General features: G+C 47.4%; 1 protein-coding gene across 1 annotated transcript; it reads right to left on the bottom strand.

The window, feature by feature from the left end:
• Window positions 1-47,057: 47,057 nt before the first annotated feature.
• On the bottom strand, window positions 47,058-52,296 carry LOC123048524 (uncharacterized). Its single transcript, XM_044471609.1, has 9 exons — window positions 52,204-52,296; window positions 50,931-51,945; window positions 50,612-50,838; window positions 50,357-50,398; window positions 49,468-49,557; window positions 49,171-49,338; window positions 47,732-47,833; window positions 47,506-47,657; window positions 47,058-47,136 (listed from the first exon to the last, which is right to left on the bottom strand). Exons 1-9 carry the CDS (start codon window positions 52,294-52,296, stop codon window positions 47,058-47,060), a joined length of 1,968 nt encoding a protein of 655 aa, XP_044327544.1.
• Between the last annotated feature and the right edge of the window lie 19,793 nt (window positions 52,297-72,089).

Below are 72,089 nucleotides of genomic sequence, written 5' to 3'. Positions count from 1 at the left end.
GATCCTAAAGATTCAAGATAAAGGTTTAATATTGACACAAAAATAATAATACTTCAAGCATACTAACTAAGCAATCATGTCTTCTCAAAATATCATGGCTAAAGAAAGTTATCCCTACAAAATCATATAGTCTGGCTATGCTCTATCTTCATCACACAAAATATTTAAATCATGCACAGCCCCGGTTTTAGCCAAGCAATTGTTTCATACTTTAGTATTCTCAAACTTTTTCAATCTTCACGCAATACATGAGTGTGAGCCATGGACATAGCACTATATGTGGAATAGAATGGTGGTTGTGGAGAAGACAAAAACGAGAAGATAGTCTCACCTCAACTAGGCGTATCAACGGGCTATGGAGATGCCCATCAATAGATATCAATGTGAGTGAGTAGGGATTGCCATCCAATGGATGCACTAGAGCTATAAGTATATGGAAGCTCAAAAGGAAACTAAGTGGGTGTGCATCCAACTTGCTTGCTCGCGAAGACCTAGGGCAATTTGAGGAAGCCCATCATTGGAATATACAAGCCAGGTTATAATAATGAAAAATTCCCACTTTTAAGTGACAAAATAAGAGGCTCTCTATCATGAAGATCATGGTGCTACTTTGAAGCACAAGTGTGGTAAAAGGATAGTAACATTGCCCCTTCTCTCTTTTTCTCTCATTTTTTTATTTGGGCCTTTTCTCCTTTTTTAGCCTCTTTTTTTCTTTTCTTTTTTTCTTTTCTTTTTTTATTTTTCGTCCGGAGTCTCATCCCGACTTGTGGGGGAATCATAGTCTCCATCATCCTTTCCTCACTTCGGACAATGTTCTAATAATGATGATCATCACACTTCTATTTACTTCCAACTCAAAAATTACAACTCAATACTTAGAACAAAATATGACTCTATGTGTATGCCTCTGGCGGTGTACCGGGATATGCAATGAATCAAGAGTGACATGTATGAAAGAATTATGAATGGTGGCTTTGCCACAAATACAATGTCAACTACATGATCATGCAAAACAATATGACAATGATGAAGGGTGTCATAATAAACGGAACGGTGGAAAGTTGCATGGCAATATATCTCGGAATGGCTATGGAGATGCCATAATAGGTAGGTATGGTGGCTGTTTTGAGGAAGGTATATGGTGGGTGTATGATACCGGCTAAAGTTGCGCGGTATTAGAGAGGCTAGCAATGGTGGAAGGGTGAGAGTGCGTATAATCCATGGACTCATCATTAGTCATAAAGAACTCACATACTTATTGCAAAAATCTACAAGTCATCAAAACAAAGTACTACATGCATGCTCCTAGGGGAAGGGTTGGTAGGAGTTAACCATCGCGCGATCCCGACCTCCACACATAAGGAAGACAATCAAGAAATAAATCATGCTCCAACTTCATCACATAACGGTTCACCATACATGCATACTACGAGAATCACAAACTTCAACACAAGTATTTCTCAAATCCATAACTACTCAACTAGAATGACTCTAATATCACCATCTTCATATCTCGAACAACTATCAAGTATCAAACTTCTCATAGTATTCAATGCACTTTAAAGTTTTTATCTTGGATGCCTATCATATTAGGACTAAACTTTTAACCAAAGAAAATTACCATGCTGTTCTAAAAGACTCTCAAAATAATATAAGTGAAGCATGCGAGATCAATAGTTTCTATAAAATAAAACCACCACCGTGCTCTAAAGATATAAGCGAAGCACTAGAGCAAAATTATTTAGCTCAAAAGATATAAGTGAAGCACGTAGAGTATTCTAATAAATTATTGATCCTACAAGACGCTCCAAGCAAAACACATATCATGTGGTGAATAAAAATATAGCTCCAAGTAAAGTTACCGATGGACGAAGACAAAAGAGGGGATGCCTTCCGGGGCATCCCCAAGCGTAGGATTTTTGGTTGTCCTTGTATTTTACCTTGGGGTGCCTTGGGCATCCCCAATCTTAGGCTCTTGCCACTCCTTGTTCCATAATCCATCAAATCTTTACCCAAAACTTGAAACTTCACAACACAAAACTTAACAGAAAATCTCGTGAGTTCCGTTAGTGAAAGAAAACTAAACACCACTTCAAGGTACTGTAATGAACTCATTCTTTATTTATATTGGTGTTAAACCTACTACATTCCAACTTCTCTATGGTTCATAAACTCCATTACTAGCCATAGATTCATCAAAATAAGCAAACAACACACGATAAAACAGAATCTGTCAAAAACAGAACAGTCTGTAGCAATCTGGATCAAACGTAAACTTCTGGAACTCCAAAAATTCTACCAAATTAGGAAGTCCTGGGTAATTTTTTTATTAATCTACAGCAAAAAGAATCAACTGAAACGCACGTTTCTTTGATTTATGAGAACTAATCTCGTGCGCGCAAAGTTTCTGTTTTTTACAGCAAGATCAAATAACTATCACCGTAGGTTATCCTAAAGGTTCTACTTGGCACAAACACTAATTAAAACATAAAACCACATCTAAAAAGAGGCTAGATGGATTATTTATGATAAAACAGAAACGAAAAATATTGGTTTGTCTCCCAACAAGCGCTTTTCTTTAAAGCCTTTTTAGCTAGGCATTGAGATTTCAATGATGCTCACAAGAAAGACAAGAATTGAAGCACAAAGAGAGCATCATAAAACAGGTGGCGAACACATCTATGTCTAACATACTTCCTATGCATAGGCATCTTATAGGCAAACAAATTATCAAGGCAAACAAAAACTAGCATATGCAAGGAAGCGGAAAGAAACAATAGCAATCTCAACATGAAGAGACGTAATTTTGTAACATGAAATTTTCTACAACCATATTTTCCTTTCTCATAATAATAACATGTAGGATCTGTCGGCGTTATGGGAACGGGAGTCCCCAGACTTGCCTGCCTGCGGCCCATAGCGTGGCTAAGCCAGCAGGTCGTACAACCCATCTTCATCAACAAGGCATCCAAGACCCTCGCGAGGGTCCAAGCCTCGCGAGGCGGACGACGCAAGACCTCCTCTGGAGTGGCCTAGCCAGGCAGGCTCACGAGGAGCGGAGATATCAAGGCAGGGCAAACCTCACGAGGCTCTCCTAACGTGAGCCATGACGAACGACACCAGGCGGGCACCAGGCGGGCGCCAGCGCGCGCAGGGTCCTTCTTTCCTCTTTGGTGCTAAGGAGGCCAGCGCAGGCGAAGAGTACCGAGGCATCAGGAAAAGGTTGCTATATTGGTGCAACGAGACCAAGACCAGGAGGACGGCAAGACGGAGGTCATCGTGGAGCCCAAGACGGCATCACCACCAGAACTTTTCGCAGGCGAAGACCACATTTGTGAGGATAGCTTGTACTAGTTGTCCCCCTTCAAATTTGTGCGCCATTGTTGGCTCCCTTCCGGCTCGATATTTGGGAAGAGGACCAGGGCCTATATAAGTAGAGCTAGCCACCACAGTAGAGGCATCTCATCTTAGCTTGATCCAACCCGATCGAGAGCCTACCCTAGCCACAAGAACACCTCAACCTCAGGAGGCTGTTCTACTGTTCATCATCAGCCCTAGAGGCAATCCACCACCACCTCACTAGAGTAGGGTATTATACCACAACCGTGGCCCGAACTAGTATAAACCTCGTGTCTTTCTGTGTTGCGAGTTCGTCGAGTTCGTCTGCGAGATCTTAGGGAGCTAGGGCGTAGATCGGTAGGAGGGAAAGACTTCGCGCGCACCCCAGTGTTCGAACCTTAAGGGTTTGTCGGAACCCCACATCCGACATTTGGCGCGCCAGGTAGGGGTGCGCCGTAGCTGCCCTTCCATCAGTTCGTCGCTCCGTTGCTCCGTCGTCTCCTTGGCGGACGCTCGCCGTACTCGAGCTGAACGTCGGGCTGCCCTCACCGCCCGTGTCGCTCAGATGGCTCCCGTCGGCGGGCCACCTCGTCGTTCTCCGTCTTCCGCTGCCAACGCTGCCACCGGCCCGGCAGGGAACGAGCAGCAGGCGTCCTCGCTGCATCCTTCGGTGCGGCAGGACGGCCGAACCGCCACTCCATCGCTGACCCATGCCGGTTCTTCGTCTCACGCGCGCCGCGCTCCCATGGAGGCGCGGGCCGCGCTCCTCGCGGCGAACGAACTCCTGCGCTACCGCCCCATCGATGATCTCTATGAGGAGTGGCTCGACCGCGTCGCCGAGCTCGTCCGCGCCGCAGGGGGCTCCCCGGTGCCGTCCCTCTCTCTACCTCCCCCTCAACCAGCCGCGGGCGACAAGGCTCATGGCGTGCCTCCAGCACCTCTGCCCCAAGACGGCACCTTGGCACCAAGGCGCGCGGCTCCGCAGCGTGATCGGCCGTGCCCGGTGCCCGCGCGCGAAGAGAGAAGCTGCCAAGAAATCCCGCGGCCGCGAGAAGCTGCACCTGCGCTCCCCGCGCCACCTCATCAAGACCGCGCACCGCCCGCAGCGGCGCAGCGCAGACCTCGTCAAGACCAAGCTCCACCTCCGAAGAGGACCCCGGCGACCACGGTTGGCTGCCGCGCCTTCACCCCCGAGCTGCGTAGCGTCGCTTGGCCAGGCAAGTTCAAGCCGGATCTGCCTCCTCGCTACGACGGCACCGCCGACTCCGCGGAGTTCCTGCAACTTTATGAGCTGAGCATCGAAGCAGCCAACGGTGATGAAAAAGTCATGGCGAACTGGTTTCCCATGGCTCTCAAGGATGGAGCCCGCTCCTGGCTCCTGAACCTGCAGCATGGCTCGATCTCCTCTTGGGACGAAATGCGCGACCGCTTCGTCGCCAACTTCTAGGGCACTCGCGACCGCCCGCTGGCTGCGGGTGATCTGCGCCGCATCAAGCAACAACCAGGAGAGACCCACCAGAAGTACATCTAGCGCTTCAACAACACCCGCCTCAAGATCCCCAAGGTCATGGATGAGGCCATCATCTCCGCGTTCTCAGACGGCGTCCATGACGTCAAGATGAAGGAAGAGCTCGCCATCCACGAGGAGCTCTGCACCTCTCAGGAGTTGTTCAACCTGGCGACCAAGCGCGCAAGAGCTGAGGAGGGGCGCCTCTCTCTCCTTGAGCTGCCAGCCGTGGGTGCAGAGGAGAAGAAAGCCAAGGCCAAGGACATGAAGCACAAGGAGGCAGCTGTGCTCGCAGCGGAGCCCGACACCAAGCGGGGCAGAGATCAGCCCGAGTCTTCCAAGAATAGCCGACTGTTCTGCGCCTTCCACAACCTGAGCACCCACAACACCAGCGACTGTCAAGAGCTCAGAGCCATACGAGAAGGACGCTTCGGTCGACGCCCCGAGCGCAGCGACCGGGGCTATGGCTGCGGAGGAGGACGAGGAGGCGGACGATGGGACGACCGTGGCCCGCGCCAGGAATGGCGCGACAGGCCTCGCGAGGACCGCTGGCAGGACCAACCTCGCGAGGGCACCTGGAGGGATCAGCCTCGTGAGGATCGTCCCCAAGGCAACGCCGGTCTTCCCCCGCTGCCGCCACCAAGAAGGAACAACGACCACCATCAGGACGAGGGGGCTGGGGGCTTCCAGGAGCCACGCGCAATCGCCTGCATCTTGGGCGGTGCCCAGGCCCCAGCCTCTCAGCGCATCTTCAAACAGTTCGCTCGCGAGGTGAACGCGGTGCTCCCCAAGCTCGAGGCCACGCGCTCGCTCAAGTGGTCCCAGTGCGCCATCACTTTCAACTCGGCAGATCAGCTCAAGTGCGGGGCCACCGCCGGTGCCCTCCCGATGCTGTGTTCCCCAGTCATCAGCAATGTGCAGGTCACCAAGACCCTCATCGACGGCGGCGCAGGGCTCAACGTCCTGTCCGTCGACACGTTCGACAACCTCCAAGTGCCATATGAACAGCTCCAGCCCACCAAGTCCTTGTTAGGAGTGACCGACGGTTCCACCACACCGATAGGGCAGGTCCGCCTGCCTGTCACCTTCGGGGAGCGCAAGAACTACCGCACCGAGCTCATCGACTTCGACGTCGCGCACATCCGTCTGCCGTACAATGCCATCCTCGGGTATCCAGCCCTGGCCAAGTTCATGGCAGTCACCCATCACGGCTACAACGTTCTCAAGATGCCAGGAAGCGGAGGAATCATCACGGTCCCGTGTGAAGAGAGGGATGCGGTGTGCTCCCTCGAGCGCGCCTTTCAAGCCGCAGCAATCGACGACCCCGACAGCAGAAGTGAAGGCCCTCCGGAGACCATTCCCAGGAAGAAGTAGCTGCGCCGCGCAGGACCTCAGGAGGATGGCGTCGTGGCAGGAGTCTCATCAGGATCAGCACCCGTCCCAGGGGCGCCTCCCTCCGTCGCATAGGAAAGCGCGCCCGGCGCCCTCCTCGGGCAGGGCTCGGGGGCTCTCTTCTGGAGGGCCTCAGACCTTGCCAACCTCACGAGGGAGGCGCTTGGGCACCACTTGGAAGCGTGCTTCGCAGCACATGTTCCTCATGAGAGCACGGGGCAAGGAGTGCCCACCAACCAGGAGTTCATCACCAAGACTGCCCAGGAACTGCAAGACACAAGAGCCATGCGCGGAGACCGCCGCTCACGAGGCGCAGCCCCCCATCCCCGCGAGGATGCTGGGGTGCGTGTCTGCATCGACGTCCCAGGGCTCAACAGAGCTGCGTCTCAGGAGCACTTCTGGCCTTCGCACGTGGGCCGCTGCAAGGGCCCGCCGCACAGCTACGTTCGCATGCCCTTCGGCTTGCCGAGCATGGCGTCGGCCTATCAGCGCAACATGCGGCTTGTCCTGGCAGCTCAAGAGGTCAGGTACCACGCCGTCCTGGAGGAGATGGAGACGGTCTTCAGGGAACCTCCCGAGCCCCCAGAGCCTCCCGAGGCTCAGGGCCCCGGTGGCTCATGAGGAGTCATTTCTTCGATGCACGCCTTCAGCTGCACCAACTCTACTTTGTCTACAGAACTAGGTGACATCTTCCAAGCTCATTTAGCTGGGAGCGCCCCTCGGGCTGCATTATTCCCAGGCCACATGGGTCCGTCCCTGTGGCATGTATCCCTTTTGCTTATGTCTTTAGCTTACCTTGCTGGGGGCGCCCCTCGGGATGCATCATCCCAAAGCCGCTCGGGCTGGACCCAGTGGCATGTATCTTCCTACATTTACCTAAGCTGATGTGCTTTCCATATTTAACCTGCCCACGGCTATCGCCTGCTCGATCGCCGCCCACCACGGGTCTGCTCATCCTATGCAATTCGCTTGCGCGTTAAAAGGGGGGCTCCTGAGCATCGCGACTCAGGAGCTCTTAGTGGCTCTCCAGCCCTCACCCCATGGCCTTGACCACGGCATCGCGACCTGGCATACCAGCGGCGGCTGAGCTCGCTCGAGGGCCGGGACCTGAGGACGTAGAGTGCTTGCATCTAACAGCCTTGCAGGAACATACAGTCACCAAGACTCAAGACCAGGCGCAACCCGCCTTGAGGTAGGGCCTCGTGAGTCCCGCACTGGCTCACGAGTGCCAAGATACACCTCGCAGCCCTGTCGTGCAAGCCACATGTCAGGGTGGGGCTGTACACACCCCGGGGGCTCCTCCCGGAGGGGGGGCCCCCATCCCACGCCCAAGTGGAAGCACCATGCTCCGCGCTGGCTATCGACACTGCCGAGGAGCGGCTATGCCCGTGCACAAGCGGAAGCACTATGCTCCGCGCTGGTGATAAACAACTGAGGGCGGCCCCACGGTCGTACCAACCTCAGGGAGCCCAGAGCTCAGCGCCCAGCCCCACCACAACGCCTCCCCTCGGGAGAGCCGCACGAGGGGGCTAGGCACGGGGGCTGCGCTCGGGTCACGCCCGAGCGCACGCCACCCAACCAGGTCCCCCAGACCTGGGCGTCGCGCGCCCCTCCCGAGGCCTCGGCGAGGGCAGGTATGGAAATTGTTTGCACGTCAAGGGGGACTCCTGAGCATCGCGACTCAGGAGCCTAACTGGTCACGTAGCCCCTCACTCCTTGGTCCGTCCTGGTCTCCGGTCGGCCCAATGGCAGTTGAGGTATGCACGGGGCCGGGCTCTGCCGACGTAGAACATTAGTCTACCCTCGCGAACTCTCCCTATATGTTTTTTGCGCGTCAAGGGGGACTCCTGAGCATCGCGACTCAGGAGCCTAACTGGTCACGTAGCCCCTCACTCCTTGGTCCGTCCGGGTCTCCGGTCGGCCCAATGGCGGTTGAGGTATGCGTGGGGCCGGGATATGCCGACGCAAAACGCAAAGCAAATAGGAAGTAAATCGCAAAATCTCGAAGCAAATATTACAAACACATTGTCCTCATGACATCAAATGAAAAGTCTAAACGCCTCCACGAGGCCTGATACATGTTGCAGGAACGAAATGGGAGAAACAGCTGTAGGTCACCCCTGGACGTCGCCATCGCTTGCGGAAGGCGCTTCCCCGTGGGCAATGATGTTCTCGCCTTCACCACCCGCCGCAGGATCGGCGGCGTCGCCGGACAGAGGAGCGGAGACAAAGCCACGGAACTTCTTCAGAAGGCCTCCACCTGACATTGCACGGCTGCGGCTGCGGCCTCGCATTGATCTTTAGCAACAGGCTCCAGCAGCTCGTCAAGGCACGCGCTGGGGTCGCGAAGGTGCAGATGGTTGAAGACGCGAGTCAGTGCAGCCGAAGACAGGAAACGAGCTTCTGCCTCCGCCATGGGACCGAGGCCATCAACGACCTCCTCAAGCGCTTTCACCAAGAGAGGAAGCAGCCGGGCAGGGCCGTCCTCATCAGTGGCCAGCGACTTCTTCAGGCCGTGCTCGTAGAGCGTCTTCAACGCCTTGCGAGACCTCTCCTCGAGGTCGGCGAAGGCCGCGCGATCTTCGGCCAGGACACGCGCCTTGGCGTCGAGATCGGCCTCCCTCGCCTTCGCCTTCCGCTCCAACCCTTCCAACCGGCTCCGCTCGGCGGCTTGTGTCTTCTCCAACTCCGCCAGCTCGGCATCACAGTTCTTCATGGCATCCTCCTGGGCCTTCACCTCTTCCTCCTTTGCTTGGCGGCAGCGTGCTTCTTCGGCGTGCTTGTCGCGCAGGCTCTGTAACTCGTCCTCCAGAGCCTGGCAGCGGTCACGGGCGGCCTTGGCGTCTTTCAGCGCCGCCTCACGATCGGATGCGGCGACGGCAGCACTCTGCTTCTCCTTCTCAGAAGCCACGGCGGCCTGGCCCAGCGCCACGCGAATAGCCAAGTCGGAGTGGAGCCAGCCTGAGGCCAGCTCCAGGCGCCCGGCCACAAGACATGTGTCCGCGCTCAGGAGATCCGCCTGCAACTGGGTCATCTTCGAAAGAGCACGCTCCAGAGCAACAGCAGCAGAAGAACCTGGGAGTGGAGGTGCAGCAGTGAGAGGAGGCGACATCATCACCAGGGCCTGGGGGATCGCGGGCTCCGGAGCAGCTGGGACCTCATCAGCCGCACCAGGCGCCGGCAGCTCCGGAGCCAGCGGGACCCTGGGGGATGACTCCGCAGCGATGCTCCTCTTGGCCTTGCGAGGACGACCGGGCTGGGGAGATTCGGGCGCTGCTGCCTCCTTTCTCCGCGGGGGGAGGCACGGCCGCTGCGTCTTCCTTCTTCTTCTTCGCCGAAGATGTCGGCCTGATCGACCAAGGGCGAGCATCAGGAAATGACGAGTACAAACAAGGGCAAGGCGAAGCTTAAGACACTTACTGATCCACCACAACATACTTCCGCTTGGGGAGCTTGAAGCCTGACAGCTTCGGGACCTGAGGAGCAGGCGTTCGGGTTCCGGCGGCGCCAGGCGGTGCGGAGGCAGAACCGGATCTAGCCCCAGGAGGTGTCGGGGCGGAGGCGGCACCACGGGCCACCAGCGACGACCTACCCCTCGTCGGGATGAGGCGTTGCTCCCTCTCCCCTTGCTAGGCGTCGGCCTCGGCATCATCAGGAAGGGCGCGGAGAATATCGGCCTTGCTCAGAGGGGAAGTCTCCCCCACCTCTTCCAGAGTCTTCTCCGAGTCCACCTCCTCTTCCCCCTCTCCGCAGGACTCGCCAGAAGACACCTCCACCGGTTTCTGTCCCGTAGGAGCTCCCGGAAGCACCGGCGGCACCAGCCCACGCGCATCAAAAGTCGGCCTGGAGGCGACGAATTCCTCCCGGTCCCTGCGTTGGAACAAGGGAACGAAGGCGCTAGGCGGGTACTCCTGGTTGTCCCCGACTATGAGGCGCAGGACGGCGTCCAATTCATCGCCAGGCAGGTCCCCGGCCTCAGGCGGGTCTTGTTTTCCTCTTCTTCAAGCTCCCAGAGGGGCGCGCGCGCGCCTGGAGTGGGGCAACCTACAGCATCAAGAACTCCCTCAGGAGCATCGCCCCCGTTACCTTGGCCGCCCTCGCGTTGCCCGGCTTCAAGTCGGTCATCATCTGCCCCAACACTGACGATGCCCGCTCATCGACAAGCTCCGCCTTGGGCCACCCCCCGTTGGAAGGGGGCGCCGCCATTGGCAACGCCTGACGCGGGTCGGCGTGCTTGGCGTCCATCATGACCCATTTGGATCGAATGTTGTCGGCCCTCTTCCCGGTGCTCGAGATCGAGTTGGCCTTGCCGCATGCGACGAAATTAGCGCATCCGGAGATGTGCGTCTCGCTGACACGGAGGAAGAAGAAATGGCGCAGGAGCGCCACAGACGGCATCACGCCTAGGTATGCCTCACAGTAGTAGGCGAAGATGGACAGGAGGAGGACAGAGTTGGGATGGAGACGCAACGCCTGCAGACCGTAGTGCTCGAGGATTTCATAAAAGAAATCAGAGAAAGGGGGACCAACCCAACGGCGATGCTGCTCGAGAAGAAAGGGAAGAAGGTGCTCCCCTCGGGCTCCGGCTCGTGGGAAGCAAGCCGGAGTTCCGTCTTCCCCCACTCATTGCTCTGCCCCGCCGTCAGTAGACGCACAGAGGCGAGGCTCTTCTCTGTGACGGTGGGCGCTTCAAGAGCGGGCTCGTACCAAGCCGGTGCCGAGGAAGTCTTGACCTTGCGCGGCGCCATGGGCGGTAGATGCAGAGCTAGGTTGGAGCATATCTGGAGGTAGCGGCGGCGAAGAGCGAGAAAGGGGATCTGGAGTGAGGCGATGAAGAAGCAATGAAGGCAAGAACTGCCCGCGCCAGCCTTTTGTCAGTTCAAGCAGTGATGAGGCAGCGTGGGGAAGCGGAGACGCCCACGTCCAATCAACCACCATGCGTCAACCAAGGCCGCAGGCTTTTGGGGCCCGCGGTGCTCTGAACTTGACCCTTGGCTTTGCCACGAAGCCAAGCCCGAGGGCACCTTGGGCCCGGGGGCTACTGTCAGCGTTCTGGGAACGGGGGTCCCCAGACTTGCCTGCCTACGGCCCACAGCGTGGCTAAGCCAGCAGGCCGTACGACGCATCTTCATCAACAAGGCATCCAAGACCCTCGCGAGGGTCCAAGCCTCACGAGGCGGACGACGCAAGACCTCCTCTGGAGTGGCCTAGCCAGGCAGGCTCACGAGGAGCGGAGATATCAAGGCAGGGCAAACCTCACGAGGCTCTCATGACGTGAGACATGACGAACGACACCAGGCGGGCGCCAGCGCGCGCAGCGTCCTTATTTCCTCTTTGGGGCTAAGGAGGCCAGCGCAGGCGAAGCGTATCGAGGCATCAGGCAAAGGTTGCTATATTAGTGCAACGAGACCAAGACCAGGAGGACGGCAAGACGGAGGTCATCGTGGAGCCCAAGACGGCGTCACCACCAGAACTTTTCGCAGGCGAAGACCACTTTTGTCAGGATAGCTTGTACTAGATGTCCCCCTTCAAATTTGCGCGTCGTTGTTGGCTCCCTTCCCGCTCGATATTTGGGAAGAGGACCAGGGCCTATATAAGTAGAGCTAGCCACCATAGTAGATGCATCTCATCTTAGCTTGATTCAACCCGATCGAGAGCCTACCCTAGCCACAAGAACACCTCAACCTCAGGAGGTTGTTCTTCCTTTGTACTGTTCATCATCAGCCCTAGAGGCAATCTACAACCACCACACTAGAGTAGGGATATTATACCACAACCGTGGCCTGAACCAGTATAAACCTCGTGTCTTTCTGTGTTGCGACTTCGTCGAGTTCGTCCGCGAGATCTTAGCGAGCTAGGGCGTAGATCGGTAGGAGGGAAAGACTTCGCGCGCACCCCAGTATTCGAACCTTAAGGGTTTGCCGGAACCCCACATCCGACAGGATCATAATCAAATTCAACAAAATAGCTATCACATAAAATATTTTCAACACGATCCACATGCATGCGAAGTTGACACTCTTCCAAAATAGTGGGATTAACATTAACTAAAGTCATGACCTCTCCAAACCCACTTTTATCAAAAATACCATAAGATTGAACATTCTCCAAATATGTGGGATCTAAAGTTGACACTCTTCCAAACCTACTTTCAATAATATTGCAAATATTATTATCAATCTCATATTCATCATGGGGCTTAAATAAATTTTCAAGATCATAAGAAAAATCACCCCAATCATGATCATTGCAACAAGTAGTGGACCTAGCAAAACTAGCATCCCCAAGCTTAGGGTTTTGCATATTATTAGCACAATTGACATTAATAGAATTTATAATAACATCATTACAATCATGCTTTTTATCCAAAGATCTATCGTGAATCACTTCACAAAGTACTTCATCACAATTTTCAGATTCATGAATTTCAAGCAAAACTTCATAGACATAATCTAGTGCACAAAACTCACTAGCAATTGATTCATCATAATTGGATCTCTTAAAAAGATTACCAAGCGGATGAGGATCCATAGATCTTAGGTTCTCTGTTTAGCAATAAATAAACAATTATTCCAACCAAACGAGCAAATGAGCCAAGTAAGACATCAAGGCAAACGAAAAGACGAACAGAAGAAGTGTGAATAAAACGGCAAGGGTGAAGTGGGGGAGAGGAAAAGGAGAGGCAAATGGCAAATAATGTAATGTGAGGGATAAGAGTTTGTGATGGGTGCTTGGTATGTCTTGACTTGTGTGTAGACTCCCCGGCAACGGCGCCAGAAATCCTTCTTGCTACCTCTTGAGCATGTGTTGGTTTTCCCTTGAAAAGGAAAGGGTGATGCAGCAAAGTAGCGTAAGTATTTCCCTCAGTTTTTGAGAACCAAGGTATCAATCCAGTAGGAGGCCACACGCAAGTCCCTCGTACCTACACAAACAAATAAGAACCTTGCAACCAACGCGATAAAGGGGTTGTCAATCCCTTCACGGCCACTTGCAAAAGTGAGATCTAATAGATCGGAAACTTATATGATGGAAAATAGACCCGGGGGCCATAGGTTTCACTAGTGGCTTCTCTCAAGATAGCATAAGTATTACGGTGGGTGAACAAATTATTATCGAGCAATTGATAGAAAAGTGCATAATTATGAGAATATCTAGGCATGATCATGTATATAGGCATCACGTCCGTGACAAGTAGACCGACTCCTGCCTGCATCTACTACTATTACTCCACACATCGACCGCTATCCAGCATGCATCTAGAGTATTAAGTTCATAAGAACAGAGTAACGCATTAAGCAAGATGACATGATGTAGAGGGATAAACTCAAGCAATATGATATAAACCCCATCTTTTTAACCTCGATGGCAACAATACAATACGTGTCGTTTCCCCTACTGTCACTGGGATCGAGCACCGCATGATTGAACCCAAAGCTAGGCACTTCTCCCATTGCAAGAAAGATCAATCTAGTAGGCCAAACCAAACTGATAATTCGAAGAGGCTTGCAAAGATAACCAATCATACATAAAAGAATTCAGAGGAGATTCAAATATTGTTCATAGATAATCTTGATCATAAACCCACAATTCATCGGATCTCGACAAACACACCGCAAAAAGAGTTACATCGAATAGGTCTCCAAGAAGATCGAAGAGAACTTTGTATTGAGATCCAAAGAGAGAGAAGAAGCCATCTAGCTAATAACTATGGACCCGAAGGTCTGTGGTAAACTACTCACACATCATCGGAGAGGCCATGGTGTTGATGTAGAAGCCCTCCGTGATCGATTCCCGCTCCGGCGGAGCGCCGGAAAAGGGCCCAAGATGGGATCTCACGGGTACAGAAGGTTGCGGCGGTGGAAATACGGTTTCGTGGTGCTCCTGGATGGTTTCGACGTACGTAGGTATATATAGGAGGAAGAAGTAGGTCGGTGGAGCCACGAGGGTGGGGGCGCGCCCAGGGGGCAGGTGTGCCTCCCTGCCTCGTGGCCTCCTCGTTCATTTCTTGACGTCAACTCCAAGTCCTCTGGATCACGTTTGTTCCAAAAATCATGCTCCCGAAGGTTTCATTCCATTTGGACTCCGTTTGATATTCCTTTTCTGGGAAACACTGAAATAGGCAAAAAAAACAGCAATTTGCACTGGGCCTCGGGTTAGTAGGTTAGTCCCAAAAATAATATAAAAGTGTATAATAAAGCCCATTAAACATCCAAAACAGAATATATAATAGCATGGAGCAATCAAAAATTATAAATACGTTGGAGACATATCAGCCGCACAGAAACTGCGGATCCATCGGCGCTTGCCTGCTGTCGACAGGGCGTCGCAGCTGGGTACACGTCCCATCAGCACCCCCATTCCTCGCCAGGAGTGTGCAGAGCCCTCAGCGCCGTACTTGCACCAGAGGTCGGCCGCGTCGTACTTGCACCAGACGCCCGCCGCGCCATTCGCGTGGGTGCCGCCATTCGCCTTGTCCGCGGCCCGCTGGATGCCAACGCGCTGGTCCGTAGGCTTGACCGCCTCCTTGGCCTAGGTGTCCACATAGGCACAGTAGAAGAACATGGCCGTCGCATCCTCAAGCTGGTGATCTCCGATGAAATAGCCAACTTGGAGCTCGAGATCGCACTCCAGATGTACCGCGAGCGTGTTGACCGCTTGGACGAACGCCTGCACGAGTTCAGGCAGAGCCAAGAGCTACCCTAGGCAAGGGCTGCTGGTCATGGTCTCATCGACGCGTTTTATTTTGGAAAGTCGTTTCGACGTGGATAGCTATGTATTCACAGCAATCATAGTATTGCCCTATTTATTGCTCTGTTTCAATGTGTGTACTCTGTTTTCCATTCTTATATGTTCTGTATCGATGTGTGTATATACCCTTTCCATTCTGTATATGTGGATGATAATAGCTAGATCGGCCCACCTCCACGCAGCGACGAGGCGCTCAGCGCCTATCACCTTCCTCGGGAAGTACCCGTCTTAGTACACCTCCTCGGCACGACGACGCGCCCGCCCCCAAAGCTCCGCCGCCTCCTTTTTCCAGGCGGCCTCTCAGGCTTCACAGGCCGCCTGGTACCTGGCTTCCTCCTCCGCCATCTCCTTCTTGAACGCCACTTGCCTGGCTTTCTCAGCCGGTGGCAGCGACTTCCATAGACAAAGATTGTACTGGCCTCAAAACCAATCCAAAAGTTGGGGGGTCCGGCGCAACCTCGTCAGGCGGCGCGTAGGGGTCCTCGTCGCCGCTAATCGAGTGAGCGTCCTCGGGGGGGCGGCGACTCCTCGTCGGCGCGTTGGCAGACCGGCGGCGCCATGGCAGAGATTTGACAGAGAGAGAGAGAGAGAGAGAGAGAGAGAGAGAGGGCGAGCGAGGCAGGATGTAGATGAGAATGCAGGCGGGACGACGTGAGCAAGGTAGTATTTATTGGCGGCCGGAATCTAGATCGATAGGGACAGTTTGTGAGGGGTGTTAAATGGCTAAAAATCACTTAAATGTCTTTAAAAGGTCAAATGACCCCTAGAAATTTCCAAAATTTCACATTACAGTTGTAGTAGTGCATGTTAGACGTAGAAAAAAATTTGAAGGCCGTAAGAGGAAGCTATCTCCCGTTCGTCATCAAACATGCATTGTTCCCTCTCGGAACCACGAGCCTTCTAGTGAGTTGCTCCGGTTTTTGAGGGGTGTGTGTCCAAACTTTGGTCAAACATGCCAATTTTTTTACCACATAATCTTGGTGGCATGACATTACATCAACCAAGGTTTCATGTGTTTCTGATTTTTTTTTAATTTTTTGGAATTAAAATGCCATGTCACTCCATGCTTAATTGTGTCATAGTCGTTAGACCAATATGTTTGAAAATTCCTTCCAATTTACTGCACATGGAATTAAATCGCACACAAGTACACAAAATATGAGTTTTCAAACCATTATGGTTAGCTGTTGCATGTACATGTAGTTCAAATTTCAATTACGGTCATTAAATGGTTAGAAAATCACTTAAATGTCTTAGAAGGTCAAATGATCCCTGAAATTTTCCAAATTTTGACATGACAGTTGTATTAGTACTACAAAATTTCTCGTTCATTTAAAAAACCATCAGTTGGCACTTTATTCCAAATTCGTTTTTCACAGCTAATAAAAAATATCTACAACATCACACACAGTTGTTTTCTAGGAACCGTTTGTGATGAAAATATCTGGGTATATTTAAGTCTCCCTCCTTAAGCTTCGCCGGCTCGTCTGCTCTAGTGCCGGCAACCCCCGAATCCACGAATCCCGATCCCCATTCCTGCACCCCCTTCTTGCAAAGATGACGCCGTGCAAACGCTTCATGAAGGCTCGTACGATGGCCGCGTCCCCCCCCCCCCGAGCGCCGCCGCCTACACCGAGAATGTCGCCACATCCGCATTGAGCGCGGTCGATTCCGCCGAGAGGGCGTCTGCGGCAGCCGACAGGGCAGCTGCAGCAGCCGAGACGGCTGCAGCTGCTGCTGCGACGGCGGCTGCAAATGCCGAGAGCGCTCGAGCTGCCGTCCGTGCCGCTGATGTCGCCCTGGCCCGGGTCGAGGCCATCCACGCCAAGATCGAGGATGCACACGCCAAGATATTCCAGGCCACCTCGGACTCCAGCATGCAACCCACGTCTGAAAAGGCGGCGGTGGCCATGGAGCACCTGCTTTCTCATGAGGTCGCCAAGCGGGAGCTGGAGATGCAGGAGGCGGCAATGATCGAGGAGCGCCGGGAGAAGGAGTTGCGCATGGCCAAGGTCGAGGTAGAGAAGAGTCTGTCCATTGAGGAATCAGCGGTGGAGTACCAACGCGAGCTCTGGCGCAACCACTACTACGAGTACTATAACCTTGAGGGCGCCGAGGAGGATGAGGACGCGGTCGACTTCAGCGGGGGGGCGCGGAGTCCACCAGTGGAGGCATGTCGCCAGGACAAGTCATCGACGTCTCATCTCACACCAGCGATGCATAGGCCGGCGCGGCAGCGGATTTTTAATTATGCGTACTTAGGCTTTGTTTTTAATGCTAGTCTTTTGTTAGAGCAATGTTTAGGTCAACTGGCTCTGTGTAATTACTAAAATTGCTCGATTTAGTAAGTGTGGTCTGTCTGCTGTATGCTCTTTTGTGTGCTCAAATTAGCAAGCGATGTTAAATTATGCAATGACCTACCCGGGGAAATTTCCACCAAACTTTGAATTATCAAACTCATCCCATGCGCGCAAAGCAGAAGAATCGTTTGCTTTGCACACAATCGTTCAAAGTGAATGGTCCGGCGGCACCGCGCGCGTTCAAAGTGAATGTGCCCATGCCTTGAGACCAAAATTTGAATTATCAAACTCATCCCATGCGCGTAAAGCAGAAGAATTGTTTGTGATGCACACAATCGTTCAAAGTGAATGGTCTGGCGGCACCGCGCGCAAAGTTTCCCTCCACATTTCCAAAATTTTGGCCTACCGCCAAAATATCTACCCCTGCCCCCTTCCCCACCCCCTTTTCTCCCCGACCACAAGTCACATTTCCCCTGTTTCCTCCTTCCTTCCTTGCTAAGCTATAGCCGCTTCCTCGCTCTCGCCGTCTCGCATCCTACCGCCGGGGTCGCCATGGTCTTCTTCAAAGACATCTCTAGCGGTTCCTCCTCCGGCGACTACTCCTTCACCACCTGGGTATGCCTCTCTTCTCTCTCTCGGGCTATGACTTGGAATGAAGGATTTTTACCCAGAGGTTGATTTGAGTCGTTTCTTCCTCTTGTAGCTCCCTAAGACCATCAGTGGCAACGAATGGAGCGGGGTGGCTGGAGATCTATCTGCTCATTGTCACCATCAATCTCCATGCGTGAAGCTACTTGCGTTTGATTCTATGAACACTGGGGGGAAGTTTCTGGCATGTGCAGAGAAGGTTAGACCCTCTTCCTTTGTTACAAATCATTTGTTAGATATGATTCAGACACTGTCACGCTCCCAACCCATTCATACCACACCTTCAACCAAACGCATCCTAAGATAGCGTCACAGTTTGTACCTAGTATCTTAAATTGTTGCCATCTCATCAGCGGTGCCATTAGAAAATTATTTGGCACCGCTTCAGCAGTTTGTGCAGCCAACTTTGGCCCACACATCCGAGCAGCCAAGCAGTAAAATACTAAATCTTTATGGCACGAAGGAACTGGGCATCGGAGCAACTACGTGCTCCGGAGTCCGGGTCCCTGATTTTTTCCGCTGCATCGGCTCGCCAGTTCAGGGCACCGGTGCGAGATGTAGCAACAGTTGTCTTTACACCAGTTTTGGCATACATAGTGGACGACCTTAGTGCTATTAGTTCTATGTTACTAAATTTGTCCATGTACACACCTGTTAGTATCAATTTGCTGTCATCCAAACACTGTCGCTATGCTGTTGCAGTTATATTTACCTTCCTCATAAAATGTTCAATTTGTTATTTATTGTACATGAGTAAGAACTTGTAGCGTCGTTGTAGTTAATTTTAGCTTCTGATGTTCCAGAATTTGGTTGTTGTCTCAGTACCAATTATTTCATTTGCACATTGATCTTTTTGAGAAGATATGTCATAATTAACATGTTTCTTCAGTTTTTCAAAATAAGCATTGGTGATTTTCTATGTTGCTATAAACCCATTTCCCCTACAATTGTTACTGATCTAGTTTTAAATATTATAGGATGAACGGAAGTGTTCTTACTTGGAGTGGGTTGATCAAGAGTGGCCAGAGTCTTTGAAGATGTGCCTAACGAAGCTCTGGAGCATGTATGAGGAAGTGAACACACGTAGGCTTACAGAAAGTCTTGTCAACGCTGCGGGATAAAAAGTTGAAGGTGGAGAATGAGCTCAGATTTTTTTAAATCGGACTTTGCTAAGATGGTGTTCGCGAAGGAGGAGGCACTTTCCCAGTTGGTCCGTGCAAAATGGGTTCTTACTGAACTAATAGCGGAGGTGGATAAGACGACCCTGGATGATCTCGATTAGGGAAATGAATATATTGTTCTTATGAAGTTGAACTAGCTATATGTCGTACTGTGTTGTTTTCATGTAGCTACCATACTGTGATGTTATAATATATTTATGTGCCTGATATGAAATTGGCAAACAGTTGTTTGATATGAAATGTGAATTTGCGTAATACTGGAATTACTAATTATAAACTAATAAACCTACTAAATGTGTCATGGACCTTTGCAAACGGTTCTAGCAGTAAAAGCGCTTGCGATGGATAGCCCAATGCCACACAGTTTTCTTCATCAAATCATGTGTGATATAGTTGATAAAAGCAAACAGTTAACCAAGGAAGACCGTGTGTGATAGTTACACCTTTCACACACGAGCCTACACATAAAACTGTGTGGGATTTACGTCCAAACGGAAACATTTTCCCTGGATTGACTGCGTGGGATGTACATAAGAACGTAAACGTATTCCTTGGATTGACTGTGTGTGATATACATACAAACGGAAATGTTTTTCTGGGATTCACCGTGTGGGATGTACATACCTACGGAAATGATTTTCTCGGATTACCGTGTGGGATGTACATACCTACGGAAATGATTTTCTCGGATTACCGTGTGGGATGTACATACCTATGGAAATGATTGGGTTTCGATGCCTCGCCCGATCACACACGGCCCCAGCCTGGGTCCCAGGAGGGCCTATCCCCGACGATTTCTTGGTCGTGTGGGAAGGACACCCTATCGCACACACTCACTTGGCGACGAATCCAAATGTCGTCGCGGAAAGGGGTAAAAAACCATTTGTTTAGGACCGACGTGCACCAGTGTAGCTTGAGAGGGGTTGGTCGGGATGAGAGACGCGGGCGGATCAATGATGTCTACTACACAACCTTCTTCTTGTAGACATTGTTGGGCCTCCAAGTGCAGAGGTTTGTAGGACAGTAGCAAATTTCCCTCAAGTTGATGACCTAAGGTTTATCAATCTGTGGGAGGCGTAAGATGAAGATGGTCTCTCTCAAGCAACCCTGCAACCAAATAACAAAGAGCCTCTTGTGTCCCCAACACACCCAATACAATGGTAAATTGTATAGGTGCACTTGTTCGGCGAAGAGATGGTGATACAAGTGCAATATGGATGGTAGATATAGGTTTTTGCAATCTGAAAATATAAAAACAGCAAGGTAACTAATGATAAAAGTGAGCGTAAACAGTATTGCAATGCAAGGAAACAAGGTCTAGGGTTCATACTTTCACTAGTGCAAGTTCTCTCAACAATAGTAACATAATTGGATCATATAACTATCCCTCAACATGCAACAAATAGTCACTCCAAACTCACTAATAGCGGAGCACAAACGAAGAGATTATTGTAGGGTATGAAACCACCTCAAAGTTATCCTTTCTGATCGATCTATTCAAGAGTCGGTAGTAAAATAACACGAAGCTATTCTTTCCGTTCGATCTATCATAGAGTTCGTACTAGAATAACACCTTAAGAAACAAATCAACCAAAACCCAATGTCACCTAGATACTCCAATGTCACCTCAAGTATCCGTGGGTATGATTATACGATATGCATCACACAATCTCATATTCATCTATTCAACCAACACAAAGAACTTCAAAGAGTGCCCCAAAGTTTCTACCAGAGAGTCAAGACGACAACGTGTGCCAACCCCTATGCATAAGTTCACAAGGTCACTGAACCCGCAAGTTGATCACCAAAACATACATCAAGTAGATCACGTGAATATCCCATTGTCACCATAGATAAGCACATGCAAGACATACATCAAGTGTTCTCAAATCCTTAAAGACTCAATCCGATAAGATAACTTCAAAGGGAAAACTCAATCCATTACAACAGAGTAGAGGGGGGGAAACATCATAAGATCCAACTATAATAGCAAAGCTCGCGATACATAAAGATCGTGCCAAATCAAGAACACGAGAGAGAGAGAGAGAGAGAGAGAGAGAGAGATCAAACACATAGCTACTGGTACATACCCTCAGCCCCGAGGATGAACTACTCCCTCCTCGTCATGGAGAGCGCCGGGATGATGAAGATGGCCACCGGTGTTGGATCCCCCCTCCGGCAGGGTGCCGGAACATGGTCCCGATTGGTTTTTGGTGGCTACAGAGGCTTGCGGCGGCGGAACTCCCGATCTAGGTTATTTTCTGGAAGTTTGGGTATATATAAGAGGTGTTGGCGTCGGGAACAAGTCAGGGGGTCTCCGAGGCGGCCACGAGGTAGGGGGCGCGCCCAGGGGGGTAGGGCGCGCCCCCCACCCTCGTGGGTGCCTCGGGACTCTTCTGGTCCGTCTCAGATGCTCCGTGGGCTTCTTCTGGTCCAAAAATAATCTCCTTGAAATTTCAGGTCAATTGGACTCCGTTTGGTTTTCCTTTTCTGCAATACTCAAAAATAAGGAAAAAACAGAAACTGGCACTGGGCTCTAGGTTAATAGGTTAGTCCCAAAAATCATATAAAATAGCATATAAATGCATATAAAACATCCTAGATGGATAATATAATAGCATGGAACAATCAAAAATTATAGATATGTTGGAGACGTATCAAGCATCCCCAAGCTTAATTCCTGCTCGTCCTCGAGTAGGTACGTAAATGATAAAAATAGAATTTTTGATGTCGAATGCTACCTAACATAATTTTCAATGTAATTCTCTTTATTGTGGCATGAATGTTCACATCCGAAAGATTCAAAATAAGAGTTTAATATTGACATAAAAACAATAATACTTCAAGCAACTAACAAAGCAATCATGTCTTCTCAAAATATCATGGCCAAAGAAAGCTATCCCTACAAAATCATATAGTCTGGTTATGCTCTATCTTCATCACACAAAATATTTAAATCATGCACAACCTCGGTTTCAGTCAAGCAATTGTTTCATACTTTAGTATTCTCAAACTTTTTCAATCTTCACGCAATACATGAGCGTGAGCCATGGACATAGCAATATAGGTGGAATAGAATGGTGGTTGTGGAGAAGACAAAAAGGAGAAGATAGTCTCACATTAACTAGGTGTATCAACGGGCTATGGAGATGCCCATCAATAGATATCAATGTGAGTGAGTAGGGATTGCCATGCAACGGATGCACTAGAGCTATAAGTGTATGAAAGCTCAACAAAAGAAACTAAGTGGGTGTGCATCCAACTTGCTTGCTCACGAAGACCTAGGGCAATTTGAGGAAGCCCATCATTGGAATATGCAAGCCAAGTTCTATAATGAAAAATTCCCACTAGTATATGAAAGTGACAACATAAGAGACTCTCTATCATGAAGATCATGGTGCTACTTTGAAGCACAAGTGTGGTAAAAGGATAGTAGCATCGCCCCTTCTCTCTTTTTCTCTCATTTTCAATTTTTTGGGCCTTCTCTTTTTTTTGGCCTCTTTTTTTATTTTATTTTCTTTTATTTTTCGCCCGGAGTCTCATCCTGACTTTTCGGGGAATCATAGTCTCCATCATCCTTTCCTCACTGGGGCAATGCTCTAATAATGAAGATCATCACACTTTTATTTACTTACAACTCAAGAATTACAACTCGATACTTAGAACAAAATATGACTCTATATGAATGCCTCCGGCGGTGTACCGGGATGTGCAATGAATCAAGAGTGACATGTATGAAAGAATTATGAACGGTGGCTTTGCCACAAATACGATGTCAACTACATGATCATGCAAAGCAATATGACAATGATGAAGCGTGTCATAATAAACGGAATGGTGGAAAGTTGCATGGCAATATATCTCAGAATGGCTATGGAAATGCCATAATAGGTAGGTATGGTGGCTGTTTTGAGGAAGGTATATGGTGGGTGTATGGTACCGGCCAAAGTTGCGCGGTACTAGAGAGGCTAGCAATGGTGGAAGGGTGAGAGTGCGTGTAATCCATGGACTCAACATTAGTCATAAAGAACTCACATACTTATTGAAAAAATCTACAAGTCATCAAAACAAAGTACTACACACATGCTCCTAGGGGAAAGGTTGGTAGGAGTTAACCATCGTGCGATCCCGACCTCCACACATAAGGAAGACAATCAATAAATAAATCATGCTCCGACTTCATCACATAACGGTTCACCATACGTGCATGCTACGGGAATCACCAACTTTAACACAAGTATATCTCAAATTCACAACTACTCCACTAGCATGACTCTAATATTACCATCTTCATATCTCAAAACAATCATAAGGAATCAAACTTCTCATAGTATTCAATGCACTTTATATGAAAGTCTTTATTATATCCCTCTTGGATGCCCATCATATTAGGACTAAATTCATAACCAAAGCAAATTACCATGCTGTTTGGGACTCTCAAATAATATAAGTGAAGCATGAGAGTTCATCTATTTCTTCAAAGTAAAACCACCGCCGTGCTCTAAAAAGATATAAGTGAAGCACAAGAGCAAATGACAAACTACTCAGAAAGATATAAGTGAAGATTAATGAGTAGTCGAATAATTATGTAACTATGTGAAGACTCTCTAACATTTAAGAATTTCAGATCTTGGGATATTATTCAAACATCAAGCAAAACTAAATAAAATCAAATGACGCTCCAAGCAAAACACATATCATGTGGTGAATAGAAATATAGCTCCAGGTAAAGTTACCGATGAACAAAGACGAAAGAGGGGATGCCATCCGGGGCATCCCCAAGCTTAGGCTCCTGGTTGTCCTTGAATATTACCTTGGGGTGCCTTGGGCATCCCCAAGCTTAGTCTCTTGCCACTCCTTATTCCATAGTCCATCGAATCTTTATCCAAAACTTGAAAACTTCACAACACAAAACTCAACAGAAAACTCGTAAGCTCCGTTAGTATAAGAAAATAAATCACCACTTTTGGTACTGTTGTGAACTCATTATTTATTTATATTGGTGTAATATCTACTGTATTCCAACTTCTCTATGGTTTATACCCTCCGATACTACTGATAGATTCATCAAAATAAGCAAACAACACATAGAAAACAGAATCTGTCAAAAACAGAAAAGTCTGTAGTAATCTGTAACTCTAGAATACTTCTGTAACTTCAAAAATCCTGAGAAATTAGGAAGTCCTAAGAAATTTGTTTATTAATCTTCTACAAAAAGAATAAACTTAAAATCAGGTTCCTGTGATTTATGAAAATTATTTTCGTGCGCACAAAAGTTTCTGTTTTTCAGCAAGATCAAATCAACTATCACCGTAGGCTATCCTAAAGGTATTACTTGGCACTTTATTGAAAAAAAAGAAATAAAACATGATTACTACAGTAGCATAATCATGTGAACACACAAAAACAGTAAGGTTAAATATTGGGTTGTCTCCCAACAAGCGCTTTTCTTTAATGCCTTTCTAGCTAGGCATGATGATGACAATGATGCTCACATAAAAGATAAGAATTGAAACATAAAGAGAGCATCATGAAGAGTATAACTAGCATATTTAAGCCTAACCCACTTCCTATGCATAGGGATTTTGTGAGAAAACAACTTAGGGGAACAATAATCAACTAGCATAGGAAGGCAAAACAAGCATAACTTCAAGATTTTAAGCACATAGAGAGGAAACTTGAAATTATTGCAATTCCTACAAGCATATATTCCTCCCTCATAATAATTTTCAGTAGCATCATGAATGAATTCAACAATATAACCATCACATAAAGCATTCTTTTCATGATACCCAAGCATATAAATTTTATTACTCTCCACATAAGCAAAATTCTTCTCATGAATAGTAGTAGGAGTATCATAAGAGACTCGAATACTATAAATTGTTTCCACATTGAAAGAGTAATGTTCAGAAAAAGGGTAATCATAATCATGACAAGTTTTATAAATATAATCATCACCACTTTTTATAGCATAAGTTTCATCACAATAATCATCATAAATAGGAGGCATGCTATCATCATAAAAAAATTGCTCATCAAAACTTGGGGGACTAAAAATATCATCTTCATTAAACATAGCATCCCCAAGCTTGGGACAAACATTAATTGCAGCAAATATATTCTCAAACATTTCATTCTCATCAAACATAGCATCCCCAAGCTTGGGCCTTTTCATATTATAAGCATAACCACTCTCATCATTAATAGCATGGATAGCACCAATAGTATAGCAATTATCATCATCACAATGAGTAATAGGAGCAACATCATTGGGGAGGGATACCTTTTTACCTTTGCTTCTCCTTCTTTTCTTTTTCTTCTTCACATCATGTGTGGGTTTAATCCTCTTTTTGGAGATCCTTATTAATGAGATTGGTTGAATAGAAGGCTCCTCCTCGTTACCTGATTCATCATAAGAAAGAATAGGAGGATATTGGGAAATTTCTTCCCTTTCATTAGTATTCTCTTCATCTTCTATTTGTTTTCTTGTCTTTATGTAATTGGCAATATAAGGATTTTCAATGCAATTCACCGCACAATACATATAAATTTCCTCTAGATCAAAATCAAGAACTTTATCAAGGACAAATTCTGGCATATCCTTAGTTATACATTTCATTTCTTCATAACCAACAAGTAAACTAAGTTCATTATGATGTGCAAGGGAAATCAAGTCATCACAATTTTTGGACATGATCCGATCATGAAACAATTTGCATTGGATATTTAAATGACCACGTTCATTGCAAATTCACAAGGATGGCTAAGAAAATTTAAATTTTCAGCACAAACATCTAGCCTTTCTTGCAACCATTTAGTTTCTAAATACTTATGCCTCTTGCAAAATCTATCTTCCCTATTTGGTGTGTACTTGCAAACTTATGCACTCCACAAAAATTGACATGCTTATAAGAGACATTTTCATCATGACTAGTGCAATCATCATTAGTACTATGGATATTCAAAGAGTTTGTACTAACAACATTGCAGTCATGCTCATCATTCAAAGATTTAGTGCCAAACATTCTAATGCATTCTTCCTCTAGCAATTGAGCACAATTATCGGAATCCTTATTTTCATGGAAGACATTAAAAAGATGAAGCATATGAGGCACCCTCAATTCCATTTTTTGTAGTTTCCTTTAATAGACCAAACTAGTGATAAAACAAGAAACTAAAAGATTCGATTGCAAGATCCAAAGATATACCTTCAAGCACTAACCTCCCCGGCAACGGCGCCAGAATAGAGCTTGATGTCTACTACACAACCTTCTTCTTGTAGACGTTGTTGGGCCTCCAAGTGCAGAGGTTTGTAGGACAGTAGCAAATTTCCCTCAAGTTGATGACCTAAGGTTTATCAATCCGTGGGATGCGTAGGATGAAGATGGTCTCTCTCAAGCAACCCTGCAACCAAATAACAAAGAGTCTCTTGTGTCCCCAACACACCCAATACAATGGTAAATTGTATAGGTGCAGTAGTTCAGCGAAGAGATGGTGATACAAGTGCAATATGGATGGTAGATATAGGTTTTTGTAATCTGAAAATATAAAAACAGCAAGGTAACTAATGATAAAAGTGAGCGTAAACGGTATTGCAATGCTAGGAAACAAGGCCTAGGGTTCATACTTTCACTAGTGCAAGTTCTCTCAACAATAATAACATAATTGGATCATATAACTATCCCTCAACATGCAACAAAGAGTCACTCCAAAGTCACTAATAGCGGAGAACAAACGAAGAGATTATTGTAGGGTACGAAACCACCTCAAAGTTATCATTTCTGATCGATCTATTCAAGAGTTCGTAGTAAAATAACACGAAGCTATTCTTTCCGTTCGATCTATCATAGAGTTCGTACTAGAATAACACCTTAAGACACAAATCAACCAAAACCCTAATTTCACCTAGATACTCCAATGTCACCTCAAGTATCCGTGGGTATGATTATACGATATGCATCACACAATCTCAGATTCATCTATTCAACCAACACAAAGAACTTCAAAGAGTGCCCCAAAGTTTCTACCAGAGAGTCAAGACGAAAACGTGTGCCAACCCCTATGCATAAGTTCACAAGGTCACTGAACCCGCAAGTTGATCACCAAAACATACATCAAGTAGATCATGTGAATATCTCATTGTCACCACAGATAAGCACATGCAAGACATACATCAAGTGTTCTCAAATCCTTAAAGACTCAATCCAATAAGATAACTTCAAAGGGAAAACTCAATCCATTACAAGAGTGTAGAGGGGGAGAAACATCATAAGATCCAACTATTATAGCAAATCTCGCGATACATCAAGATCGTGCCAAATCAAGAACACAAGAGAGAGAGAGAGAGAGAGAGAGAGAGAGAGAGAGAGATCAAACACATAGCTACTGGTACATACCCTCAGCCCCGAGGGTGAACTACTCCCTCCTCGTCATGGAGAGCGCCGGGATGATGAAGATGGCCACCGGTGATGGATCCCCCCTACGGCAGGGTGCCGAAACAGGGTCCCGATTGGTTTTTGGTGGCTACAGAGGCTTGCGGCGGCGGAACTCCTGATCTGGGTTATGTTCTAGAAGTTTGGGTATATATAAGAGGTGTTGGCGTCGGGAACAAGTCAGGGGGGTCTCCGAGGCGGCCACGAGGTAGGGGGCGCGGCCAGGGGGGTAGAGCGTGCCCCCCACCCTAGTGGGTGCCTCGGGACTCTTCTGGTCCATCTCCGATGCTCCGTGGGTTCTTCTGGTCCAAAAATAATCTCCGTGAAATTTTAGGTCAATTGGACTCCGTTTGGTTTTCCTTTTCTGTGATACTCAAAAATAAGGAATAAAACAGAAACTGGCACTCGGCTCTAGGTTAATAGGTTAGTCCCAAAAATCATGTAAAATAGCATATAAATGCATATAAAACATCCTAGATGGATAATATAATAGCATGGAACAATCAAAAATTATAGATACGTTGGAGACGTATCAATCAACGCACAAGACAAGGATTTAGACAGCTTCGGGCCCAGGGAAACATCGTCCGGTAATAACCTACATGATGTTTGTGGCTAGGTCTCATTATGCTCATGAGGGAGTCGCTGCATAAACCGGCTCTCCTAATTGTGTCTAGCCTTAGAGATTATTTCTTCCCCCCCCCCTCTTGGGGTGCCCCGCCCCTCCTTATATAAGTTAGAGGGTCCGGTTACATGTGGAGTCCTATTAGGATTAGGACTAGTCTATCTTCTAATACAAGCCGGATACAAGTCCGGGTCTTGATTCCTTGTGAGGGAAATATTCCTCACGCCTTTCCTCTTAAACCGGACTACCATCACATGAGCCGGCCTTCTGGGCCTTGGGCCTTGTCGTCCGTCTGACCCGCCCACCGGGTCACCAATGAGTCACAATGTTCAGGCGGGTTGCCCGTAAATCGCCAGGTCCGAGCGGGTCGCCAGTGAGTCGCCAAGCTCCAGCCGGGTCATACATCCGGCGGGTTACCATGCGGGGTATATCCCCGACACCGTCTGTACTCCAGCATGTGGTGGAGGACATAGAATCCATCACTAAGAGTACCACTCGGTTGCTGGATGCAGCAGAAGTCGGTCTACTTTTCCAAACACTTTTGCCCTTGTTTTGGACTCTAACTTGCATGATTTGAATGGAACTAACCCGGACTGACGCTGTTTTCAGCAGAATTGCCATGGTGTTGTTTATGTGCAGAAACAAAAGTTTTTGGAATGACCTGAAACTCCACGGAACTTATTTTTGAAAAATATTAAAAATATTGGCGAAAGAATCAAGGCCAGGGGGCCCACCACATGTCCACGAGGGTGGGGGCGCGCCTGCCCCCCCGGGCGCGCCCCCCTGCCTCGTGGGCCCCCTGTTGCTCCACCGACTTCAACTCCAACTCCATATATTCGTGTTCGGGGAGAAAAAAATCAGAGAGAAAGATTCATCGCGTTTTACGATACGGAGCCGCCGCCAAGCCCTAAACTCTCTCAGGAGGGCTGATCTGGAGTCCGTTCGGGGCTCCGGAGAGGGGACTCCGTCGCCGTCGTCATCATCAACCATCCTCCATCACCAATTTCATGATGCTCACCGCCGTGCGTGAGTAATTCCATCGTAGGCTTCCTGGACGGTGATGGGTTGGATGAGATTTATCATGTAATCGAGTTAGTTTTGTTAGGGTTTGATCCCTAGTATCCACTATGTTCTGAGATTGATGTTGCTATGACTTTGCTATGCTTAATGCTTGTCACTAGGGCCCGAGTGCCATGATTTCAGATCTGAACCTATTATGTTTTCATGAATATATGTGAGTTCTTGATCCTATCTTGCAAGTCTATAGTCACCTACTATGTGTTATGATCCGGCAACCCCGAAGTGACAATAGTCGGGACCACTCCCGGTGATGACCGTAGTTTGAGGAGTTCATGTATTCACTATGTGTTAATGCTTTGGTCCGGTACTCTATTAAAAGGAGGCCTTAATATCCCTTAGTTTCCGTTAGGACCCCGCTACCACAGGAGGGTAGGACAAAAGATGTCATGCAAGTTCTTTTCCATAAGCATGTATGACTATATTCGGAATACATGCCTACATTACATTGATGAATTGGAGCTAGTTCTGTGTCACCCTATGTTATGACTGTTACATGATGAACCGCATCCGGCATAATTCTCCATCACCGATCCAATGCCTACGAGCTTTTCATATATTGTTCTTTGCTTATTTACTTTTCCGTTGCTACTGTTACAATCACTACAAAACCCAAAAATATTACTTTTGCTACCGTTACCGTTACTTCCATACTACTTTGCTACTAAATACTTTGCTGCAGATACTAAGTTATCCAGGTGTGGTTGAATTGACAACTCAATTGCTAATACTTGAGAATATTCTTTGGCTCCACTTGTGTCGAATCAATAAATTTGGGTTGAATACTCTACCCTCGAAAACTGTTGTGATCCCCTATACTTGTGGGTTATCAAGACTATTTTCTGGCGCCGTTGCCGGGGAGCATAGCTCTATTCTTTGAGTCACTTGGGATTCATATCTGCTGGTCACTATGAGGAACTTGAAAGACGAGAAAACAAAAATTTATCCCTCAACTACGAGGGGAGGTAAGGAACTGCCATCTAGCTCTGCACTTGATTCACCTTCTGTTTTGAGTAAGCTTGCGACACCTAAACCTCCTTCTGCTATTAATTCTGATATGTCGCATGTTATGGATGATGCCACTTCTGCTATGCATGATACTTATGATGAAACTACTTCTATGCTTGATACTACTGTGCCACTTGGTGAATTTCTTGATGAACAACTTGCTAGGGCTAGAGAGAATGAAATTATTGAAACAGATAATATTGATGATAGTGATGATGAAGACTCTCCCCCTAATAAATATGAATTGCCTGTTGTGCCTGAGGGCTATGATATGGATGAAGAAACTAAAAGAGACTTTCTTGCTTGCAATGATAGAAGTGATCTTAAGAAATTATTAGCTAAGCTTAAACAAAAAAACTCTGAATGCTAGAATGAAATATGATCCTGCTTATGCTACCTCACCTATCTTTGTTACTCATAAGGATTATGAATTCTCTGTTGATCCTGATATAATTACTTTGGTTGAATCTGATCCTTTCTATGGCTATGAATCTGAAACTGTTGTGGCACATCTTACTAAATTAAATGATACAGCCACCCTGTTCAGTAATGATGAGAGAACCCGCTACTTTTATATCCTTAAAATATTTCCGTTCTCATTAAAGGGTGATGCTAAGATATGGTTTAATTCTCTCGATCCTGGTTGTGTGCGTAGTCCCCAGGATATGATTTATTACTTCTCTGCTAAATATTTCACTGCTCATAAGAAACAAGCTGCTTTAAGGGAAATATATAACTTTGTGCAAATTGAAGAAGAGAGTCTCCCACAAGCTTGGGGGAGGCTTCTCCAATTACTTAATGGTATGCCTGATCATCCTCTTAAGAAAAATGAAATACTTGATATCTTTTATAACGGACTAACCGATGCTTCCAGAGACCACCTGGATAGTTGTGCTGGTTCTGTTTTCAGGGAAAGAACACCGGATGAAGCTGAGATTCTATTGAATAATATGTTGACAAATGAAAATAATTGGACGCTTCCTGAGCCAGCTCCTGAGCCTATTCCTAAACCAACACCAAAGAAGAGGGGTGTTCTATTTCTCGGTCCTGAAGATATGCAAGAGGCAAAGAAATCTATGAAAGAAAAAGGTATTAAAGCTAAAGATGTTAAGAATTTACCTCCTATTGAAGAAATACATGGTCTTAATTCATCACCTATTGAAGAAATACATGGTCTTGATAACCCGACACAGGTAGTAAAGGTAAATTCTCTCTATAGATTTGATGAAGGTGGTATCCCTCAATATAAGTCTGCTAGACAATGCTTAGATGAGTTTGACAACTTTATTGTTAAACAAGAAAATTTCAATGCTTATTTTGGTAGACAATTAAAACAATATTCTTATATGCTTGAACACTTGGGTGATTATATGTCTAGAGTTAAAGGTGAACTTAAACTCATTAGTAAATATGCTTCTATGGTCACCACCCAAGTAGAACAAGTACTTAAAGCTCAGAATGATTTGCTCAATGAATTGAATAGTAAGAATAATGACTATGTTGTTAGAGTGGCTACTAGAACTGGTAAAATGACTCAGGAACCTTTGTATCCTGAAGGCGATCCTAAGAGAATTGAGCAAGATTCTCAGAGAAATAATATAGATGCACCTAGTCCTTCTAAAAGGAAGAAAAAGAAAAATGATAGGACTTTGCATGCTTCTAGTGAACCTATTGCTGAACCACCTGAGAATCCCAATGATATTTCTATTTCTGATGTTGAAACACAATCTGGTAATGAACATGAACCTAGTGATAATGTTAATGCTGATGTTCATGTTGATGCTCAACCTAGCAATAATAATGATGTAGAGATTGAACCTGATGTTGATCTTGATAACCCACAATAAAAAGAATCAACGTTATGATAAGAGAGATTTTGTTGCTAGGAAACACGGTAAAGAAAGGGAACCTTGGGTTCAGAAACCCATGCCTTTTCCTCCCAAACCATCCAAGAAAAAGGATGATGAGGATTTTGAGCGCTTTGCTGAAATGATTAGACCTATCTTTTTGCGTATGCGATTAACTGATATGCTCAAAATGAATCCTTATGCTAAGTATATGAAAGAAATTGTTACTAATAAAAGAAAGATATCGAAAGCTGAAATTTCCACCATGCTTGCTAATTATACTTTTAAAGGTGGAATACCAAAGAAACTTGGAGATCCAGGAGTACCTACTATACCATGCTCCATTAAAAGAAATTATGTTAGAACTGCTTTATGTGATCTTGGAGCCGGTGTTAGTGTTATGCCTCTCTCTTTATATCGTAGACTTGATTTGAATAACTTGACACCTACTGAAATATCTTTGCAAATGGCTGATAAATCAACTGCTATACCTGTCGGTATTTGTGAGGATGTGCCTGTTGTGGTTGCAAACGTTACTATTTTAACGGACTTTTTTATTCTTGATATTCCCGAGGACGATAGTATGTCTATTATTCTTGGAAGACCCTTTTTGAATACTGCAGGGGCTGTTATTGATTGCAACAAAGGCAATGTCACATTTCATGTTAATGGCAATGAGCATACGGTACACTTTCCGAGGAAACAACCTCAAGTTCATAGTATCAATTCTATTGGAAAAATTCCATCGATTATTTTTGGAGGTTTTGAATTTCCTCTTCCTACTATCAAAAAGAGATATGATATTCTTCTTATTGGGGATGGGCATATCCCCGTTGAGGTAACATAGTGTTATTCGAAATTTCTCCGGTTCCATGTTAGTCGGAATGAGTTTGTTAACAAGACCTGATCAACCTTGTTAGTGGATTCCTTTTGATGAGCATGAGATGGATGAAGTTAGAAGGCACAACCTTCTGTACCCTCTTTCTACTTTCTGTTATTTAGTTGAAATAAAGTAAAAATAGTATTTTTCTGTCTGTTTTCTGAATTATCCGCGCAATATAAAAATACCCCGAAAATAAAAGTTCTCCAAATGCCCTGCCAATTTAATATGATTTTTTCTGGAATATTTGAGAATATCTGGCACTGAGAACACGGCAGGGGGAGCAAGCACCTGGCCATGAGGGTCCAGGGCGCGCCCACCCCTACAGGGCGCGCCCCCTGCCTCGTGGGCCCATGGTGGCCCCCCTCCATTTATTCCTGCACCCACACACTCCTTCCTCCCAAAAAAATCACCATCTAGCTCAAGCACGAGTTCTAGCTCATTTTGCTGCGATTTTCGATCTCCTTGCTCAAAGCACCTCTCACAAAACTATTTTGGGAGATTGTTCCTTGGTATGTGACTCCTCCATTGGTCCAATTAGTTTTTGTTCTAGTGCTTTATTCATTGCAAATTTGTGCTGCCTAGGTGACCATGGTCTTGAGCTTGCATGTCAAATTTATATGGTTCCAAGTAGTCCTAATGCATGATATAGTCTCTAGGCACTTGTAGGAGTAGTTGCTATCAATTTTGTTGAGCTTGGTTCACTTTTATTTGAAGTTACTAAAAAATTTAGAAATTTTTCAAAGGAAGAAATATGTTTAGGAAAATGTACCAAGGTGGTCCTTCAAGGAAACAAGGACCCAGGCTTGCAATGCGTGATGCTGACGATGAACCACCAAGGAACGCTCCAGTGGGGCCTTGTGAATGGCCTTCAGAAGACTTTATGGATCGAGCGGGAATCAAGGAAGAATTTAACGCATATTTGCGTAGCGCTGATCTTGTGAGCTTCGAGGCAGAAAAGTGCCATCAATACCACTATCTCACTAGTTCCTTTGTGAGGAGGTTTGAATTTTCATCTTCACGCAATTCTCAAACTGTCCTGTTTGATCTTTATGAAAATTCTTATACTATGGACTTAGAGGATTTTAGTACTGCTTGCAAACTTCCACAATGGGGTAGTACTAGTGAACCTCGCAAATCTGAATTTAGAGATTTTATTGCTAGTATAACTATGGGGGAATCTAGAGATATAGCACAAGCTACCATAGGGAGCATTCATTTTCCTGCTATACATTATTTTGCTCTCTTTATAGGTAGGTGCATAAATGGTAAAGATGAAGCATGTCATATGTGTGTCCCTGACCTCGGTATTCTTATGAGTGCTGTGTTAGGAGATAAATCTTATAATTTGGGAGTCATTGTTGCACGTAGGTTGCATCATAATAGATTTAATGGAGATTGCTTTGGCGGAATTTATGCAACCCGCTTAGCTGATTTTCTTGGTGTAACCATACGTGATGATGATATTGAATTGCCTCCTACTTATCTAGACTTTAATGCTATGGTTCACCATCAGGTTGTCGAGAGGAATGAACCACCTCTCCAGTACCGACTAATCTTTGACAGGCGTCACGCCGTCAATATTGTTCCTGCCCCTACTCTCTTTGACTTTCGGGCAAAGGGGAGACATTTTATAACCAGGCAGGAGGCAAATGAGTACAAAAGGAGGACGAGGGCAGCTCGCCTCCAAGTTGCAGCCCACGATGCAATAGCCGCTGCATCTCAGTACGACCCCAACTACAACTATGGATATCCGCCAGGCCATCCGTGGAAATAAACCAACTTAGGCCAAAAGCCTAAGCTTGGGGGAGTACGTATTTCTCACCGACATTACATTTATGTTCACACACTCATGCTAGTTGTCGGTGCTCATACTCTTTCACTGTATTATCCATGCTAGTTTATTTTCTTTTTTTGCTTTCTTCTTGTGTGTTTGAAAAACCTTAAGAAAAACCAAAAAAATTAGTTGTAGCTTTTAGCTAGTTTACTTTCTTGTTGTAGTAGTAATAATTAAAAAGAAAACCCAAAAATATTTCCCGTTCTTCTTTTGCTTGTTGGGAGCTTTCCCATGTAAATAGTTTTATTTCTTTTCTTTTCTTTGGGGGTCGATAGGAGAAGACCATAATGAAATTGTTGAAGTGGCTCTTATATGCATTATTGTTGATTTAACCAAGAGCCCATATTGCCTTGTCTTCTCATGTTTATTGAATGCTCGCAGATTCCAGCTTAGTCCAATGCACGTGCACTATTATTATTATTCACATCGTTCGGTCCTGCAAGTGAAAGGCAATAATGACGATATAAGATGGACTGATTGAGATGGGAGAAGCTGGTATGAACTCGACCTCTCTTGTTTTTGTAAATATGATTAGTTCATCGTTCCTGATTCAGCCTATTATGAATAAACATGTTTGCAATGACAATTAGAGATTATAGTTGCTTATGCCATGCTTAATTAGCTATGAGTTATAATGGTTTACCTTGCGTGCCAACATGCTATTAAAATGGTTGTGATGTGGTATGATGGGATGGTATCCTCCTTTGAATGATTCAAGTGACTTGACTTGGCGCATGTTCACACATGTAGTTGAAACAAATCAACATAGCCTTCACGATATTTATGTTCATGGTGGATTATATCCTACTCATGCTTGCACTCAGTGTTTATTAATTTTAATGCATGTTCATGACTATTGTCGCTCTCTAGTTGGTCGCTTCCCAGTCTTTTGCTAGCCTTCACTTGTACTAAGCGAGAATACTGCTTGTGCATCCAATCCCTTAAACCCCAAAGTTATTCCATATGAGTCCACCATACCTTCCTATATGCGGTATCTACCTGCCGTTCCAAGTAAATTTGTATGTGCCAAACTCTAAACCTTCAAATGAAATTCTGTTTTGTATGCTCGAATAGCTCATGTATCAACTAGGGTTGTCCTTATCTTCCATGCTAGGTGGGTTATTCTCAAGAGGAGTGGACTCCGCTCCTCACTCACGAGAAAATGGCTGGTCACCGGGATGCCCAGTCCCATGCTTTATGCAAATCAAATCAAAATAATTGCAAACAAAACTCCCACGGGACTGTTGTTAGTTGGAGGCACTCGTTGTTTCGAGCAAGCCATGGATTGATGCTTGTTGGTGGAGGGGGAGTATAAACTTTACCATTCTGTTTGGGAACCGCCTATAATGTGTGTAGCATGGAAGATATCGCCATATCTTGGTTGTTATGTTGACAATGAAAGTATGCCGCTCAAAATATTATTTATCTCTGCTTTAAAATCGATCTCTGGCACCTCTACAAATCCCTGCTTCCCTCTGCGAAGGGCCTATCTATTTACTTTTATGTTGAGTCAACGCCCTCTTATTAAAAAGCACCAGCTGGAGAGCACCGCTGTCATTTGCATCCATTACTGTTAATTTATATTGGGTATGACTATGACTGGATCTCTTTTACCATCAATTACAATGTTTAGTCAGTCCTTGATCTTTAAAGGTGCTCTGCATTTATGTTTTGCGGTCTCAGAAAGGGCTAGCGAGATACCATCTTGTTATATCATATCATGATTGTTTTGAGAAAGTGTTGTCATCCGAGATTTATTATTATTGCTCGCTAGTTGATTATGCCATTGATATGAGTAAACATGAGACCTAAGTGTTATTGTGAATGTGGTTAGTTATAATCTTTGCTGAAAACTTGAGTGCTGGCTTTACATATTTACAACAACAAGAGCAAACAGAGTTTGTAAAAGTTTTTCTTTATCACTTTCAGTTTATCAACTGAATTGCTTGAGGACAAGCAAAGGTTTAAGCTTGGGGGAGTTGATACGTCTCCATTGTATCTACTTTTGCAAACACTTTTGCCCTTGTTTTGGACTCTAACTTGCATGATTTGAATGGAACTAACCCGGACTGACGCTGTTTTCAGCAGAATTGCCATGGTGTTATTTATGTGCAGAAACAAAAGTTTTTGGAATGACCTGAAACTCCACGGAACTTATTTTTGAAAAATATTAAAAATATTGGCGAAAGAATCAAGGCCAGGGGGCCCACCACATGTCCACGAGGGTGGGGGCGCGCCTGCCCCCCCCCCCGGGGCGCGCCCCCTGCCTCGTGGGCCCCCTGTTGCTCCACCGACCTCAACTCCAACTCCATATATTCGTGTTCGGGGAGAAAAAAATCAGAGAGAAAGATTCATCACGTTTTACTATGATCCGGCAACCCCGAAGTGACAATAATCGGGACCACTCCCGGTGATGACCGTAGTTTGAGGAGTTCATTTATTCACTATGTGTTAATGCTTTGGTCCGGTACTCTATTTAAAGGAGGCCTTAATATCCCTTAGTTTCCGTTAGGACTCCGCTGCCACGGGAGGGTAGGACAAAAGATGTCTTGCAAGTTCTTTTCCATAAGCATGTATGACTATATTCGGAATACATGCCTACATTACATTGATGAATTGGAGCTAGTTCTGTGTCACCCTATGTTATGACTGTTACATGATGAACCTTGTCCGGCATAATTCTCCTTCACCGATCCAATGCCTACGAGCTTTTCATATATTGTTCTTCGCTTATTTACTTTTCCGTTGCTACTGTTACAATCACTACAAAACCCAAAAATATTACTTTTGCTACCGATACCGTTACTTCCATACTACTTTGCTACTAAATACTTTGCTGCAGATACTAAGTTATCCAGGTGTGGTTGAATTGACAACTTAACTGCTAATACTTGAGAATATTCTTTGGCTCCCCTTGTGTCGAATCAATAAATTTGGGTTGAATACTCTACCCTCAAAAACTGTTGCGATCCCCTATACTTGTGGGTTATCAGATGCCAGGACAAGTCTAAGCCCGTTCTGTCACATGATCGCCCACCATCGGCTCGGTCTCGGGGACGAACGCAGTCGGTCCTCGATGTTCCCGCCGTCTGTGCAGTTTGTTAGGCATGTGCATGTCAAGGATGTGCGTTGAGTATTCAAAGACCACACCACCCTTTCATGCATATGCATGGGCCACACGCATATAGGGGTGGTTCCCCCCCCCCCCCTCTCTCTATTGGTTTCTAGATCGAGCAACAATCCGGTGGCCCCGACAGTCTAGGGCGTTGACCGGCACCGAGAAGGGGTAGGCCATGGTGAATACCTGCTTCTTCGTGTTACGGCAGGTCCCCGTTCTCATGTTTTTTACATTATAATGTTTAAAGTTGATATTTGAACAAATCTAGCCCAAAACATAAGTCATCAAAAGTCATGGCATTTTCAAACTTTAGTCATAAAAATATATGAAATATCAGATACAAAAAGAGAGTGCACAAAAACACAAATAGAAGGAAAATAAAGAAGTGGCACCATTTTTATCGAACGTCGATATACGGCTCTCGGTAATGCCTACCTTTACTGAGCGTACCTCTCGGCAATATACCTAAACCTCTAGATCTTAGCCAACCCCCTATCTTTCTCTCACTCAGTTCGCTCTGTGTTTTCTCCTTCCCCTCACCGCCGCTGATATCTTCACCTCCACCATCTACCGACGCCGCCACTACCACCGCCACCAACTGCCGCCACCACCACGGCCACCAGCTGCCGCCACCGCCACCTCTTCCACTGTTGTTGTGTTCTTCATGGCCGACGCCCGACGCGGTGGTTCTTCTTTGCGGCCCAAGGATGGCGGTCGTAGTAGAGTGCCACCGGTGGCGCGGCAGCTCAACATGCCCACAGGTACTCCCCTGCCCTCCTCTCCCATCCCCTCCCACCCCACTCCCCCCCCCCACCGCACCTCTCAACCCCATCCCTCTCCCCTCTGATGCCCTCTCCCCCTCAACACATTACAGTTTTCATCTGCTTCATGATGATTGTATTGTTCTTAGGTAAATATTGGTCAAGTAATTTTCTATTTCAAAATTTAGATTAGGTAAAATTTTGCTTAGGTCAATTTTGATTAAGTAACATGTGGTTAGGTATATTAATCCAAAATTTCATTTGTGTGAGCTGCTGCTATTTAACTTGACATTAGATAAATTTAGATTAGCAATGGAACCAAAAAAAATCTTAGGAACCAAAAAAAATTCTCTGGTTAATTTTGATGAAGTAACATCTGATTAGGTATATTAATTCAAAATGTCATTTGTGTGAACTGCTGTTATTCAACTTGACATTAGATAAATTTAGATTAGCAATGGAACCAAAATTTTGCTTAGGAACCATAATTTTGCTTAGGAACCAAAATTTTGCTTAGCAATGGAACCAAGTTATAGTTATTTATAATTGTATTTTATTTTATTTTCAGATTACTCTCCATTCTAGTTACTAATATATTTTATTTGTTTTCAGATTCTGAGGGGGGCTCTACTAAGTACCGGAGAGTCTCGAGTGGTAGGGCGACCCACGTCAGCAACTCTGGCACGACTGAGTCATCCGGCTCCCGTCAGCTCGCTGCCGATGAGGAGTCGACATCAGATGACGATGTCGGAGTGGACTTTGATGTACCGGATCCACTCGCTACTACTCGACCGACATGGTTGCCTCAGGCGGCTCGGGGTCTACCTCGAGCAACTCTTCCAAGAGGAAGAAATCCGGGCTTAGTCCGGGGAAGGTCCCGGAACCAACGGCTGGCAGCAACCATCCTGTCATTAGACCGAGAAGAGATTGGTATGTATTTGATTTGCAAATTATTTTGGATACCACAGCTTTTCCACTCACATATGCTTGTCTTTTTCATCATGCAGTCACTGAGAATTTATCCCTGCCAAGCCTAAGGGGGCGCGATTGCTGAACCACATCATTGGCTCCCTCTTGAGGAAGTACTTCCCCGGGTTGGCCAAGCCGGGTGATGACCACTCGCCGTCGCCAGGTTTAACCTGGGAACACTACCAGCACACCAAGGATGAGCATGATGTCACCATGGCCACCCGGGTCATCGACGGTTTTTCTATAAGTATCTTCGCCACTGCATTTTTCCATATCCAAATTCTTGTAATTAACTGCCATATGCTTTCTTGTAGGAAGCATTTTCTTGCATGGATGGTAAGAAAGAAAAGGCGACAAAAGGCATCGTGAAATCAGCCCGAAGATACTCTCCGACGTCAAGCACACGCTGTGGTACAAAGTCGTGATGCAGTGTCGGGCGTTCAATGACAAGGGGATTAAGATGACGAGGAAATCTGCTTGTCGGACCAACTTGGAGAGAGAAGAATACTTCAGCGTGTATAATACGTACTAGTGTATAATACTGTCTGAGAGTAGCCTGAAGGTCTCGTACTGTGGCATAGCATTTAATATGATACGGTATCTACCTATGTTACTCTAACCCTCTCTCTCTCTTCTTTAATTCTATATCACATCAGCATGTTTACTATTTCCAAGTGCATGATACTATCTAAGATGCCACCACTATGGCCAACCTCAAAGAGATCTTCTAGGAGGTGCATGGGCAGGACACTGAACCTACGTCCAAGCCCCTTGATCCTGAGTTGCTCATCATTGCTGGCGAGGGGAATGGCCATAGCCGCCACCCCCTTTGCAACGGGCCGATCGCCACCTCCTCGCATCGTAAGCTCCATGAGATACACGCGTCGAGCACAAGCTCAACTCCGTCCATACGGAGTCGCCCAACCGTCGCGTCACGCGAGATAGCGCATCTCAAGGTTAGCATCATAACCATTCATTTATGACCATGCCTCGAAATAGCACCCTTGCAACCTATATGAGCCTAATGCCATATTACAGGATTTAATGGACCAGCGGGCTGCTGAAGAGGAGCAAAGGCGGTAGACTGAGCAGGAGAGCAGAGATAAGGAACGAGCAAAAATGAACGAAATATTCAAGCTTCTCGAGAATCAACTACATGTAGAACATTCTCTAAACTAGAGTAGAACATTCATTATATAGCGACGAACAATGCTCACGTGACTCTACTCTTATAGACTCTTATGAAATCTCAAAGCAGTGGAAATGATGCCCCTCCTCCTCCTCCTCCTCCTCCTCCTCCGGAATCTTAACCCGATGGAAATGAGGCCCCTCGTCCTCCTCAAAATGTTGTATGAACATGTGAACTTCTATGTGATGTGCACGTGTTTTGAAAGTAATGAAATTCCATAAGTTAACCATATGTATGAATTTGCGAACTTGTGTGTGATGTGTACTAGTATGAAACATTGGCCTATGTGAACTACTTTAAGTTATGCCTATGTATGTGATGTGTTGCTCGATGAATTTCTAGGGAGCTAAGAGCTCCCACATTCATTTGTTATGATAACATTTTCTGCATTCATTTATATACAGAAATTGCACTGTGCTTGTTTTTAGTTGTAGGGATTAGACAAGAAAGAGCTTAACAAGAGAAGCAATGGGACACATTTCTGAGAGCTACACTCGGAAAAAGAGAGACTACCGAGCGCAACTCTCGGAAAAGGGGTCGTCTGAGCACTGAAACTACTGTTGTGCCATTCTTTTCCGATGCCACTCTCGGAAAAGGGGTCAGCTGAGCACTTTACTACTACAGTTGTGCCACTCTTTTCCAAGGGCTGTGACACTCGGTAAAAGATCAACTGTCATGTGGGACACCCGGACCCACTGGTCAGTTTCGAAGGGTTTAGTCAACAGTCGTATATCGAGCATTGCCGAGGATGGCTCTCGGCAAAGACATTGTCATATTATTCGTTTTAAATATTTAGCAAATAATTTAAAAGTTTTACTGATAAATGTGACCAGTGGGACCAAATGTCAGGTAGGAATGTTTCTGTGACGTGTTTTTACTGAGCGCAACGTCACGGCTCTCGGTATAGGTAACAGAAAGTGACAGCGGCGTCAGCTGCGAATGGGCATGCCACGTGGCTTCTCTTTGCCGTGTGGTGCTCTCGGCGTCTGCGTTGTTTGCCGTGCGGTGCTTGTTCACTGTGAGCCCATGTCGGCAATGTTAGCTAGTTGCCATAAAGTCAGGTTTGCCAAGTGTGGCTCTCGGCGTTGTTTATTTTGCCGAGTGTCCGTATTTTGGCTCTCGGTGAAGAGCCTGGCACCCGGCATATATGGAAATTCCAGTAATAAAGAAATATGTCAAGTTGTCAATAGTGGGGTAGAGGATTCTACCTGTCCACCAGTATCAGGGTACCCCAAGACATTGACCTGGGCAAAGTAACCATGAGGAGAGAGGATAACAACATTGAACGCCACTCGGATTGTTCCGAGGAACATCTCGAACGAGGATGGGTCAGGGGCCTCGAGAAGGTCCAAGAGAAGGTGGATAGTCTGAGCACAGTCGCCCCAACCTTTCTCCAAACCAAGTTCATGGAACCTGAATTTATTTTAAGAAAATGTTATGTACGATATGCCATGACGCTAGTTCTTTGTTGGGACCAGTAAGGCTTTCAATGATCATGAGTATGATGATTATATACAGTACCGGTGGTGGAACTCCGAGTATGGGGTGTCCGCTGGAAGGCCTGACGGATGTGTCTCTGCCTTCCTGAGTGCACCTTGGAGGGTACTGAGACGGCGAATTCTGTCGTTCAACATAATGGTCTGAAGAAAGAAACAAAATATTTTTTTACGGTGCTACGGCGGGCTTACGCCAGCCTGAACCATTTTCATTATATATAAGAGAAAGATACAAGACATCAGGTACAACAGAAAGCAACCAACACACACAAGAAGGCACAAGAAAGAACAGAAGAAGAACCAGAAAAGAGCTACGACAAGCAGCCAACACCAAGAACTTAGCACCCAACACCACTAGTTGGAACGAGAAGAGCGGAAGCAAGCTTTGTTGAATCAATCGAAAGGAGATCCGTCACCGAGAAGACGTAGAGAAGAAGTTGCCGGCTGCCCTGCGATCACTCTGCACCTTGAAGAGCTAGGAAGTCGCAACCACTGTCGAAGGGCATCCCACTGCCTAGCCACGTCGCGGCAAAGAGAGCTACGGACCGTGCCGAAGGGCAATGTTCCACCAAGACAGACCCTGCACCTCCTCTAGGCCACACCACGGCCATCATAAAAAATAAAGAGAACCAAAGCACTATGCCAGGCAACAAAGCCTCAGACGCTGTCGAAGGGCACCGAACACCGAGACCCATCGTCGCCACGAGCCCCCAAGAGATAAGGTCAACCATCAGCACCGAGGTGACCAAGGGATTAGTCGCCACCATAGATCACTTCCACCGCCACCACCCTGCAGACCAACAACCCAACAAACACTCCAATCCAGACATCAAGCTGCCAACCGCGGATCCGTGGCCCCCCAAAAACAACGCCCTCAAGGGGGAGTAACGACATCGAGACGCCGTCGTCGTCCGATCCAGAGATGGATCTGAGGCTTTCGCCCGGGGCACATGATTAAGAGGGTAACAGTAGCTTCCCGATGGCGCCTTCAAGAAGGGAAACGGCGCTCGAAGGCGTCGCCGTCATCGTTGCCAACAAGATCGACACAAGGCTTTCGCCTGAAGCATCCCGTCCCTGTCATCTCCGTTGAAGCTGACCGATGTGCCCTGCAGCCCGAGACCTCCCCGCCCTCCTGCCAGTCCACGGCGAGCGTCCCCACTAGGACTAGCATGAGGCTCCATTGACACAGAAGCTCACCTCGAGCACCTGCATAGCCGGAGTCAGGTCGTTGTTGGCTGCCACCTGCATTCAAGCCCTTGCCTCCAACCACACCCCACCACCACCGTAGTCAAACTCTGTCGAAGCCATCCACCGCCGACCCCCTGGTCGTGGCCAAGAACGCCGGTTGGCCGGGTGAGTTCAGGAAAAGAAGATATGGGCGCCAAGTAGCATCCCACACTGGCTAGACTGCACCCCCCGCACGACCACGCAGCCCGTGCGCGCACACCGCGCCGCCCAACTCCTCTGCCCTTCGCCACCTGCAAGCTAGCGCCGCGCCTGACCGGCTCGCTGGATCCAGATCCAGGTCACCAGGTCCACCGGCCGCCACACCGCCGCAGCACAGCCGCCCGCCACCGCCTCGCAACCACCACCGTGAGGCAGCTCGCGCCGGATGAGACCGCCACCGACCATGGCCAGATGCGCCGCCGGCAGAGGGCCTCGCGTCGCCGAGCCCTGTTACCTGGATTGAGAGAGACGCCCCGCCGCCGCCGTCCCTGGGTCCAGCGCGAGCTTTGCCGGCGGAAGCCTATGGCGGCGGCGAGATGGGAGGGGTTGGGGAGAGGGGTGGTGGCGGCGCTAGGTTTTCACCCCCGAGTCGCCAGAGCCAGGCGACGCGGGGGGGGGGGGGGATCCTCCTTCTCTCGTTGCTCAAAGAAAGAAAATATTACATCCTCATCCTGATTAAACAGCAGGTGTAACAGTTCCAGTGTTAGAGTTGTGTCGAATATTGTGTACATGGTAGGTTACAGTTAGACTATGAGTTGTATTGTGTTTACATAGGATATGGAGTCGTGTCCTAGTATGACACTTGTATCCTAGGCCTCTCATATATAGCGAGGGTAGACACACGATGTAACCTATGCCAACATAATAGCATCAGAATGCAGGGGAAGCCGGCGGCATGTGCCAGTGTCCAGGGCGACCGGGTGCGGTATTGTAGCGGTGTCATGGGGAGGAGCGCCCATAGTCAGGCCCCGGGAATGTAGCCATATCAGTGAACCTCGTTAACAAATCTTGGTGTCGTGCTTGTGTGATTGCTTGATCCTTGAATGATCGATGGAGTGCCTCGGATTTATTCTAACAAGTGATATCATAAGCTAGGTTCGGAGGTTGTGGAAGTTGATTTAGAGGAGAGCGATGAAGACCGGCGGCTGTGGAGGCACGGCGACGTGCGACAGCGATCGGAGATCATCGCGCATAAAGCAATGTGTAGCAATTGGCGTGTTCGTGAAGGTCCCCATGATGGCAGATCGTATCAAAATCGATCTGGCGAGTCCGTATGCGGGCGTGGCCGCAGGAGCGAAAGCGGCCTCACGTGCGGGCTGAGGCGGACACAGGCGGGTCTGCAGCCAGGAAGCGTACGCGCGTGAAGGCAGTCCAAGGGACGTGAACATGCTAGAACTACAGGAAGTGTACGCGGGATTTGTTTTGGACCAAAAGGAGACCGAGTCTCCAAGTGACATTGAGATAGGCACGCAAATCAACTGGCGAATAGAAAAAAATCGCAAGGCATAATCCGTTGGAAAGCAGAAGCTCAGGGCAGAGACAAAGCAATTAGCATGCATTGGGGGTTGTGCAAGGGAGCCATCACGTGATTACTAAGATTTTCTTTTGGTTGGAATTGCTATTAGTACATGAGGGTGCTTGTGTACTTGGACATCACGTGAGGAAAGCTCGGATAATTTTTTGCAGGGTCAGCCGTACAAAGAACTATGGCGCCATCGGGTATCAGGTTTGAGGTGGAGAAGTTCGATGGGACTGACAACCTTGAGTTATGGCAGACAAGGGTGAAAAATTTGTTGGTGCAACAAGGATGCTTGAAGTTGTTGCAGGAAGTCATGTCAGCTAAGATGGAATTATCAGGTGATGGATGGAGATTGGCGGAAGACGATTTGGGAGCCTCGAGTGTGTCGTACAGTCGAACGAGTTCGGCTGGGTTGGACTAGGCAGTCTGACGGATCGACCCGAGTCGGTTGATACAGAAGACGGTGGTGAAATCGGCGCTGACGACGTGGGAGCGTGATGCTGATGGTGACCGACTTCTGGGAGTGGAAACACGTGGCGCAGGCCCCGAGGGCCTGTGTGGCTTCGACAAGACTATGGCGCGGGGTTGATTCAAGACGGTGCGCACATGAGAGCTTGAAATCGATGGGGCGCGAGGGTGGACTGATCATCTACCATAGAGTCATGTTGAAGGTGGAGCTGGAGTCTGGAGGACTTCACTCGGTGCTGATTGAGGGGCTACGGCGTAAGTGCACAGAGAGTCGAAGCCTATTCAGTGGGGAAAAGCGAGGGACACGTAATTCGGACTGGAGCCCGGTGGTCTGATGGAAGCGTAAAACTCGTCATCGGTCGGTGATGATCGGTGGTACTCTGCAGTGGGGGTTGAGTGGTGTGGGTCCACGACCCTTGAGACTCGACCGGGACAGTGGAGGCTCGGCGCGGTAATAGCGGCGAGGCGTGCGGTATGCACGGACATGGAGACGGGCCAGGGCTTTGATGGTCATACATGTGATGAGACAACTGCGAATTTCACTCGGGATGACTAAAAGCAATGGTGAAATTCCTTCAAGTTTCAGACAGGCAGTCAAGAAAGGAGCGGTGATGTTGAGTTCAGGTAACTCTTATATGTGACACCAATATGTGAGTTGTTCACTGTCATGCAGGTCAGTGATCGTGTGTGATGGCGTTGACGGATACTCTGGAAGTTGGGAGCACAAACTAGAGTAACAAGGAACTTAATTTTGCTCGAGCGTTGACTGTGGTCAAGAAAAGAAGGGACTACAAGTTGCAGGTGGAGTCATATGGAGTCTTTGGAGTAGCAGCGGTTCTCATGGGATAAGCTCAACTCCAATGTACATGGAAGTTTGACGCGTTGATGAATTCAAGGTGGTGGAGAATATTCGCCAAGGTGGAGTTTGTTAGAGTTGTGTCGAATATTGTGTACAAGGTAGGTTACAGTTAGACTATGAGTTGTATTGTGTTTACATAGGATATGGAGTCGTGTCCTAGTAGGACACTTGTATCCTAGGCCTCTCATATATAGCGAGGGTAGACACACGATGTAACCTATGCCAACATAATAGCACCGGAACGCAGGGGAAGCCGGCGGCATATGCCGGTGTCCAGGGCGACCGGGTGCGGTATTGTAGCAGTGTCATGGGGAGGAGCGCCCATAGTCAGGCCCCGGGAATGTAGCCATATCGGTGAACCTCGTTAACAAATCTTGGTGTCGTGCTTATGTGATTGCTTGATCCTTGAATGATCGACGGAGTGCCTCAGATTTATTCTAACATCCAGTTTAAACTTCGTAGATTGGATCATCAGGCTTTTGCACTTACTTAAAGAATTTGTTCTAAAACATTTGTTTTACTTACAAAATGAACATATCATCAGGGCAAATCCCCAACACATTAAGTAAGATTGTGTCTATATTTTCTGACAGGCTGACTATGCTCATATGCTGCTTTTAGATATATCTAAGAAATTGACATGCCATTAACAAATGATGCAAGCCTGTCAGTTTTCAACAACAAAGATATAGTTTTTCTAGAGAACCTTCAGCAAAGAAATAATCAAATGATTCAATCTACAAAAGCCAAATGATCCAATCCGCAAAGCGAGACAGTGGAGAGTGTAACCTTGTCATGGAGCAGCTTCGACGAAGGAAGTTAAGCAATGGGTACATGCTCTCCTTGTCATGGAGCAGCTTCGACGACAAGTGCCTGTTCAGAAACTGCACACCATTGCCAATGGACTTCGACAGCGATGGGCGCGGGAATGAGGCGTTGAATGGCTCAAAGTCCAGCTCAAGCACAAAGTTGTTATCGGTGGTGCAATTTGAATAGAAGAAGCGTTATATGATATAACTAATTAAGGTATAAGCTGGACTCTTGAATCTTAATAATTTCACAAAATCACAGATACCTTCCATTCGCCAATTGTTCCTTGAACTGCAAATACTCAGGGACACTTAACTCCTCAACACCAAGCTCGCTCACATTTACCCTCACATACTCGCAGAAGCCGGGCCTTGGCCGGATGGCGAGAGCAAACCATGGAGGGATGACAATTGCCTCCTGTATGAGAAAACAACAGATCAAGAGCTGAACATCACTGGAATGACAGTGCAGTGAGTTTTGGTTGTGCAAACCTGTGCGCCCCTTAGTAGATCCTCAAAGGCGCTGTCCTTCAGCTTCTCGCGCTCGGCCTCAGGGATCGCGGCATTATATTCAGCAATGATCTGATAGGGGGGCTGCAGCATCCCCTTTCATTGGTTAACAAGCCTGAACAGCAGGTGGGTCAGATCTATCAACAAACGTTACTCAAACAATGCGTGGTAACAATTGTAGCACCAAGACAAATGTAAGGAGCGGTAATTAAATGTTCATGTTCTTTGTTATAGTATAAATACAACTATCAGTAAGAAGTTATTAAAAGACAAATAGAAGGAGCAGAATATAGAAATACAGGAACAATTTTTTGAAACTTCATCATCTGTTCTTTTAAATTTTTAATGTCGCTATCAGTTTTGTTCTCTTTTCTCGTTCTCATGTTCCGGCATCCCCGTGATCATTTCACGCTTTGTATGGCCAAACGATGATGGCCGCCGTCACACCCAGAGAGCCGAGCCAGGGAAGGGAGCAGAGACGGAGGAGGAGAGGGGGAACCACCACGTCGGTGGAGGTTGGGAGGCGACGGGGAATAGGAGGATAGCTATTCCCACAAGTAGAGGTGGCTGGGCAGCTGCGTCTGATAGTATCCCTACAGTTGTTCTTTCTTTAATAAACACATTGTTTCGTCTGTTTTGTACCTTTTGCTCTGCCATTAGATAGATCCGGAAGTACTACAATCACTTATTGTTTAATACTTTGTTATGATTTAATTTGATCGTAATTGCATTTTAAATTCAGTGGTTATGGCAGCTATGTATCAATATTTATCCTACAAGTTCAGCATCTGAGGCTAGACTATTCCAATTTAGAGAAGTTAACACGATATTTGTATTGGACAGTCAGCAAATATAATTTTGTGAAAATTCATCCCAGAAAGATATGATGGTATAACTTTGCTAAATAAAAGCTATAAGTCATGAATTGTGCTCTCTCTCTCTCTGAGTTATCCTTGAATCTGTAGCTTGCGGCTGTGTGAAATCAGAATTCGAGTGCTTAGCATCAAGTTAATGTTACAGGTATTCAAAAAAAATTGCAGGTGATCAGGAGATATGACATTTTTTTACTTCTACATATGCAATGAATAATCTGGAAAAATGAATAATCTGGAAAAAACAAAAAAGAAGTTCCAGTTTTTTATTTATTTAACAAGTAGTCTTCCAGCCGTAGCCAACAGAGTATAAACTGGAAAAAATCAGAAGATAAGAAGGAAAAACAGGAACATCACACAACGATCCGCTTCTACAGAGCATTGCTAAGAATGTAGCACCTCATCTTGGCACATTGTCAAAGATGTTCCAGTTTGTATGTTTCATCCCTGGACTTGGATGACCACCACCAGCAAACAACTATGCTTATTACACTGGCACAAAAACATGGGCTAAAACAGCTAGATCTTTGCACCACCCTCCCCTGTAACCTTCAAGTCACTCTCCGATTTCCACCAGCCAGGTGTTAACCGATGAACAAAGTGATGGTGCCTCCGGAAGTCGGCGTAGCTGCGAAGCCTGATGTTGCAGGGTTTCTCGGGGCACTTGAAAGCTTGTTCCAGGCTCAAGCTGTGCTCGGCCAGATAGTGATTGCTGATCTGTTCAACCAAAGCTAGAAGTCAGAAAATCAAATTAATATATGCACCAATCAATATTATGAAGATGCTTACATCATTTATCTGCACTCGAGAGCAGTAAGGTCCCTCGAAACAACACAGATGACATACAAAATTCTTCTTCGAACACTGTGCGAGTGCTTGGCAGTACTCCACATACAGGTTCACCTCACACTCTGGCACAAGCTGCTGTTGAACCATCTGTGAAGAACCAACCATTTAAAACATACTAGCAGAATAATCTAAAGGTAAAAGAGGAAGAGGTACTCTAGTTAAAGCTAGAAGTCTTCCACGTATTTGTTATTCGAGATGGGCAGATAATAATCTATTCTTCGAAAATTTGCAAAGACGTTGTTATCCTGATCAGGATTTCTAGTTCCTGTTTTATGTGGCCTTGAATCAGAACTGAATTGTTTGGCCTTATCTCTCAGTTCCACCCTTCACAAGAACCAATCGAATCCCCCTAGCTGCTTTTGCTGAGCTGAATGGCAATATTGGATTGGTTGGTAGTACCCTGATTTATGGATCACACTGCCAGCCTCTAACTGCTGGGGTTAATCATCGTCATAATTAATGTTGGACAATATTTCAAGTTGTTTATGTTTTATTTGTTTTCAGCAAGGTGTCGTCTAAGACAAGGTGTTGGATACTTATATGTTGGCAACTCATAACTGAACAGTATCAGAAAAATTGATGACATGTTAGCTATGATCTGAACGGTGTCACAGAAACTGCATTGATTTTAGTTTCAATGGTAATAATGAACAACATGCACCAGATTTTAGTTTCAATGTTGCGATCAGTATTTCTGTTGAAACTACAATCAATGCAGTTTTGGTTTAGTGAAACAATTGTATTAGCTCTTTGGTCTTCCTTATTTGGCTGTAATAACACTCTGCTCGTAGAAAGAAACAGTCATTCTACTTTGTTTCAAAGTGTATCATTGGTTGTCACACAAAATGAAATCTCAAAGGGAAGAGTGTTATTGCACTGAACACACCTTGGCAAACGTCAATTCTGCCTGGAGACAGGAACAACTGTTCTGAAGGTTCAAAATTGGTTGTAATTACTAAGGACAGAAACATTGCATGTGAGAAAGTTTAGGTGCTCACTGCCAAAGTTCTATTTTATAGCTAAATGTTAGCAGGTCCGGCTAGTTCAGACCACCGTTTAACTAACCAAGTTATAAGAACTCAAGTATAAAGAAGGCATATAAGGGACTAAAATTTAAGGAATCAGCGAGAGATGGCCTTACATGTATGGGAGGAATAGATGCCGGTGTAGGTGTTGTTCTGTTCTTTCGAAGCCAGTCCTCCCATACAGGTATCCTGCTCGGGTTGGGCGCCTTTTTCTTCTGTGAATACCTAAATGCATGATGCACTGCAGGCTTTTTCTCCGTCTTCTTCTTCTTCTTCTTCCCCTTTCCGTTGACCGGACTTCCATTGTCAACTTCAGCAACGTCTTCTTCGCTTCCTAAAAGATCTGAGGAAACAGGCAATCAATTGTCAATACAGTTCAATTCATCTAGTTAGCAAGAGCAGTACACTGTTTTAGAGAAGAGGAAAGGAAATTACCTGTTGGATGGCTTCTTGATTTTATATTAGCTTCAATTCTGGCAAGCATCTGACCAAGTTGGTCTTGGACAGTGGCAATCCTATCTTCAGAGCAGTCCCCTGGGGTGCAGCCAACGGGCACATCATGTTTGCGCGGGTCGTCAGGGTTATGGACTAGAAGGGCTCTTTGAACAATGCTCAAAGCATACACATCTTGGCCAAGTGCAGAATAGAACTCAGCCAGAAACTTTGCAATGATGATAGAACCTTTGAAAGCAGCCGCTGCTTCATGTACCATCTGGATCAGCTCTCTTAACATTGCCTTAAACTGTGGTCCACCCACTCTTGTAGTGTGCTTCAGCTCCACATAACCTTCTAGCATGCGTGCTCGGGCACAGTAGCCATAAGTTGCAGCCAAGTTCTTTGCCTCCTCTCTTGCAGCAGCAAGATGACCAGCAACATCCTTACGCAAGATCTCCTCCACTTTACTAGGCACATATTGATCGCACACAAATCGCATTATCTCGTGTAGCTTATCTGAAGCTTCTGCTCTTGCTTTGGTAATGTTGTCCTTGGGCGACGAGTGGATGAGCTGGTAGCCCTGTTCGAGCCCTTCAAGCCAGTCGCTGGCGTGCTTGGTTCGCCGTTTGTTCCTGTGTTGTGTGCACCGACGAATATCATACCAGATGTTATGCTTGGCTGGGTCGTCCGGGTCAATCATGGTACTGGCATGGATGAACTCAGATTGGATGTCAGCAATCCGGTCAGTGAACTCATTGGCATGAAGAGACACAACGGACGCAACATCTGTGTCGAAGGGAAGCTTAATCTCTGGAAGGACTTCCTTCTCAAGCTCACCGAGCTTTGCAAGGCACATCAGCTCGTTCCCTCGGAAGACAGGAGTCACGATGCAGCGTGGCGCAAACCGCTTGGCTTCGGTGAAGTAGGCCAGGGCCAGAACTGAATGATCGCGCGACTGGCGCAGCACATCCTTATCATCAGTCTTGGACCCCTTCTCGAACAGCTCTGAACTCATCTGGCTATGAAGATCACCTGCCAAATTAAGCGCGACCGTGGACCGCGGGTGGGCGGCGACGAGCGCCTCGGCGAGTGGCAGCGCGTCGGTCATGCCCCCGTTGCCGTACAGGAGCTTGGCGATCTCTCGGCATTCATTCCTGATGGCGGTCGCCTCGTCCTCTTGGCGGATCTTGCCGCGCCGCTTCCTCGTGGTGCCCTTGGTCGCCGATGGCTCGGCGAGCGCGTCAGCCTTGGTGAGCTGCGCCTCGGCGAGCACCTCGTGGTGCTCATGCACCAGTGTCTTCGCGGCGCCCGCTTGGCTGTTGAGGACGATCTGGGTCGCAGACGACGAAGCCTGCGCGTTCTCCATGGTAGGGTGCGCCTCGGCGAGCACCTCGTCGTCCGCAGCGGCGCCGTTTTGACGACGACGACTCCCAGCCGCTCCTGGGTTCCTCGCGGCGACCAGGGCTGCGGACGGCGAGGGCGGCGCGTTCGCGAGCACCTGGTCGCGGGCCAGAGCCTCCCCCGCGTCCTCGTCTCGACGAAGAGCCCGCGCGGCCGCTCCTGGATCGTTGACGCCGACCACGGTCGCCGACGGTGAGCCCGGCGCGTCCGCGAGCACCTCGCCCCGAGCGGGCGCCTCGTCCGTGTCGTCGCTCGGACGACGCCTGCTCGCGGCCGCTCGCCCGCTGCCTCCCTTCGACGGGGCGGAGCCAGCGTTGCTCATGGTGGGAGGGAGGAGGGAGGACGGGAGCGGGGAAGAAGCCGCGGCCCGCTTCGGAATGCCGGAGGGGGAGAGGTTGGGCCCGTCGACGCGGAGGCGCGGCGCGGGGAGGGCGTCGGTTTCGGGCGGCGCGGCGCCGGTGGGGAGGGCGGATTCGAGGCGGTGGGGGGAGAGAGGCGAATTGGAAGAGGGTTCGGGGCTTGGGTGGTTGGTTTGGTTGCCGCGGCGTGGAGGATGGTTTAGCTTGCGAGGCTTGGAGCAGGTGGCGACAAAGCGCTGGGCTGGTTGGAGGGTTCAAGCTTCTCTCCCATCCATTTTCTTCTCTTCTTTTCTCCTTTGGCCCTTTTTTTTCTGGGGGGGCCTTTTCTTTTCTTCACCCTATTTACAACGACCCTGATCCCAGGTGCGCAGCAACTGATCTGGTTCTGGAGAAGGCGCAGCATCTTTGGGCGGGGCAAACGGCGCTCTCTCTCGCTGCCGCAGAGGCGGTGGGATTCGCATGCCTTGTCGCCACGTACGCCGAAAAGCATTTCTAACGGACTCCTCGGCCAATCACACGCTGCCAGCTATGCTGGGTCCCACCGTAGAATCCTACTGCCTCTAGGTTGTTGCTTGTGTGTTGACATTCCTTAATTGGTGATGGGTCCCACCCAAGTGCGTAGTACTACATGCAGCGTGCAAAGACGGGATGACGCTTCCTAGTCTCTCGTCTGTCTGTCCAAACAAACCCGTTCCATTTGATAATTTATTTAAATCGTTGATATCTTCTGAACTGAAATTCCGTTTTCAGATTTATTTTTCATATTTGAACTCGTTCCGACAAGATCGTCGAAACAAGACCAATCTTGGATATATACATTTTAAATCTCAGCTAGGGCACGTTGCTTTTGCCATATTTCAATTAACTAGAGTATACTATATGTGTGCTAAAACATTTTGGAACGTGTTTCAGTGATTTTGGAACACGTCTCAATAGTTTTGAGGGGTCGGATGGGCGGATTGTTTGGATAGAGAGACGACAGAATAGGAAGAGGGTTCGGGGCTTGGTGGTTGGTTTGGTTGCCGCGGCGACGATGTGGGCGTGGAGGATGGTTTCGCTTGCGAGGCTTGGAGCAGGTGGCGACAAAGCACTGGGCTGGTTGGAGGCTTGAAGCTTCTCTCCCATGCGTTTTCTTTTCTTTTCTTTTCTCCTTTCCCCTTCGTTGCTGCTGCTCTCCTTTCGAATTTCAAATTCCTTTTCCACCATACTAATTTCGAATTTGGTTGCTCGTTTTTCGTCACCTCTACAGATAGTTTCCTTTGGAATTAAAATGTCGGCTCATTCATCACAGTCGACATATATTTGGATTGAAGAATGTCACCACTTTTCAAGTATCTCCATCCTAATTGGTGGCAAAAAAAAGGTGTTGTGCTCTTGGCTTGCAAAATTAAGCATGGTCACGCTATAAGAAATGCCGAAGTTGAAACCATGGGTGGCTAAAGTGAAACAAGGAAAGGGACAGAACAAAATTCTCAAAACTGAAATGTTCTCCGCATTTTTTGGCCATGATGTCACCGAGGACGAAACGTTTGGCAACACTGCAACATAGATAAGAGTATCTACAATCGAATCCCTCAAATCCCCTCTACGTCCGGCTAGGGCGGACAGCTCAGTGATTGGTCATGAAAATGCAATCCAATTGGACCCCTTAAACCGTCCCTATACGTCCGGGCTATCCGGCGCCCGTCTATAAAGAACCCATACCTAGTGCGGATACAGGGAGGCCCGAACGTGCCCGCCACGTCGGACAGGCGGGGCACACGCAGAAATGGAGCTCCGACGGGAGCTCACAAGGCGAAGATGGAGGCCGTCCAGGCACGACGTGTGCTTGCATTGCAGCAGGCTTGCCTTCGAACTCTCCAGAGGGGTTGAGGGTGGAGCAGGTGACGAGTATATATTATCTTTGGTTTTAACTACGCGCGTGGATGAATTTCAGGTTTCATGTAGTACCATGGATATGAGGCATATCCACACTACTATACACTCCGGTTAATTGAAATATGGCTAAAGCAACGGGACATAACTGAGATTCAAATATATCCAAGATTGGTCTTGTTTCGAAGACCTTGTCGAAAGGAGTTCAAATATGAAAAATAAAACTAAAATCGGAATTTCAGTTCAGAAGATATCGATGATCTAAATTACTAAATGGAATGGGTTTGTTTGGACAGAGAGAGACGAGAGAGAATAGGAAGCGTCATCCCGTGTTTGCACGTTGCATGCAGTACTACGTACTTGGGTGGGACCCACCACCAAATAAAGGCATGTCAACACACACGCAGCGCCGTGGAGGCAGTTGGATTCTAGGGTGGGACCCGGCGTATCTGGCAGCGTGTGATTGACCGAGGCAGTCCCGTTAGAAATGCTTCTCCGCGTACGCGGCGACAACCAAAGGCATCCGAATCCCACCGCCTCTGCGGCAACGGCATACGAAGACAGACAGAGAGACGTCCATCCAGAACCAGATCAGTTGCTGTGCACCTGGGACCAGATCAGTTGCTGTACACGGCGAGGAAATAGGGTGAAGAAAAGAAAAGCCCCCCCAGCAAAAAAAAAGGAAAGGGCTAAAGGGGCGTGCGACGCCGGGTGAGCCGGACGACGGCAATATGCCTGGCCTTTTTCCCGGGTCACCGAGGAAAACTTACCTTTTCGTGGTCGTCAAATTGGTGGCCACGTATGCATGCTCATATGTATACCTCCACATTATCTTTCCGTTGTTTTAACTATGCACCTGGATGAATTTCAGGTTGCATGTATATGTGCTAAAACATTTTGGAACACGTTTCACTAATTTTGGAATGCATTATTTCACTGTTTTTTTAAGTGCATTTTAGTAATTTTGAAATATGCATACTGTCTTTTGATGTTGAGGAGGTTGGATTCACTAGCCTTTGGATGTGGCCGCTAAGAGCATCTACAACCGTACCCCCTCAGACGTCCCATCGAACTATCCGTACACTGTCCAGACAAGAGAGAGAAGGAAAAAGTGCCATCCAGCCAACCTCCTCATTTCTCCCATATGACTCGACTTACCGGCACTCCCCAAATACAACCCATATTTGCTTTGCGTATGGGGAGTGCCCGAACACGCTCGGACAACTCCACCACGTCAGCCAAATCCATCCAACCCCACCTAAAGCCACACAACCCCGTCCAAATCCATCCGCGTCGGAGGCCTCGCACGCCAACGCCTCAGGTTGGATGCAATCTGGTCCTTGACCGAGCCTTGCTTTGTACCGGTCGCGACCGGTCCGGACCGGACCGAGGTGGCCAGTGAGCCTCTTTCCCAGGACAAGGCCAACTAGTGCCAGGCTCCGAAGGACCGGCTGGACCGGTTGCTGGGAGTGATTTAGTTATTGTTTTAGCCTCTATTTAGCCACTGTGTAGGCATCTTTTGATATTGTAAAGCAAATGGACAAAAACCCCTCTGTTTATGCAAAGTTTTTCCCTTTGTTTTGGCCACTCTGAGCTAATATTTGACTGTTTTTGCCTCTGTTTGAACACTACAGAGGAAGAGTGATTGGAACTAAATAAGTTCTTCAGTTAAGTTCAGGTTTAGTGATGCATGGTCCTGACAAGGAGATGTTCTAGAATTAACTTCAGGTCACTACATATATGAGGATGGAAAGCAAGCATATATGAGGATGGACAGCAAGCAAAAATGGACCAAAAATACAACATATATAGTCCTACTCCTAGGTACCCTAAACCCTACAACATATACGAGATAAATTTTGAACATTTAGAATCTTTGTTTCAAAGGAGGATAGAATCGACAATAAAGAGGATGGACAACATTTCATTTGAATCTTGGACATCAAAACAATTGATTTTGACATGAACAATAGCACAAATATCACATCCACAAACATTTCATTTGGACAGCAAGCATAACTAAATTTGGACAACAAGCATAACTAAATTGGACAACATTTCATTTGAATCTTGGACATCAAAACAATTGATTTTGACATGAACAATAGCACAAATATCACATCCACAAACATTTCATTTGGACAGCAAGCATAACTAAATTTGGACAGCAAGCATAACTAAATTGGACAGCATTTCATTTGAATTTTGGACATCAAAACAATTGATTTTGACAGGAACAATAGCACAAATATCACATCCACAAACATAAGGTCTTATCATAATTGAACGGCATGATTACAAACTTGCAATGACAATTCCAAGTTCGTGTCAATTGACAAGTTCAACATAACACAAATAAGTGGTTCATGAGTTGACAATTTCCAACATAGTTCATGACATCTCCAAATTTGCAATGACAATTCATAGTTCATGACTTGGCAAATTCCAACATAACACAAATTCAAAAGTAGCCTTCACATGAGAAAGATCACTTTGACATCCATCCCCCAAATAGCAAGATCAACATCCATATGATGAATGTCTACAAGATAAGCAACATTCGCATAAATAATGTTGGGTATTGTATGACAAGTGAAACATGTAGGAGAATAGTTATCAATCGTTGATCTCCTCCACAATGGGTAACTTGATGGTCACAACATCATCCTCTTCCTTCCCATTCCTTCGGCTACAAGTGTGGAAGTTACAAACGCTCACATCACATACAAGAACACCAAAAATAGGGGGGGGATGGTTCAAGTCGACGTGCGCATCTTTGATATAACTTGCACCACAAACTAATGTCTCCACCATAGCCGGTTTAGCGAACTTCTATAGTCACTGGTAGAAAAAAGGCCTTTAGTCCCGGTTCGCAAAGGCCTTTAGTCCCGGCTGTGCAACCGGGACTAAATATGCGCGACTAAAGACCCCCCCCTTTAGTCGCGCCTCTTACGAACCGCGACTAAAGGCTTTAGTCCCGGCTCTCGTGGCTAACCGGGACTAAAGGCCCGTCCTTTAGTCCCGGTTCTCGTGGCTAACCGGGACTAAAGGCCTCCTCCGCAGGTTTAAATTTTTTTGTGAATTTTTTTTGCGAATTTTTTCAATTTTTTTTATTTTCAAATTTCTGAATTATTTTAACCTCTAATCTCTAATCACCACCCCTCATCACTGCTCAATTTATCCTCTAATCTCTAATCATCCCTCATCATTCCAAATCATCTAACTTCCCGAACGGTCACCCATCCTCCCACTCCCCCAGCCTGAGCACGCTTAACTTCCGGGTTCTATTCTCCCTCGTTTCCAAGTCTGCACTTGTTATTTTCCTGACAATAGTAGGATGTCAATTCTATTAACCCTCAGGTATTTAGCTTGAGCATGAAGTGACACATTTCACTGTTTGAGTTTGAAACTATTGTTTTAAAAAACAATAATTATTTAGTAACACTAATATTTCTGGAATAATTAGTTTGACCATTTTTTGACCACAGTTTGACCAGATTTAACCAAATTTAAAAAAACTGAAATAATTATTTAGTAACACTAATATTCTAGAATAATTAGTTTGACCATTGTTTGACCATAGTTTGACCATAATTTGAAATTTTTTGAATTTTTTTGCCTCTCCAGAACTTAAAAGCCCCGTATCTTTTTTTCTGTTAGGTTTTTGGGGATTCTAAAAATGTTTAACGGGGTTCCCCAGTTAAATTCGGATGTAACTTTTCGAGTAGATGATTTTTCATATAAAAAACTTTTTCATCCGAGTTCGTATGCAAAAGTTATGCCCATTTTAAGAATTTCCAGAGAGATTTTGCAAATAAAGTCGAAATTCATATTTGTTAATTTTCCCAACAACTAGACCACATATCACATGGAAAACTTATTTTATTTTATTTTTTTGACATTTCCATCATTTTCTTTTGTTTTTTCTAAAACTGAAAAGGCGATGGGGGGGGGGGGGGTAGAGTTTGAAAATGAGGCCTCAAATCCCTTTAGTCGCGGTTGGCCAGACCAACCAGGACTAAAGGTCTAACCTTTAGTCCCGGTTGGTCTGGCCAACCGCGACTAAAGGTTCGGGCCATTAGTCGCGGTTGGCCAGACCAACCGGGATTACCTTTAGTCCCGGTTGGTCTGGCCAACCGCGACTAAAGGCCTTCGGGCCAGCCTGAGGACCTTTAGTCCCGGTTGACCAGGCCAACCGGGATTAAAGGTAAAGGTCTAACCTTTAATCCCGGTTGGCCTGGCCAACCGCGACTAAAGGCCTTCGGGCCAGCCTGAGGACCTTTAGTCCCGGTTGGCCAGGCCAACCGGGACTAAAGCCCCTCCCGTCCGCCAGCTGTCGACCGAGCGCGCTGGGCCCAGATAGTTGGTCGCGGGTCTCCTCCCGAACCGCGACTAAAGATCCCTTTAGTCCCGGTTCTATTATTTTGGGACTAATGGGGGCATATGAAAGCCTCTTTTTCTACTAGTGAGTTATCTAATAGGACACAAGTTGACAAAGTAGTTTGAGGATGAGAAGTTTGACAAGTTTATATCCAAAGTTCAATTGTACAAGTTGACATACCGAAAAGCCGTCCAGCCTGACCCACGCCCAGGGCCAGAGCTCCCCTCGCGCCGGCGTCCGAGGCTGAGCGCGGAGCTTGCACGCCCGCGTCAGAGGCCATCCCCGAGCTCGCACGCGTCGGCTCCCATGGCCACGGCCACCGAGCTCGCGCGCCCGAAGCTTCCATGACTACGGCCCTCGCCCCGCCCCTGAGCTTACGCGCCCACCGCCCAAAGCTCCCATGGGCACGGCCACGAGCCCACGACAGAAGCGCGTGCGTGCGCTGTACCCGCTGGCCGCAGCCTCGTGCGTGGTGGCCGCCACCGCCGCGTGCAGCCGCAGCTGCCGTGATGCAGGACAGGAGCTCCCGCGCCATCGTCTCAGGCCGTACCTCGCGAGCGCGTCCGCATCCGAGGCCGTGGCCGGAGCTCGCGCGCCAATGCGCCCGCGTCCGCATCTGAGGCCGGACGCCGCGAGCCGCTGCATCCGTGCTAGCTAACTGCTAGCCCGCCGCATGTGTGCCAGCTAGCTAGCCGCCGCCGCGTACTGGTCGCTGCCGTGCGTGCACGGCCGCGTGCCGCTGCTGCCGCGCCCGCGCGTGCTACCTGTTGCCGCCGCTCGGCCTGGCCGCGAACTGGCTGCTGCGCGCCTGTCCGCGGAGCTCGCCAACACCACCGCCCCCGCCGGAGCTTGCGAGCTGGAGGGCCGGCCGGCGGCCGCCATCGACATCTATCTGGTGTGTGCTCTGATGACGCCGCACACTACATGCTTGTTGAAATGCTTCAAAGTGGAGATCATAATTTGGGGATCATGGTTATCTAAGAGAAAATGTACGGGATGAAAACGGACGTGCCCGGCCGCTGCCCGGTCAGTGTCCGGGCACGTCCACGAACGTTTGGAAGGCAAATTTGTAAATCGTGGTTGTAGATGCTCTAATGCACGCGGCGTGGAAAGGCAGAGACACAAATGCGGAGCAGCATGCCGACCTGGGCGTGTCCGTGTCGAGGTACACTGCCGGTTCCCAGCTGCGGAGCTAGTTGACCTCGACGTAGGGTACTAGGTCAGGTACGTACGGGTCGCTCAAGGGACGCCGTCGCGTCGTCTCGGCGAGTTGCGGGTCAGGTACAGAGCTCGCGTGTTAGTGCCACATCGCAGGCCAACACCCGGCGCCACCGGTTCAGATTATTTGGTTACTTCAATTAACCACCTCGCTTTTCTTCTTCTTCTTTATTATACACCATTTATGCTTGGATATTTCTTAGACCAACTATTCAATGCGACCACCTGGTGTGATATATCAGCTGCCTTGGGACAATCTTTATCACAAATGAATTGCACTTTTCTTCTCTGAATCACTTTTGAAAGCAAGTCTTTCATTCGTGCATGGAAGAAGCCCTTGGAGCAACTCTAGCATAGTCACTATCGTCAATTAACCGTCTGCATGGCAATTTTTGATCAAAAAGACCGTTCTCATACTTTTTTTGAGGTTGTGAGCCGCTGCATTGGAGCACACTCCATTGCTAGCTGCCCGCGTTCGAGGGAAATTGGACATCTCCGCTCATCCTCACATGCGGCCTATCTTCTCTCCCTGCCAATGGCATAGACCATTTTACCAATCCCGCCACTCATCCCAGCGAGAAACGAGCCAATTAAAGATATCTTCGCCTCCACTTTTCTCGTGCTCACCATGTCGCTTCCCCGTGGCCAAACTGGTTGCCGCTCTCAAAGGAGGAGCAACAAATGATGGACGAGGAGGGAGGGCGCCCTCATTGCTGACGAGGAGGAGTGGGATCATCGTGACGCTGGATGCTATGTAGGAGGATCACACCTTCCTTGCTAAGGAAGAGTCGAATCCCCAGAAAGAGGGGACTGGATTCGGATCCCTAGTACAACATGACAGGATCCCGCTCATGGAGGAGAGCCCCGCGCAGCCTCATTTTTAAGGAGGCGTGGGATGAGCGCTACGTCATCAATGCCTTGGCCATCCGCCTAGACGAAATCTTCGAAGAGACCGTCTGGTGGGCGACAAAGAGGGGACGCGTTATCTGGCGCGTGTTCGAGGAGGCACGAGCAGCATCCACGGGGGAGATAGGGCATGCCTCCTAGCGCAAATTCGATGCGGCAACGGTGACGTTCGTGGCCACAAATCGTGCCATCTTCACTAGTAGAAAACAGGGCTTTGGTTCGGCCAGAAAAAAGCATTAATCCCGGTTGCATTATGAATCGGGACTAATGTCAGCATTAGTCCCGGTTCGAGCGGTTAGGGCACCGTACAGGCATTAGTCCCGGTTGGTGCCATGAACCGGGACTAAAGGGTGCGATGCCCATTAGTACCGGTTCGTGGCACCAACCGGTACTAATGGGGTTTGAGGCATTAGTACCGGTTCATGGCACGAACCGGTACTAAAGGTCCCATTTTCAAACTCTACCCCCCCTCCCCCGTGGATCGCCTTTTCAGTTTTGTAAAAAGCAAAAGAAAATGATAAAAACTTCAAAAATTAAAATCCTTCCAGATGTAGTTATGTTACTACATGTACAAGTTAGGAAAATTTAAAAAATTAAATTTGGACATGTTTTGCAAAAAGTGTAGGGAAAATGTAAAACGGCTATAACTTTTGCATACGATGTCAGAAAAAAAGTATAATATATCAAAATGTTCAGCACGAAAATCCGCATCTGATTTTGACAGCCTACGGCCTGTTTGCAAATTTTTAGAATCCTCAAATTCTAAAAGGAAAAAAGGTTATGCTCAAATTTCTGTTTTTTTTTGAATTTTTGTTAAATCTGGTCAAACTATGGTCAAACTACTTATTCAAGAAGTATTAGTGTTACTAAATAATTATTCAAGAATATTAGTGTTACTAAATAATTATTTCATTTTTTTGAATTTTGGTCAAATCTGGTCAAACTGTGGTCAAACAATGGTCAAACTAATTATTCAAGAAATATTAGTGTTACTAAATAATTATTTCGGTTTTTTTGAATTTTGGTCAAATCTGGTCAAACTGTGGTCAAACTACTTATTCAAGAAATATTAGTGTTACTAAATAATTATTGTTTTTTAGAACAATAGTTTCAAACTCAAACAGTGAAATGCGTGACTTCATGCTCAAGCTAAATTCCTGAGGGTTAATAGGATTGACATCTTACTATTGTCAGGAAAACAACAAGTGCAGACTGGAAACGAGAAGAATAGAACCGGAAGTTAAGCGTGCTCAGACTGGAGTAGTGAAAGGATGGATGACCGTCCGGGAAGTTAGATGATTTGGAATGATGAGGGGTGATTAGAGATTAGAGGTTAAATTGAGCAGTGATGAGGGGTGATTAGAGGTTAGAGGTTAAAATAATTCAGAAATTTGAAAATAAAAAATAAAAAAAATAAAAAAAATCATAAAATTTCCTTTAGTACCGGTTGGTGTAAGAACCGGGACTAAAGGGGAGGCTTTAGTAATGACCCTTTAGTCCCGGTTCCAGAACCGGGACTAAAGACCCTTATGAACCGGGACTAAAGGCCCTTTTTCTACTAGTGCTTGGGCTTCCCCTAGCTGGTCAAGATGTCCCCGACCGTGACTCGTCACATATGCGGTTGCGTGATGCCCCTGCGCGGTCATAGCGATCGTCAAGATGTGCCCGGTGCATAGCATTCACCATTGACCCAGGCTCAAAATGCAGGCTATAGTCGCCACATATGTGTAAAAGCAACAAATTCTGAACACCTATACTACTAATTATGTATGAAATATTGCTAATCGATATTTCTTCCCCTATATATGAACTTGTAATGCAATGTTATCCGAATTTAAGTGGTGAATCCCTCAAATTCACTGTTTGACTATTGGGTGGATCTAGCCAAAATAATAATAATATGGCAGCTCTATTATGCCGACCCTAAGTTTACATACCGCCTCGGCAACCTTCAAAATATTATGAAGTGCGCTCAATACGCATTATAGAGCTTATGAATTTGGCGACTCCGCTCGGGTTCCTCTTATTCGACTCAACTTTGGATGAAAACGGTGCCAATATGGATTTTAAAGGTTTTGCTTATATTTTCTAGCGGGTAAGCTTTTATTATCTGAATGGGAAAGTTTGGCGCAAGGTTATTAATCGAGTTAGGGTCAGAATGTCTAAATGTTTATTGATCGTCTGGTCCCAATTTTTCTCTTTTCTTTTGAGGATGATACTGTCTTCATTCAAAATCAACAACCATTACAAGTATTTGAACCCACTGGATCATTTTTCTCTTTTCTTTTGAGGATGATACTGTCTTCATTCAAAATCAACAACCATTACAAGTATTTGAACCCACTGGATCAGTTTGCCATTCACCCAGTAGTTGAACTGCTGAATTGCTGATAGACCAGGGTTGCAAGACATGGTTTGATATGGCCAAGACTAGTCCAAGTCAACATTGCCTCACATCTTCTTTTCCCGTCTTTCCTTCCTCCTCATCTCTCTCCCACCCGTCGTCCGTGTCTCCGCCCGCCCCGCTCCCCAGCCGGCCCAGGCCTTGTGCTTCGTCGACGCCGCGCCCGCACGGAAGGATCGGTAGGACTGGACGGACGGCGTCATCAGCAGCCTCCTCGACGCATACACGGACGGATTCGACCACAACGGGAGCACCCAGGCTGCCGGCCGGGCCACCTGCCGCGTGCACGCCGTTGACGAACACAACGGGCACGAGCACGATGCTTTCGTCCGCGCGTCCGTCCGCCGGCGGCCGCAGATGCTTGCAGAGCCTCGTGCGATCGCCTCCATGGCCTGCAGCCTGCAGCTGGTGTGGTGTGCGTGCAGAGCCTCCTGCTCTGCACCATGGGCGACTGCAGACTGCTCGGCGCGCATCGCCAGCAGTGCGCTCTCCGTAAGGAAGGGATCCTTCCTCGCCAGCAGTGCCAAGGGTGGTCCTTGTGCGGTGAGTTCATCCCGACGTCCTTCAGTTCCTCTGTGCTCATCGCTCGGTTCTGTCCCGCGTCGTCCGCTTACTGCTTCGGCATGGTTCTTCAGGGTTGCTGACGGAGGAGAGCAAGTCTAATAGAGCCCTCAAACCCTCAAACCCCTAAAAATAACTGTTTTTTTTACAGTTTTCGCCAAAAAAACCGTAGACTAGAACCTCTAAACCATCAAACCCGTAAAAAAATTTAAAGGTCCAACCCTCAAACTGTTTCCCAACCGGTAGAAGTGAGGGTTGGGAGGAAAAACTCCCCCCCCCCCCCCCCCCAACCCGCACTCCTCTTTCCTCTCGCGCGGGAGGGAAATTTCATCCCCGGCTCCTCCCGCCGCCTCCTTCCGCCGCCTCACCCCGCGCCGGCCATGGAGGCCTCCGCCGCCGCCCGCCGCCCCGCCCGACTCGGGCCCCGCCCCGCCCCCGCACCCGCACCCGCCCGGCACCCGACCGTGGCCGACGTGGTGGCGGCGACCCACGTCGGGGCTAAGCGACGGCGGGCGGGCCTCGCACCGCCACCTCCCGCCTCCCCTGCTCCCGCCCCGGCCCCCGTCCCCGCCCTGGCGCCCGCCCCCATGAAGAGCGGCCGAAGGCGGGCTCCCATGGGCCGCGAGGGGCTTCCTCCAAGGTCGCCGGCTCGTCCCCGGCCGTGAAGAAGCCGTAGAAGAAGCCCGTGGCCCCGCCCGCCGCCGTCGCCAAACCTCCTCCCGCCACGCACGAGGTGTTCGAGGAAATGGCAACCCCATCCTCGTTCATGGACCTCCTCCAAAATGCGGAGGTGGACCTCGGGGCTCCGCCTCTAGAACCCTTTAGGGTTGGTGACGACTTGGAGGAAGATGAGGAGGATGAAGGGGATGACGAGGAGGAGGTGGCCGAGATAGGGGAGGAGGCATTCACCGCCGCTTCCCGCCCACACGCGCGGTCGACAAACTACACCGAGGCGGAAGATATCCTCTTGGTTCGTGCTTGGGCAGCTGTGGGGATGGATGCAAGCACCGGCACCGATCAAACCGGTAAATGGTATTGGCAAAGGATCGAGGACAACTATTGTAGGATCAAGCCGAAGAATAGTGGGTTCATCTCTCGCACTTACCGGTCGCTTCAAGGCCGGTGGGAGTTGATGAAGCCCGCTTGTGCTCGTTGGAGTGCGGCCATGGACCAAGTGAGGGATGCACCACCTAGTGGAACCGTGGAGAGTGACTATGTGAGTACATATCTCTTCACTATTTTGATTATGTGTGTGTACTATGCTATTGGTGGGTTCTTATGTGATTATGTGTGGTTGATAGGAGACAATTGCCGGCATGAGGTACAAGGAGATGGCCGCTTCCAAGGGCAAGCCATTCCCATTTAAGCATGTTTGGGCAATTCTTCAAACCTTTGACGCCGAGGAGATGCTTGATGGAGCCCGCATGTGGTCTAGGAGATGGCGCCGAGGTGCAACTTTTTGGTGATGGTGCCGATGAGAGGGGGAAGATGATGATTTTGTGATGTAAACTATTAAACCATGCATCAATGATTGTCATTTGGTAGTTTGTTTAGAGGTTGATTGTGTTCTTGTAGTCATAAATTGTGAGATGTCAAATGATAGATTTAAAGGTTGGGGTTGAGGCAAAGCCTAGAACCCTCAAACCAGTGGGTTTGAGGGCTCTAGTCTTTGCGTTTGAGGGTTCTAGTCTTTGCCCCTGTTTTTCAACCCTTAAAAGTGCCAAAAACTGGCATTTCTCAACCCTTAAAACTGCTTTAAGGGTTTGAGGGTTTGAAGGTTCTACTAGACATGCTCATCAGGTAAACTTAAAGCTGTGCCTCGCCTGCCTTCCTTTGTTTTGTTGCTGTTGCGATGTGTATGTCTCCTTGGTTGTTAATTATGTCGCTCAAGTGCACCGCCATTACTTGACTTCGTGCTTGCTTGGGTTAGAACGAATTTAGGAATGGCTGCCAGTTTACAGTGCAACTTAGCTGACTGTTGAGAAATGGTTTATGTGCACCCGTTTCATCTTCCTCCTTTTCTTCATGTAGTAGTATTTATTTTTGCCTTAGTTACCATAGGTAGATTTGTTGCTGGTAAAGTTCTCTTCATGGATTCTTGAGGGTTGTTGGTCTTGTAGACGAGGATGGATTTAGCCTAGGTGTCAGACAGGCATCTTGTGCTTACGTTGCTTTAGGAAAATCTTCAGTTCCAATGGAAATAGGCTATATCACGGGTTCTACAGATGAGAGGACAGTTGATCCATTTTTCCCAGTGCTATAAAATTCTAGTCATGTTCTTGTTTTTAATAATATACATACAGAATGACTAATTCACATCTAGATGTTTTTAAGGATGTCACATCTAAGTCTAGCACCGTCAGATCTTGTTTGTCTTTAAATCTCGTGCAACCTGATGGTTCCTCGCACGCTCGTCGGCCTGTGTCCAATTCATGTTGTTGTTGTTCTTTTCGCGAGCTCGAGCAGGCCTGCACCACTCGATGCGTTTGTGGGCTTTCGTCTGTTTGTCTTAGTTGTGGGCTTCATTGTACGGTGGTAGAAGAACATGTTGAGAGAGAGGCCGTTATTTTTTTCTCTCAAGAGGAGAGGGGACGGTGCCCATTCATTTCCCTACGGTTCTCAAAACAAAATTCATTTCCATATCCTTCATGCGACGAGTGGGTTGTAGTGAGAAGGGAGTAGTGTAAGTAAGTGATTTTTCCGCTCCTATTTTTCTTTGTTTTTTATTTTTATTTTATTTTCTCGTTTTATTTTTCTTTCTTTTTTCTTCTCTGTTTTTATTTTTCTTATTCATTTATTTGTTTTAAATTCATGATTTTTTTCACTATGTTATTTATTTTCTTTAAATATCATGCAAATCTTGATCGTGGGTTATTTTGTCGCGCGTCCCGTGTCGCATTGTGCGTCTGGTGTCTACTTATTGGTCTGCTTGCGTGTGCGTCTTTTATTGGAACATTTTCATGGCGCGATCTGGGCCTGTTTTGGATAGGTTTTGCTTATTCGCATTTAGATCAGAGTTAACAATGTCTCATTTAACTCATATACCATTAGATATACGTGCTTCTGAGTCGTACTCGTTGTTGTTGTGTCGTGTTTTTCGTTCGTCCCTCGTGAAGCAGTGAGGCCTGATATGACTTTTTTAGTGGGCCGTTTTTACATTTTGTGTATTAGTTTTTTGTGTGGGCTGTAGCTTTTTTTGGAGGGCTACATGTCTATGTATTCCATGTTTTTGTTTATTTTGGTTTGATTGTGTGGCTAAAGAAGAGATTTTTTTTGCTTTTGGATTTGCTAAATCTCATCTTGGTGATGTCTCGTCTGAGTCTATAATCGTCCAATTTGTTTGTTTTAAAGTTCACACAAACTTGATCATGCAATCGGTATTTTTTGTCACGTGTCCTCTTGTCCTGTTCTATTTTTTGTCGGCTTGTTCTCATGTTTTCTTCACATGAGCCCATATATGTTGTTGTTTGAGGTTTGAGGGGTGTGACTCGTTTCTCTTTTGAGGGTTTTTGCTATGCGTTTTTTGTGGCCCGGTGGAGAATTAGTAGAGTCCACGCTCAACTCGTAAATGTTCTTGTAGTTGTCCTAATTACAAGTCCACCCCTCAAGTAGCAACAGGGCAAGTTTTTGATTTTTATTCGAGTTGTAAAATCTACACTTGACTCGCAACTGGACTCATAGTTTGTTATTGTCCCAGCCGCAAGTCCATCCTCGACTCGCAAATGGTATCATAGTTTTGTATAGTTGTCGCAGTTGCAAGTCCACTCTTGATTCACAACTAGGTATGTAGTTTGTTTTATCCAGTCACAAATCCACCCTTGACTCGCAACTCGTATCGTAGTTTTGTGCTATTAACTCAGTTGCAAGTCCACCCTCGACTCGCAATATAGGTGTCTCAGTTGCAAGTCCACCCTTGAACTCACAACTAGCCTCATAGTTTGTTTCATCCCAGTTGCAAGCCTACCCTTAACTCGCAATTGGCATGTGTTTTTCTTTTTTCCTCCCAGTTGCAGGTTCACCCTTGACTCGCAACTGGGCCCGTAGTTGTTCCAGTTGCAAGCCCACCAATGACTCGTAACTGGGCCCATGGTTGTTCTAGTTGCAAGCCCACCCTCGACTCGCAACTAGAGCATGTGTTTGTTTTTTCATCCTAATTGTAAGTTCATCCTTGACTCACAACTAGGGTGTGTGTGTGTGTGTGTGTTTTGTCATGGCCCCCAGTTGCAAGCCGACCATCGATTTGCAACTAGGTGTGTGTGTGTGTGTGTGTGTGTGTGTGTTTGTCGAGAGTCCCTAGTTGCAAGCCGACCATCAACTCGCAATTAGGGGGTGTTTGTTGATGGGCCCGAGTTGCAAGTCGACCATCAAACTCGCAACTAGGGTGCGTGTGTGTTTTGTCGTGACCCCCAGTTGCAAGCCGACCATCGACTCGCAACTAAGGATGTGTGTGTGTGTGTGTTTGTCGAGGGTCCCCAGTTGCAAGACGACCATCGATTCGCAACTAAGGGTGTGTGTGTTTTTGTTTGTGGAGGGTCCCCAATTGCAAGCCGGCCATCGACACACAACTAGGGGTGTGTGTGTGTTTGTCAGTGCCCCCAGTTGCATGTCGACCATTGACTCACAACTAAGGGTGTGTGTGCGAGGGGGGGAGGGGGGTTATCGAGAGTCCCTAGTTGCAAGCCAACCATTGACTCGCAACTAAGTGTGTGTGTGTGTGTGTTTTTGTCAAGGGTCCCCTGTTGCATGTCAACCATCGAGTCGCAACCAAAGGTGTGTGTGTGTTTTTTTTTGTCGAGGGTCACCAATTTCATGTCAACCTTCGACTCGCAACTAGGGGGGTGTTTTGTCATGGCCCCCAGTTGCAAGCCAACCTTCACCTCGCAACTAAGGGTGTGTGTGTGTCGGTGCCCCTAGTTGCATGTTGACCATTGACTCGCAACTAGGGACGGTTTGTGTTTTGTCGAATTGCCCCAAGTTGCAAGCCGACCATCGACTCGCAACTAAGGGTGTGTTTATGTTTGTCGGCAGTCCCCAGTTGCAAGCCGACCATCGACTCGCAACTAAGGGATGTGTGTGTGTGTTTGTCGAAGGTCCCCAGTGACCACCGATTCGCAACTAGGGTGTGTGTGTGTGTGTGTGTTTTGTGGTGAGCCCCAGTTGCATGTCAACCGTTAGACTCGCAACTAGGGTGTGTGTGTGTGTGTTTGTTTGTCTAGTGTTTGTTTGTTTGTCGAGAGTCTCTAGTTGCAAACCGAGCATTGACTCACAACTGAGGTTGTGTGTGTTTGTCGAGAGTCCCCAGTTGCAAGCCGAGTATCAACTCGCAACTAGGTGTGTGTGTGTGTGTATGTCGAGGCCGGGTCCCCAATTGCATATTGACCATTGACTCGCAACTAGGGTGTGTGTGTGTGTTTTGTCGTGGCCCCAAGTTGCAAGCCGACCATTGACTCAGAACTAAAGGGGTGTGTGTGTGTGTGTGTGTTTATCGAGAGTCCCCAGTTGCAAGTCGAGCATTGACTCGCAACTAGGGGTGTGTGTGTGTGTGTGTGTGTGTGTGTGTGTGTTTGTGTTTGTGTTTGTGTGTGTCGAGGGTCCACAGTTGCATGTCGACCATCGACTCGCAACTAGGTGTGTGTGTGTGTGTTTTGTCGTGGCCCCCAGTTGTGTGTGTGTGTGCGCGCGCGCACGTGTGCGTGTGTGTGTGTGTTTGGCGAGAGTCCCCACTTGCAAGCCGACCATCAACTCGCAATTAGGGGGTGTTTGTTGACGGGCCCGAGTTGCAAGTCGGCCGTCGTACTTGCAACTAGGCGGTGTGTGTGTTTTGTCGTGGCCCCCAGTTGCAAGCCGACCATCGAACGATATGTGTGTGTGTGTGTGTGTCGAGGATCCCCAGTTGCAAGCCGACCATCGACTCGCAACTAGGGTGTGTGTTTTTGTTTGTCGAGGGTCCCCAATTGCAAGCCGGCCATCGACACGCAACTAGGGGGTGTGTGTGTTGTCGGTGCCCCCAGTTGCATCTCGACCATTGACTCACAACTAAGGGTGTGTGTGTTTGTTTATCAAGGGTCCCCAGTTGCATGTCAACCATCGACTCGCAATTGGGAGGGTATTTTGTCATGGCCCCAGTTGCAAGCCACCATCGCCTCGCAACTAAGGGTGGGTGGGTGGGTGTGTGTGTGTTTGTCGAGAGTCCCTAGTTGAATGTCGACAACCAACTGGCAACTAGGGGGTGTTTGTCGGTGCCCCAGTTATGAGTCGACCATCAAATCACAACTAAGGGTGTGTGTGCGAGGGTCCCTAGTTGCAAGCCGACCATCGACTCGCAACTAGGGGGTGTGTGTTTTGTCGAGGGTCCCTAGTTGCATGTGAACATCGACTCGCAACTAGGTGGGGTGTGTGTTTGTTTAGGCCTCCAGTTACAAGCTGGCCATCGACTCAGAACTAGGGGGTGTGTGTGTGTGTTTTATCATGGCCCCCAGTTGCAAGCCGACCATATACTCGCAACTAAGGGGGTGTGTGTTTGTCGAGGGTCCCCAGTTGCATGTCCACAATCGACTCGCAACTAGGAGTGTGTGTGTTTGTTGAGGGTCCCCAGTTGCATGTCGACCATTGACTCACAACTAGGGGGTGTGTGAATTTTGTCATGGCCCCCAGTTGCAAGTCCACCATTGACTCGCAACTAAGGGTTGTGTGTTTGTCGAGAGTCCCCAGTTGCAAGCCGAGCATCGACTCATAACTAGTGGGTGTGTGTTTTGTCGTGGCCCCGGTTGCAAGCCAACCATCGACTCGCAACTAAGGGTGTGTGTGTGTTTGTCGAGGGTCCCAAGTTGCAAGTATTCCATTTTTGATAGATTTTGTTTTCTTTTTTTGATAGAATAAAAATTTACAAGGCACTTTTTTCTTTTTTTGATAGAATAAAAATTTACAAGGCACCTTTTCTTTTTTAATAGAATAAAAATTTACAAGGCACTTTTGTCGAGGGTCCCCAGTTGCATGCCGCCCATCAACTTTTAACTAGGGGAGTGTGTGTGTGTCGAGGAACCCAGTTGCATGCCGGCCATCGACTTGCAACTAGGTGAGTGTGTGTTTGTCGGTGCCCCCAGTTGCAAGCCGACCATCGACTCGCAACTAAAGGTGTGATTGTTTGTCGAGGGTCCCCATTTGCAAGCCGAACATCGACTCGCAACTAGGTGTGTGTGTGTGTGTGTGGGCGTGCGTTTCGTTGAAGGTCCCCGGTTACATGTCAACCATCGACTCGCAGCTAGAGGAGTGTATGTTTGTCGAGGGTCCCCAATTGCATGTCAACCATCGACTCGCAACTAAGGGTGTGCGTGTGTGTTTGTCGGGGGTCCCCAGTTGCATGGCGACCATCGACTCACAACTAGGTGTGTGTGTGTGTGTGCGTGTGTGTGTGTGTGTTTGGCGAGGGTCCCCAGTTGCATGTCAACCATCGACTCGCAACTAGAGGTGTGTGTGTTTGTCGAAGGTCCCCAATTGCAACCCGACCATCGACTCGTAACTTGGTGTGTGTGTGTGTGTGTGTGTGTGTGTGTGTGTGTTCGTCGAGGGTCCCGAGTTACAAGCTGACCATCTACTTGTAACTAGGGGAGTGTGTGTTTGTCGGTGCCCATAGTTACATGTCAACCATCGACTCATAACTAGGGGAGTGTGTGTTTGTCAAGGGTCCCCAGTTGAATGCCGACCATCCACTCTTAACTATGGTTGGGTGTGTGTTTGTCGAGGGTCCCCAGTTGCATGCCGACCCTCGACTCGCAACTAGGCTCATAGTTTTCCTAGTTGCGCGTTCACCATCGGCTCGCAACTCATGTCGTAGTTTTGTGTAGTTGTCTCAGTTGTAAGTCCAACATCAAGTCACAACTTGCCGACTCGACCAAGTTGCATGTCCACCCTAGACACGCAAATCACCTGACCTAGTTGTATGTCCACCCACGACATGCAACTCGCCTTACCCAGTTGTTTGTCGACCAGCGGTACACAACTCGTCCTGACCTGATCCAGTTGCATGTCCACCATCGACATGCAATTTGCCCCGA

The sequence above is a fragment of the Triticum aestivum genome, chromosome 2D, assembly GCF_018294505.1.
Source record: "Triticum aestivum cultivar Chinese Spring chromosome 2D, IWGSC CS RefSeq v2.1, whole genome shotgun sequence".
Lineage (NCBI taxonomy): Eukaryota > Viridiplantae > Streptophyta > Magnoliopsida > Poales > Poaceae > Triticum > Triticum aestivum.
The sequence above is the reverse complement of the archived record's forward strand: the minus strand, read 5'-3'. Positions and strand labels throughout refer to the sequence as shown.

Coding starts and splice junctions, on each gene's coding strand:
- LOC123048524 (XM_044471609.1), bottom strand. CDS start 52,296: ATGGAGAACGCGCAGGCTTCGTCGTCTGCGACCCAGATCGTCCTCAAC. Junction 49,558..50,356: donor CAGAATTGACGTTTGCCAAG/GTGTGTTCAGTG, acceptor GGTTCTTCACAG/ATGGTTCAACAGCAGCTTGT. Junction 47,137..47,505: donor GAACAATTGGCGAATGGAAG/GTATCTGTGATT, acceptor TCTTTGCTGAAG/GTTCTCTAGAAAAACTATAT.